This window comes from Aedes aegypti, chromosome 1 (genome assembly GCF_002204515.2).
Source record: "Aedes aegypti strain LVP_AGWG chromosome 1, AaegL5.0 Primary Assembly, whole genome shotgun sequence".
NCBI classification, from domain to species: Eukaryota; Metazoa; Arthropoda; class Insecta; order Diptera; family Culicidae; genus Aedes; species Aedes aegypti.
This window is the reverse complement of record NC_035107.1, coordinates 202,181,442-202,253,530: the sequence shown is the minus strand read 5'-3', so window position 1 is coordinate 202,253,530 and position 72,089 is coordinate 202,181,442. Positions and strand designations below refer to the sequence as shown.

General features: G+C 38.2%; 1 protein-coding gene across 1 annotated transcript; it reads left to right on the top strand.

Moving 5' to 3' along the window:
• The first annotated feature begins 56,197 nt into the window (after nucleotides 1–56,197).
• LOC110674310 lies at nucleotides 56,198–57,856 on the top strand. The gene is made up of 2 exons (XM_021838596.1): nucleotides 56,198–56,529; nucleotides 56,591–57,856. Exons 1-2 carry the CDS (start codon nucleotides 56,305–56,307, stop codon nucleotides 57,854–57,856), a joined length of 1,491 nt encoding a protein of 496 aa, XP_021694288.1. The 5' UTR covers nucleotides 56,198–56,304.
• Nucleotides 57,857–72,089: the final 14,233 nt, after the last annotated feature.

Genomic DNA, 72,089 nt, shown 5'->3' with positions numbered 1-72,089 from the left:
CACTGGACGACCCCAGCAGAAGTGGTTTGGGATTATTACGGGCCCTTAAGGATCATCAACTGGTTCACACGTTAGTGGGCGTGAGTTGATAATGTTTTCATTTTCGATTAATGTGTTGCGTAGATACTCGTCTGATCGATTGTACTGGGGTTTCATCTTCTGCAGATTTACTTGGGTGGTAAATGACTGGACAATGCGTACCATTGGTACTTCGCGTACCTGCAGGTATAAAATAGATCCCATTTGTGGGCCTAAGCCTCTTGTCCAGTAACTCCTATCCCTACCTCCCCGTGGTGCCGCCTGGGGTACGAGTAACCGTAGGGAAGATCGGGTAACCAACCCTGGTGGGACCTTGGTCGTATGCTGACAGGGAAGGGGGCTCCTCTCTTCTGAGGGTGTAGCTTACAGAGCGTCTGTTCTCCATGTTAGGGGCGGCTCAAAACAGTTTCTGTTCTCCATGTTAGGAGCGGCTGATCATCGTCCTAGTACCAGCGTGGGACTCTAAACAGTGCTGTGCACGATGATCCTCTGGCGAAACAGGGGGTTGGTGCAGGCCTTACAAGCCAGCCGTAGAAATCATCAGTACAGGAAGCATACAATGTAAATTCGGACCGGAACAATCGGCATAGACCCAGGCATCGAAAACGGACTAACGATTGGAAACTCGGATCATGGAACTGTAAGTCTCTCAATTTCTTGGGAAGTACCCGCATTCTTTAAAGGGAAGTTCAGCGCTCACCAGCTTACGAACGAAAACGGCCTTAGACTGATTAATTTCGCTGCCTCCAAAAACATGGCCATACGTAGTACCTACTTCCAGCACAGCCTCCCGTATCGGTACACCTGGAGATCACCCCAACAAACTGAATCGCAAATCGACCACGTTTTGATTGATGGAAGACACTTCGCGGACATTATCGACGTCAGAACTTATCGCGGCGCAAACATCGATTCGGACCACTACTTAGTGACAGTTAAAGTACACCAACGACTCTCCGTTGTGAACAACATTCGGTACCGGCGCCCGCCACGGTACAATCTGGAACGACTCAAGCTACCCGAAGTCGCAACTGATTACGCGCAAAGCCTTGAAGCAGCGTTGCCGGAAGAGGGAGAGCTCAGGGGAGGGCGAGGGCGGGCTTCAACATGCGGGGCACGATCTTCAATAAATCCAGCCAGCTCATTTGTTTCACTGACGACGTGGATATTGTCGGAAGCACGTTCCAGGTGGTTGCTGAACTGTATACCAAGCTGAAACGTGAAGCAGATTGGGTTGGATTGAAGGTAAATACGTCGAAGACGAAATATCTGCTGGCTGGAGGAACCGAGCGCAATAGAGCTCGCATTGGCAGACGCGTGATGATCGACGGGGATGAGTTCGAGGTGGTGGACGAATTTGTCTACCTCGGATCATTGATAACGTCGGATAACAACTGCAGCAGAGAAATTCGAAGACGTATCATTGCCTGAAGTCATGCTTACTACGGACTCCACAAGACCTTGCGGTCTGGTAAACTTCATTTCCGTACTAAGTGTACCATATACAAGACGCTAATAAGACCGGTAGTCCTCTACGGGCATGAGACGTGGACAATGCTCGAAGAGGACCTGCAAGCGCTAGGAGTTTTTGAACGACGTGTGCTTAGGACGATCTTCGGCGGAGTATGTGAGAACGGCGTATGGAGGAGAAGAATGAACCACAAGCTTGCGCAACTCTACGATGAACCCAGTATCCAGAAAGTCGCCAAAGCTGGAAGGGTACGATGGGCGGGACACGTTGTGAGAATGCCGGACAACAATCCCGCAAAAATGGTGTTCACCTCAAATCCGGTCGGTACAAGACGAAGGGGAGCGCAACGAGCTAGGTGGTTTGACCAAATGGAGCAGGATCTTGGAAGTGTGGGGCGATCGAGGAATTGGAGGATAGCAGCCATGGACCGAGTTAGTTGGCGTAACATTGTGGCGCAGGTCATGTCTTGAAGGACGTAGAGCCAGCAAAAGTAAGTAAGTAAGATTTACTTTTACTGAACGGACTAGTCTTTCTCAGCAACCACCCATGTGTGGAGATGCAGGTGCTAGGAGCTCCTACTCGGTTTGAGGGTTTACAATTTCTCGTATCATGTGATCCTGATCCATCTCTTTCAAAGCTAGGTGGAGTTCCTTATTAGTAGCCACGAAGTTGGTACCCCGTATAGGTACGCCCCGCCTGGCCATAAAGTTTCGCATGGCCATAATGCACGAATCAGCATTTAGCGAGTGAGCAATTTCAATGTGAATTGCTCTCACGGTTAGGCATGTTATTAGTACGCCCCACCTTTTCTCGAGCCTTCGCCCAACAGCTACATAGGGGCTGTCCATTAATTACGTAAGGGTTTACGGAAGGTGGGGGGTTCTGAGATTTCTTACGCGCCATACATTTCATTTTTAATTTTCATAAAAAAATCTTACCATGGAGGGAGGGGGGGTCGAAAAACTCCGAAAAATGTCTTACGTAATAAATGGACAGCCCCATACATGGGTCCAAAATAATCAATTCCAATGTACGAGAAGGCAGCTAACCTAGCGCTCGGTAAATCTTCCATCATTGGGGGGTTTAGCTTTTTGGTTTTTACATACCTGACAACAAGATCGAACAGTTTTGTACATCACTCTTAATTTTGGGATACGAAACATTTGTCGTACATCATTGATGCCGTTTCGTAATTTCCATGAAGATAACGCACGTAGTAATTCAGTACGATCAACCTGGTCACATAGTGATCATTTAAAAGAATTTTATGGGGTTTTTTGTCGATTCTTCCTCGCATTCGAATTGTTCCATGCTCGTCGAGAAATGGTGCAAAAGAGTAGATTGCACTGCATTTAGGTATTTGATGCTTTTCTGAGCTTGTAAGAATTTTCACTTCCTCGGGATACGCCTCCTGTTGAACTTGCTGGTAAATGTACAGTGTGGCACGCTGTTGTTCTGACTTTGATAACAGGCCGGATCCACGTTGTCCTTTTACCACGGTCTGACGAAGGTTCCATGTGTACCTGAACAGTCTTGCAGTTACGCGAAGTAGTCTTTCCCATGTATCGTAATACTTGAATTCGATGACGAATTCTTGTACGCTCCCGTGATGGAGAAGATGAGTGCGTAACTCCTCTTTTGTATCTTTGCCATGAACAGGTTCAGCTGGCCAGTGTTAGGTATCATTGTAAAGGAAATCTGGTGCGTTAAACCATCTACTTTCGCTTTGAAAATCAGGTTGACGCTGCCACTTTGTAGCTTCATCTGCCACATTGGTTTTTGAGTACACCCACCGCCAGTCGGAGACCGTGGTAGTTTCAAGGAGCTCACTTACACGGAACGCTACAAATTGTGAGTAGCGTCTATGATCTAATCGAATCCAACACAGGGTGTCACGTGAACCAGTCCTGTAAACACGCTTGTTAATCTTGAAAGATAGCGAGCTTGCAACAGTTTCTGCCAACCTTGAGCCAATTACTGCCCCTTGTAGTTCTAGTCGTGGAATGGAGATGAACCTACATAAATGAGGCCACTCTTGCTTTGGCTGCAACGATCGCACACTCTACTTTACTATGTTGCTCAAATCGTAGATAGACGACGGCTGCATATGCAAACTCACTAGCGTCCATGAAAATGTGAAGTTGTACGTTGGTATCTTCCTCAAAGCTAATCGCGTTCCGGTAACAACGTGGTATTCTCACCGACTCCATCGTCGGAAGGAATCGTAACCATAACTTCCATTTGTCATATGGCACTTCTGAGATCTCATCATCCCAGCCAATGGAACATGGCCAAACTTCTTGAAGAAATATTTTCACCAAGATCTACAGGTGGGAATTGAGTCCTAATCGATCAAATATGGCCATTTCTCGCTTGGTTGGCTTTCGTGAGCACGATGCTCCAAATGTCATGACCTGCCTTACGAAAATACTCGGTTCCTGATCAGCGGGGTGTTTCTTCCATAGAAACCGTTGGCAGTTTTGATCATCGTCATGATTAAGTGTTTGGTGGAACATCTCCTTGATGTCTCCACAGATGGCCACCTTGTGTTCCCTAAACTGGTAAAGAACGGAGTTCAAGGAGGTGAGTTGGTCTGGTCCATTCAAGAGCATTGTGTTGAGCGATATTCCTTGAGATTTGGCTGCTGCGTCCCAGACGATCCTTTGCTTTCCAGGTTTGTGTGGGTTAAACACCGGGAATATCGGAAAGTACCACACACGGGAAGTTGGTTGCATCAGTTCTGCCTGAGTTAGTTTCCGGATATATCCTTGTTTCAAATAATTGTCGATGTTATGCTGCACCGCTGCAGCCAACTTAGGTTCTCTCCGAATTCTGGAATCTAGGAATCGCATACGTTGGAGTGCTGTCAGGAAGACGAATGTTTTCGAACTTCCACTGTAATCGTGTTACAAATCGACCATTTTCTGTCCGGAACATCGTTTGCAAAATGTCCTGAGCACGCTGATTCTTTCGAAATTATGAGGCGAACTGGTTTTAAAATTTCCAAGCTATCGGGTGAAAAATACTCTTGCATCTCTCGGTGTAGCCTATTATTGTTGTGTTCAGTGCAGTCGCAAATATTGCAGTCCTGATATCCAATAAATTCTCCACTATCCGAGCCACCGCAAATAATCCGACCTAGGCGTGTCTTAGTAGCTAGTGGCTCATACATTCCTCCTTCTCTGCCCTTTTGTGTATGTTCTAGATTAGCATTGTTTACTCCGATGAGGAGGCGTGGCTGAACGTTTTCGTACGATATGCCTGGAACTCAAGGAGGTGGCACTGGCGAACTAGATCATCCATGCCAAGCGATTGATGAAAAAGTCCATGGTTTGAGACAGTATGCACTTCTCGCAAAGGGTACCTCTTGGAGTTATCTCCTGTTCCAGAAATGTCGACATGCACCACTTTCGATTTTTTTTCATACCTGTGTTTATCGCCAGTCCATCTTAAGCATATTGGTTCTGGTTCACCATCTAACCCTAATTCCGCTGCGAGCCCTGCATCCATTAGAGTCCATGAGGATCCGTCGTCCAAAAATCCGTAGGATTTAAGGGCTTTATTGCGACCGTACAAGATTACTGGTACGACACGAAACAGTGTCTTCATGGCCGTTCTGTGATGGGCGTTGCAGTCTCGCTCGTCTGGACGTTTTAAGTTTGATTCCTCGCAATTCGCTTTACTCGTTTGATTTTTAGACAGTACTGTATCATCGCGTTGAGTATTATGGAGCAGAGGGTGATGTTTATAGCTGCATCCATTTTCTCCACATGTTCCTTGTGATTTGCAAGGTCCCTTATGTTTCTTAACCTTCGGACTGTCGTGCTGTTGTACTTTGTACAACAGTAGTGATTTATATGCTATCAACAAAGATATCTATCGACACCAAACCAAAATGTATTCCTCAAGAATCTTATTAAGAACAGTACTCGACCGTTTTAATTTACAGTATGGCCCATTATAATGCGGTAAAATAAACAAATGTATATGAAAGTCACATAATAATGAACGCCCTATATACGGCTCGAGTAAATCACAGTTTGAAATCGGTATATCTCAAAATCCAGAGAATGCCGAAACTTGGGGTCTTTAGTAACGTTGTTCTGGAGGTGAAGCGCTATCTGATGGTACCTCATTTAATTCGGAATTTGCTAGGTGGCGCTAGTGAGCATGGAAGTTTTTCTCTTGTTTTGCAGATATTTCAGGATCCCGACCATTTAGAAGAATGGCGTCTTCGGTAAAGGACTATCATTGTTCGAGCTAGTTGATTCAAAATTTTGCCACTAGACGGCGCTAGTGCTAGTGAGCATGAAATTTTCGTAACTGCAGGATCTTGACTTGACAGGCACCTTCAGCAAAGTTGTTCAGAAGCTCAGGGACTTGCATCATTTTACAAAATCTCGAACTGCAAGGATTGAACAAAGAAAGAATTTGAGCTACTGAACAACTCTGCCGAAGACGCCATCTTTCTAAGTGGTCAGGATCCTAAGATCTGACACTCAGGCAAATGGACTATCCAGATACATGAATTATGAAAATTCGCTACAAGAAATTGGGTTGAAATTCATAAGTTTGCCTTATGAAACCAAAATTCGAAAACGAAAAACGTTTGCGCGACAACCTGGAATCGAACCAAGAACCTTGCGATCAATAGGCCCATGCGTACACCACGCGCCTATCGACGTCTCGATGTGATGTGATGCTAGAACGATAAATAAAGCGCTCGTATTGCAATAATTCGTCCATCGTTCATAAGGCAAAATGTATGAATTTCGATAGTCCAGTTCACTGCTTGGAGGAACAAAAGTTTCATGCTCACTAACGCCGCCTAGTGGCAAAATCCCGAATTTCTTGGCTAAAATAATGATAGCCCTTGAGCTACTGGCCGAAAGGTTAAGGAATTTTCTGCACATTCCGGCCTCTTTAATCACTGTCCATCTGGCGTTGTATCCTAGATCTAGAAACCGCTACTCTAGCCGCAACTAGTTTTTCATTTTTTTTTTCGTAATAGCCAGTTGTTTCTTATTTTTTTTTTGAGATACCGTCGGACGGGGCTACTTTTGATTCCAGGGGCTACTTTGGACACTTACCTTTTGTATTTATTAGCAGCGTAAATATTAATCTGAGCTATTTTGTGTCTTCAGCACTTTTATTAACCAATATATGCTCTACCACTAGGTATGATTTTTTCTTGGAACAACATCAACAATAACAGGATAAACAAGAAAACATTTCAAAAAAGCCCGAATAAATATTCACAAGGTATAAAACATTGGCTATACAAACATTGTTTGAATTTTACCCATGTCTTGGAAACTTATTGGGAGCATCACAAAACTATCGAATAATCATGTTTCATGAAAATCTTGTGATTTGTTTTGCTTAAAATTGTTGTTTTATTAAAATAATTGATCAAAGGTCTTATTTTTGCGACTTTAATTTTATTATAATGTTTTGGTTTGTGTATTTTACAATTTAAAAAAAAAAAATAAATGTTTGTAAAAGTGAACAGACATAAAACGCATATATTTCAATACGTACCAATGCCAAATTCACAACATAATCTCTAAAAAACAATTTTTCGTCATAATTTACATGAATTTGTAGTACAGAACAGTTGCATCCTTCAAATGCCTAAATTAAACTACTCTTAAGCCAGCTCTAAACTGCTTAGAAGCTAAAAGCATATTACAAAAGCAAACTTACTTCTTTACGATCATGCTAAAATTTACTTTATAGATTGCGTTTTTAATGAAAATTACTTACTGGTATTAAATTAGTTACCGGTATTAATGTGATCCTTCAACATATCGTTCATATAACAGTAAGAATAGAAAAAAAAGTTTTTGAACATAACTCATTTATCATCGCAGTACCTAGTAGTTACGTCGTTCGTTTATGTCAACTTGAAAATCGAGCATTCGTAACCGATAGTTCCATTTAAGAGGAAGTTGGAAATTTAAGTTTCATACTGCAAACTGAGAATAGTGAATGGCATGTTTCGTTGAAATTTGTTATATATGTGTAATTGATTCTAGCTTTGCAATTTTCTACATTAAGTTTATTAATGAAAAACGTTCCATAACATCACAGTGGACGACAATTTATTGAATCAGTTTGAAAGTTATAAAAAAAATCATTTCATTAGCAAATTTTGAAAATGTCCAAAGTAGCCCCTTTTTTGTCTTGAAGGACACGCTATTTTCGCTATTCAAGCATTTTTGTTATTTCTTGATGGATTTGCCTCATATTTTGCACATTTGTTACGTACATATACAACTTAAATATAGGCAAGAATTATCAACATCTATCCATAATTCTAAGAGTTACAAATCCTCAAAGTTAAAGAATGTGGAAATAATGTCAAAAGAAGCCCCGTTTGACGGTATCCAATTGTAGCACCCAAATATACATAATGGTATTAGAGAAAATTTCGGAGCTCGAGTTACCTAGTTTAAGCATAAAACACGTTTGTTCTACGTTGAGATATCTTGTTTTGAAAATATACTATAACTTTGTTGTTTAAATCACACGATTATGAGCTTTGGGTATGTTATAGAGCTAGTTAAGTCCAATTTTTTGGTATACTTAACTCTAAAACTCCAATTTTTGAGTTATCTAGTTGTAGCATTAAGAGGACGAATTGTCCCCTTGTGAAGAGCATGACCAACGTCGTATCAATGCGATGGGTTACTACAGCTGACCGCAACTCTCTGTTCTTGTGTGTGATGGAGGCGCGCCGACCGAGGGGTCGTAACAAGCGGATTTTAACATTTAAAGCAATTTTCAATCATTGGAAAATTATAAAACATGACATCCAATATCTGTTTTCGCTGTCAACAGACCCCGGCGAAGATAACTCAGGTGTATGGTATGACAAATCGATCCTTCAGATTTGTTGGAACGAATCACGTGAAATTTCGACAATGTCCATGGCGGAATCCGGACTGTTCATTGACAATAAATTAATTTTCGTTGATTTCGTTAATTGAATACTGCTCAAAATTATTTTTTTAAGTACGTCTTTCTTCACTATACAAGAGTGAATCCCACATACCTGTCCAAATAGTTTAATAACTGGTTTAAAAGAGAACGTTGATTTCAAGCAAATCTATAAATAGGGGTGCTAGAGAAAAGTTGACGTACGTCATTTGCTTTTCACTCTCCGCTTGGATCGCATCTTAGCGTGCAACAGATGGGCTTGCTCGGACCAGGCGGGCTTCTCAGGCACAGACATCGATAGCGAAGGACAATTCACCCTCCCCCCTCCCCTTGTCTTGCTTTGCTCAAATCAAACTGACCGTCGACCGACCGAGAGAAGATGCCGTTCGAAGCCAAAGCCACCATCACCGCTGCCATGAGATAGTTGTGGCCGCTATCGCAGCGTTAAACGCACGGAACGGGTTTTCCCTGCAGAAGATCGAGAAACTCATCGGCGGAAGCTACAGCTGCGATGTTAGCAAGATTGCAAGATTGGCAAGAGTGAAGTGAAATCCCAGGAAACTGTGGCTGTGGCTGGCATCCGAGAATGAGGAGGAGAAAAAGAAGACAGTTCCTAAGCAAAATCCCACCAAGTTTGAAGGACCGCCGCGATGAAAAATCCTCCGAAGTAGCCGCCATCGCAAACCTCATCGGACGAGGAGGATTTAAACCAGTGCACCGTCAAAATGTGTCCGTGTTACTTGAATTCAACAATTTAATCGGGCCTTTTCAGGGCCATCAAATATGTACTGAAGAGATATTTTTGAAATATTTCCTAATGTGTTTACCACATACTTGCTATAATGTCTATATTCTTCTCGTAACGTCATACAATATCTGATTTGTTATGAATAATTGACAATTGCCAATAGGGGCTTTCCTTAGCCGAGTGGTTAGAGTCCGCGACTACAAAGCAAAGCCATGCTAAAGGTGTCTAAGTTCGATTCCCGGTCGGTCGAGGACCTGCCACATGACGTACGAATGCGAAAATGGCAACTTTAGCAAAGAAAGCTCTCAATTAATAACTGTGGAAGTGCCCAATGAACACTAAGCAGAAAAGCAGGCTCTGTCCCCGTGAGGACGTTAATGCCAAGAAGAAGAATTGACAATACGGCAAATTGAAATTTACGGTGGTGATGACGATATCGATGACTGAGGCACATCTCCAAACGGAGAGCTACTCACTGTTCTTAAATTCACAGACCATTACATTCTTCATTATAACTAAAGGAAGGTTACAATTACGACAATTGACTTAAATTCAAATGCAGCAAATCACATGGCGTAGTTAACGCCATGCGGTCGTGTCTTATACACAAACCCCACTGTATTTTTAAAGTATTTAACTTTGAAATCCGAAACTCTGAAAACGCATTCAAACCAAATGACACAACTCCCATAAAACCATAACGGAATTGAATACTCACAATCACAGCACCTATCATCTATTATCAAACATCCTATCAATGGGGGCCTACTTTAGCCGAGTGGTTAGAGTCCGCGGCTACAAAGCAAAGCCATGCTGAAGGTGTCTGGGTTCGATTTCCGGACAGTCCAGGATCTTTTCGTTATGGAAAATTTCCTTGACTTCCCTGGGCATAGAGTATAATCGTACTTGCCACACGATATACGAATGCAAAAATGGCAATTTGGCAAAGAAAGCTCTCAGTTAATAACTGTGAAAATGCTCATAAGAACTCTAAGCTGAGAAGCAGGCTCTGTCCCAGTGAGGACGTTAATGCCAAGAAGAAGAAAAAGAGGATCATGTGCAAAAAGCTACCGCACTGTTGTTGAAGTCTGACCCGGAACTTTCCATAGTAGTCCTACGTCAACCCCGCGGTAATGTAACAGACATTAACCACCCCATTTTTTTTTCTGAATTATTCAACTTCCAGAGGATGTTTGAAAAATGTGGTTTTATTTTCATACACTTGATTTTGTTTGATTGATGAAGTTTTTTTTTTCGAATTGAAATCTCACCTTAATTGTAGAAATAATTGTGCTTGTAATCCGGTTGTGACGATAGAAATATATTTTATTTTATTTTAAGATCAAAAATAAACATAATTTAAACTTGATTTTCGGAAGAAAATTAAACCATGAGGCTGTTTTGTTGAAAATATTGACTTGAAAATATATGAAGTCTGATTCGACATTTTTTTTTCGAATATGATTAACATGCTTTGGCTGTAATTGATTCTAATTAAAATTCCCTGACCTAGTGAAACAAACTTGTTGTCATATGTATTCGGTTTTCTTAATTGTAAATTTAGTTATTGCTGTGTGCGTTTGAAATGCAAATATCAAATGCGGGAACACCAAACGCGGTAAGATTTTCCACAGGCAATCCGATGTCAAAGTAAGCTTTTCTATGCTAGGTTGGCGGTGATGTAAGCAATCGTTGCTAGGTGTCCTTTGATGGTTTTGTCTTACCGCACACGAAGGACATTTAGTAAAGATTTGCACCTCAAAAGCAAACAGCAATACAACATGGAGCCTAATTTGCGATTCACGCTTTCAATGTTACCCGCATTATGGAAGTTCCCTCGTTCTACGGTACTATAGATCATCTCTCCACCTCCCCTCCCCCCAAGCCATTTTCGATTCAATACTTACGAAACTGTCTGATTCGTCACAACTCTTATCCTATTACGAATGCTATTCGTCCGGAAGAGTAGAAGTAATCCATTATCACATTCTCATAGTCACCTCATTTGGGGCTCAAACATGTTTCAATAATTCTTAGACATTCAATTGGATGCAAAATTACTTATCACTAGCTTGAAACCCCCACTTCAACTCTAATCAGTTATCTTATCGAAAGGAAAAAATGTCTGCATCACCTCGCTAACAACATAGCCAATCAGTTTTCCACCGAAATGGTGATTGACAGGTAAATTAGTCCAGCATTCACTGCATCCCGACAGGTAAACGAATACCCACCCTCTGCACTCTATAAATACTCGATTTTGTTTACTTTGGATCCAACAGTCAGGTCATAATGTTTATCGGGTTGTTTGTCTTGGTGTTGGCAGTGACGTTTTCCGGGCAATGCCCTGTTAAAGCTCGGCTTTATCCAGTGAATGATACCTGTGAAGATTTCCCGGTGGAACAAGTGAACGGTGTGATAAAAGAGTTTTTCAAGGTAATTTTTCACTATAGAAGTACACATCTCTAGGGAAAAGGACTAAAAGTTGAGTATGGATTCTGGATTTGATCTTAAATTTTGATGAACATCAAATGCTTAATAGCATAAATACTCAAAATATTGTTATAATTTTTTTTTTCAATATCTATGTAAGTTAAACTTAAATTAAGAATAGTGTGGACGCTTGCCTACTCGTTTCAATGAACTTAACTGCTCATATATGGTCATCGGGAGAGGGAAGGAATGTGATGTCACATTGTTACTAGAGACCGAGATCACCTTTGCATTTCCATGGTTGTCACGGAAAGGAGTTTTGTAGTGGATAGGAATCATAGCTGCATGATCAGGATTCTCCTTGGTAAGTGATGCTATTCATGCAACTTCCATTACAAAAATCACCTATCAATACTCTAAAGACAACGTGTACATATGGTTAGTCGGCACTTTTAGCGTTGAGCCATTCAAAGGTTATTTTCATAATGATAAAACCAGAACCATGAAAGGTATGGGGTTTTTAACCCTCTAATACCCAACCCCGCCTTTAGACGGGGTACACTTTGGAATTTTGTGTATTTTTTCGTAGCTCGGAAATAAAAATTATTTTATTTTTGGCTTGAACCTTTGCTCATAACACGCATATAGGAAAAGTTTTTCATGACTTTCGAAACTTTTTTGTGTTTTTGAAAATTGTTTGAAAAGTTGTATTCTTATATAACCTACAAATAACAGATGTTCATTTTACATGTAATATAAACAATCATACCTTTTATATTTTACTAAGATCTACTTATCACAAAAGCAGAGCTTGGTGGTATTAAAATAATTTCACACCTGTTTTTCCGTTAACTACACGGAAAATAAAAATAAATCCAGAAAAAAAATTCAAAAATTAATGTTTTTAAAAGTATTGTAAAAATTTGAATTTTTATTACTGCTAAAAATCAGTAACTAGAAGAGGCTTCAAGAAAAAAGAAAAAGGATAGGGATGTTCAAAAATAAAAATTGTAAAAATCAAAGACCAAAATTAATAGATTTGCGAATAAAAATAAATCATTGCCCAAAACGTGTTAAGAATGATTTTAGATAACTGAAAATGATATTAAGATCAAAAATAAAAATTTGGGAATTAGAGGGTTAATGATAATGCACAAGAGTCTATGCCGACACTTACAAAAGAACCAAAACCGGCGATGCAACGAAAAAAAACTCATGCTTGCTCGGGCTCTTCAACTCAAGACTTCTTTGAGCATTCAATCGAAAATCGCTCCATAATTATTTTAGAAATTCAATCAGGTATTTTTTAAAGTTTATATTCTAAAATTGGTATTCATTTTTATAAAAAAAATGATTCTGAGATTCGTTCAATTATTTTTTTGCAACTTTATTTGAATGTTTATCAAGAGAATCTCTTAGCAGTGATTTCTCAATGAATGCTTAAAAAAATTGCTATCTATTTCTTCATGAATGTTTAAAACATAAATTCAAAACCAAATTCAAAATACAAATTCACAGATTGTGTTAGCAATACATACATGTATTTAATTCCTTCAAGGATGCTTTTAGAACTCAGAACAGTCATTCGAGTTCAATTACTAACTTGTATGAGGCATGAAAAAAATCAATAATAACTTGCCTAATAACTTTCCATTTTAATGAAAGTTGTATTGCATCAAAGTGAGTATTGAACTTAACAAGATGTTTACATTCTAATTTCTAACTGAAGCAGCATGCTGTTTGGTGGCGCTAGTGCAGCTGCTTGTTCTGAGTATATCTCCAAGAAAAGTGCAGGTGAATATTTTATTGATTCTTCATGGCGTTTGTCGAGGAACTTCTTTAGAGGTTCTCCCTCTTCTACAGATATCTACAAGAACTCCACCAGGTATTCCTAAAAAATGTGAAGGATCTATTCAGAAATCCCTTAAAAAATTCTAGAAAGAGTTGCTGCAAACATTTCACTAGCATTTTCTTCAAAATACCTGGTGTAAGTATTGAATGAATTCTGTCATGAATTCTTCCTGAAAAACTTCTATGATGATGGGCACGAACCCGAGATTGGACCATGTAAGGTTATTTTTTATCATTTTTGAAAATAGTAGTTATATAACATAATGATCATAAATCTTTGAGCTGTTTAGTGGAATACCTGTAGGAAAATGGAAACCAAATTTTGTACTACACCATTAAGTTCCACTAGAGTTTGTATCCTTTGAAAGATACGCGTATTTTGACCTACTGTAAGGACGTCTAGTCGTGGCTAGTACACGGCACTAAGGACGGCTTTACAGTGGAGGTCGAAAAACGCATATTTGTCACAGGATATAAACTCTTGTGGAATTAAATGGCATGGTACAAAATTCAGTTATCATTTAGGTACTTAATAACTATATTTGAGCCATAGCGGAACCGAATTTAGAATACTCGGTTGGGTCCAAGTCTGCCATTCGACTTATGCCATCATGTTTGTTCAATACAATATGAAAAACCATGAATTTCGAGCCGTCACAATCCAGATATGGGCATGCCATGTTTTGGTCTATGGCACCATGTCTATTTACTTATAGATAAAAATCATGAACTTTAAGCCTTTAAACGCGATCAATATATAAAATTCCCTAAGTGTCAAACTGGGTTCCCTATCGAAAACTATACCAGATGACCTTGTGTCCACAATGGTCCTATATGGTTTTAAAATGCTCATAATAGTATTGCTGTGTGCGTTTGAAACGCAATGTCAAATGTGGGTACGCCAAACGCGGTATGATTTATCACATGAAATGCGATGTCAAAGATAGATTTTTCTTGCTATTTTGATGGTGATGTAGATAATCGTTGCTAGGTGTCCTTTGATTGTTTTGTGTTACCGCATTCAGAGCATAGTTCATTGAGATTTGCAGCTCAGCCGCAAACAGCAATATCTTAAGTTCTAAGTGTCCATCATGTAATGATTTACTCGAAGTTTAGAGAGATTCAATGTGTTTACTGTTGAATATCCTGTTTTGGTTGGCTTCCACTTCTGGAAACCAGTTCTTTTTAAAAATGATACATAGCTTTCTGATAACCTTCTTAGATTCCAGATTTAACTGTGTTGGAATCATCAAAATTGGTTGAAAAATGCAAAGCTATTGCAAATTAAAGATTTGATATTCCGTAACTAGGCGACGCTAGTGTGCATGAAACTTTTATTTGGAAACACCTCAGAAGCCACTTGGAAAGATAGCGCCATCGACAGAGTTGTTCAGTAGCTCAAAGACTATTTTGATTTGAGCAATCTAATGCTAGTGAGTGTGAAACTTTTAGTTTTGTAGCTATCTCCGAACTCTGACCCCTTAGAAAGATGACACTAGTGAGTGTATTCATGCAAAGGTTCATGCTCACTAGCGCCACCTGGTGGCGAAATTTTGAAACAACTGGTTTGAACAATATTCTAAACAACTGCTCAAGTTTGCCTTACGTCGACATCGGAATCGTTTTTTATGAATTTTGAAGGTTTTTTCAATAATATATTATCTGAATAATGTGTTCCGAAGTTCTTCACAGACTACTATGTATTATCAGACGGTGGTAGGTAATTTGGCATAAAATCGTTTGGCATAAAGCCGTATAACATAAAGTCATTTGGCATAATCGTCGTTTGGGATAATAGTCGTTTAGCATAATGAGTCTGAAACCAAAGATTTCTTAAGACAACATTCGTTTTAACGTTTCTATTGACTCCCTCTGACGACATTAGGCTAATTTTGGAGTCAATTGATACAAAATGACACCCAGTTCAACAATCATATTATTTTGCAAAAACTAAAGAATATTAGGAATGTTATTGCCGATAGTATTTTATTATTTATCTAGAAATCACCTCTCTTTCACATATTAATTCTTCTTTTGCACAAATTTACTCAATGTTTTAAATTGCATGTTCTTTCAAAATATGGTGTTACCATAATAATAGGTATAACAACTGTTAATTAAATTTTTTAAATAAATTTCACTGTTGCGATTGCGGGAGGTGCTTCTGACATCGACTCTTTCAGCAGAAATTTGACCAGAATATTTGTCTTCAGTCAGCTACAAAGCTATAAATAACATTTATTATAAAATATATCTATTTACATTAGGTTTTACTCACAAATTCGGAGACAAACTGCAGGAAAGCAATTGATTCCTTTTAGCAACCACCTCCTTCTTCGCACAGCAATTCACTTCTAAATATTATATATGTTGTGTATTGTTCCTGATAAATGCCAACTGTCAATATGCGTATTGCGATAAATGCTATAATTTAAAATGCGCTATTGTGCGCAACAATTGCTTCTATTACACATAAGCTGTGCTTTGGAGCTATATTTTTTAGATATTTTTTGTTTCCAACTCATATGAGGGCGGCAATCGATAACATTGGTCTGCTTAAGTTATCAGCGAAAAGAGAAATCGATTACTGTAGATACTTCGATGATTCTGAATGCAATTTTGGATGTTGTAGCACACTAAATGCGGCTAGGTTCCGCTCGTTCTCTACACGTGGTCTAGCTCGAAAAACGGATAGCTTAAGCGCCACCTCAAAGAGGACTGTCCGTCAAGTTTAGTTTGTCCGGCAGAAACCCAACCTCAGGGCGGCTTTTATGTTGTTAGCTAATATCGGAACGGTTCTGACCATCTATCGAGTGCGGCTGAAAAAGATCATATTCCAAACGGTCCTGAAGGGAAAACTGGTGCTAACCGTCGTTCTACCGAAAACCACAAAAACACCACTCACGTATTTCTCATCACGGGAGGATCTCACTGTTCAAATCTTCTCGTCCGTTTCCGACACGTGAGAGCTGAGGCTGATTTCCCAGGCAGCCCAACCTGGAGTAAAACAATCAACAAAAAACTACAAGAACGACGCGAAAAACATGAGAAATTCTTCGGACCAAAATTATTGTTACATGAACTGAACTAACAGAAACACATTTATTCAGAATAAAACGACACCTTTAACATTTATTGCACGGATTTGTACCCTAGGGTTTATTCATGGTACACTCAGGCAAATGGACTATCGATAAACATAGGAACCCCTTATGAAAATTCGCCACAAGGAATCGGGTTGAAATTCATAAATTTGCCTTATGAAATCGAAATTTGAAAACAAAAATAGTTATCGCGGCAACCTGGAATCGAACCAAGGACCTTGCGATCGGTAGGCTCGTGCGTACACCCCGCGCCTATCGACGCCTTGGTGTGGAGTGATGCTAAAACGACACATAAAGCGTTCGTATTGCGATAATCGTTCCATCTTTCATAAGGCAAAATGTATGAATTTCGATAGTCCAGTTCGCTGCGTGTGGTTCCTTTCCTCTCCCCTCTCTCTCTCTCTCTCTCTCTCTTTCTGCTTCCTAGCCTAACTTATGTGTGTGGTCTGCCGTGAATCGCAAGTCAGTCCCATCTGTAAAAAGTAGGCATTGAGATAATGGACTGTGAAGTTTTCAAACTCGTTTTCCATACGAATATTCAAAAAATTCCAAAGGATTGAAAGATGTTCCAATATTAATGAAACTTTCACAACTTGCTTTTCATTACGATATCTTTCCGAGAAAAATGTAAAGATGATCAAAACAAGTTAAATTTTTGTGTTCCACGGTGCGGAAGTCTGTAGTGGGACTGATGTGCGGTTACTTTTCATTATGGGACAATTTGACTTGGTGTTTTTTACTATTTTTTCCGAACAAATTATATTATTTCATTAGTGTAGCTGAAAAACGCAGATGGGACTGACTTGCGATTCACGGCAGCGGTTTCCTAGCTAATAGTTCTAGCGATTGCTAAGGTTTATCGTCCGTCTTCGAGCTCAGTGTTGGTGTGTGGAAATAAGCATGCTTTGCTCTACGCACGGTACCGTGTTCTGCATTATCGTCGTCGGCCAAGCAGCATCTCGCCGAACGAAGTGTTGCGTGTTGCACTCCAAATTGGCTTCTCAACTTCTGCTTTGATTTGCACGCGGGTGACGGTTGGTGCAAATAATCGACGTGGGGACCGTCGATTCGTTCAATGGTCCACACGTGGCAGAAAATCGCGTGTTGGACCTTTCGCTCTGTCGGAGATAAACGTCTCCCTTGCGGAATCTTCCCCGATCCGCGACCTTCGACGTTGAAGCGTGGGGTCGAAAATGCGCTTGACGAAAACGGGCGGTGTGCCGAGCAGGTTTTCTATCGCTAGAAGAGCGGTTCCACGCCAAATCGGTAAACGATGAAACTCGACTACCTTGGATTCAAATGGAATTTTGCACATAGTTTCGATATAATAGAATAAGTTTTTTCCACTGGTGGAGAGACCATTTCAAATCAAGAGTAACTTCTGATAAGGGCGTAAGTATTTTTAGCATCACCATTTAAAAAAAATGTACCTCGGAAGCCGTTTGTTATAGAGAAAAAATGTCTAAGGAGGGATGGTAGACAATCAAATAGGCTTTGTTAAAAAATATACACTGAAAAAAAATATACTTTTATTTTCATGAAAAAATCGAAATTAAACCTTAAAACACAAATTGCAAAAAAAAAAGTATCTCCGATTTTTTTCAAATTTTTTCTGTAAAATTTCAATGTTAAACCAGATGTTTTAAGCACAGTTTCAACATGGTGCAATCTAAAATAAAAAAAGTTTTTCTAAGAGCAACTTTTGGTGCATTTCTGAAAATTCAATTTCTGGCCGTAGAAAAGACGTTTTGATTCTTCATCCAAAAACAATTCAAAATGCTAATAACAATGATCTTCCTAAAACTAGCCGTTTTCTAGATATTTTGGATTCAATTATATTAATATAATAAAACTTAAGAAAATACGCCCGTTTCATAAGTTACTCCAGATGCTCCACCAACAATGTTACGTTTATCTCTTTCCACATTAATATTCCATGTTTTAAGGGCAATTTCAACATGGTGCAATTTAAAATAAATTTTTTTTCTAAGGGCAACTTTTGGTGTATTTCTGAAAATTCAATTTCTGGTTTTAGAAAAGGCGTTTTGATGCTGCAATATGATTCTTTATCCAAAAACAATTCAAAATTCTAATATCAATGATCTTCCTATAAGTAACCGCTTCAAGATATTTGGGATTGAATTATATTAATATCATAAAACTTAAGAAAATATGCCCTTTTCTTGCATTATTCCAGATGCTCCATCAACAATGTTACGTTAATCTCTTCCCACATTATTGGGTATTTCGTTCACCACTGGACTGCGCAGTCAGTTTTCATAAGTGCGAGAATGTAAAATTGGCTGAACAAAAAGGAGTATTGTCTACACCAGATAGCAAATGTTTACAAAGTTTAAATAATGAAGTCAAACATAAAGTTCTTCAATACTTTAACGACGATGATGTCAGCCGATCATTACCCGGCGAAAGAGACTTTGTTTCCATGGTAAAGGATGGTAAGCGTCAGCGTATCCAAAAAAGATTATTAATGATTGTAGGAAGTCTCCATAATTCCACCGGAATTCGGATTCGCACTAAAAATCTATTCTTTTTTTTTTGGAACTACCGTTTTGATTCATATTACGGACATTTAAGCCCATTTCGAAGTGATGGCTCACACTAAAAGCATAAAAATCAAATCAATTTATAAGATATCTCCGCGTTATTATGCTATCAGGACACTTACCTCTCGAATGGTAGGAGAAGATTTGAATTCCACGAACCAATAAATTTAAATAAATAGAAATGTGTGACCTCTTCATGATTATAATTCCGGACACCACCTCACTTTTGCTTCTTATTCCGGACGATTTGATTCGAATTCCGGACAGCTCGTGAAAAGCAAAGTTGGAAATGTTAAACCGTTAAATAAACACTACCATCCGTTAGAAAAACGTCAAAACTAGTTGAGCATTGTAAATTGTCATGGTTTGCTATGTAAAAAGCTTGATAAAACGAGTCTCCAAATTGTGAGATTTTGAACGGCAAATTTTGAAACATTTCAATTGAAACCTTTCCCATACAAAGTAGAGTGTCCGGAATTTGAAGCTGTCCGGAATTTGAATCAGAACGGTACGAACTTCGCGAGCACTACTCAAAGCATTCCGTTCTTCTCAACATCAAACTCAAAACTAAAAAATTTCACGTTTAAAATGCAGTGCTGTACTTTACAGTTCAGAAGCTCACGTTAAGAACATCATCCAGAGCAGAAGCTTACAAGTTTAGACCATTCAATCGCTCACTGTTCTAAAGCACGCTTTATATCACAGTTCACCACACTGAAAATTTGATGTTCTCGTTATTCAAGTTCATCTATTATTTTAAACTGATTTCAACTGTTTCTAATTCTACAATGATGACACTGCGAGAAACTTACTTCAGATTTATTGAAATCAATCCTAATTCAAAATTTGGATTTAGTTCGTTTGCATCCCTCAGACCCAAAAATTGTAAATTATTGAGTACCTGTGGCTCACATAACGTGTGCGTTTGCACATTTCACGAAAATGTGAATTTAATGCTTCACAGCCTGAAGAAATATTCGTTGGACTTTGAATACGATAATTACAAAATATTGCTTTTTTCGTGAATGCAATAACTGTCCAAAATTAGATGATTTTGAAAAATGGTTTTTAGACGAACTAGAAAAACGCAATTTGATTGAAATTAGTTTTGAACAGTTGATTTCTACCTATAGATGCGATTTGGAAGCATTAGTAAAACCAGTGGATGAATTTGATGTCATCCATTTGTTGTTTATTTCAATGATGGAGGAATAGTAAAGAATTTGAGCTTTGTTGTCGTGTCTGAAGTCATGAGTCACGATACAGTCAGTAGCAGTGCATGTTTTTATATCTAAACTAATAACATTTTTGAAACAACGAATGCATATCAAACGAATGATATTTATGTCAGATGGGGCTGCATCCAAATATAAAAATAAAAAAAAATTTGCGGCCTTATGTCAATTTAAATCAAAGTACGATATTGACGTAGAATGGCATTTTTTTGCCACTGCACATGGTAAAGGGCCATGTGATGCCATTGGTGGCACATTGAAAAGGATGGCTACTAGAGCTAGTCTGGCAAGACAGCATGAGCATCCAATCACTAATGCAAAAGCTTTGTATGAGTGGGCTAGTAAGCGGAGAGAAGAATACCTGACAAAATTGTCATTTTGTTTTGTGTCACAGGAAGATTACGAAAAAGGATCAGAAGAACTAAGTAACATACATCAACAAGCAAAGCTAATTCCAGGAACACAGAAATTCCATTGCTTTGTACCCATTTCCGAAAACAAAATCGCAGCAAAACTGTATTCAAGTGAGGCAGTAAGCTATTATAATGTTTATAGAAAAGTAAAAACATAATCAAATAAGTTGACAATTAAAATCTGTTCTATACCAATATATATTAAAACAAATAAAAATATTAAAATTATGTACAATAATCGTGAGAATAAATAAATAAGGTTAAGAAGTTTAAAGGCGTTTTTCCTTCTTCCCCTCCTTAACATCATTCCATCGTAATACCACAGACAAACAGAAGTAACACCTAGAACATTTATCACAAAATTCTCTCGACCACAAATACTACCACCATCTAGTGAGCTAATTGAACGAAATAACTTTTTGTGCCACGTGTCCAACAGGTGGAGGTAGTGTGAAATGTCAAACACGAAGGAAAGCGACGCGCGCGCCTCTGGTTGTGAACTTGACAACTATTGTATTTTAAACTGATCGTTAAATCCGTGGGCGATGGAAATTTATCCAGTGTTACGTCTGTTTGTCTGTGGTAATACTTATATTAATTCTCAACAATATTCCAACAATCATCCTGTATCTTTCGAACAGTTCATCCAACCGTGTAAATGTCAAAGAAAAAGTAGATGGGATATTAATGTGGGAAGAGATTTTTTTTTTTTTTTTAAACGCCTTTTCTATAACTAGAAATTGAATTTTCAGAAATACACCAAAAGTTGCCCTTAGAAAAAAAAAATTATTTTAAATTGCACCATGTTGAAATTGCCCTTAAAACATGGAATATTAATGTGGAAAGAGATAAACGTAACATTGTTGGTGGAGCATCTGGAGTAACTTATGAAACGGGCGTATTTTCTTAAGTTTTATGATATTAATATAATTGAATCCAAAATATCTAGAAAACGGCTAGTTTTAGGAAGATCATTGTTATTAGCATTTTGAATTGTTTTTGGATGAAGAATCATATTACAGCATCAAAACGTCTTTTCTACGGCCAGAAATTGAATTTTCAGAAATGCACCAAAAGTTGCTTTCAGAAAAACTTTTTTATTTTAGACTAGTGGTCCCGGCAAACTTCGTCTTGCCTTCAAGTAGGCTTTTGAAAAACGCTATGGATCGTCCCATACAAAATGACAGTTTCGTTCACGCTCATTTCTTCGACTCTCCCGGTGAATATCCTGGGATTTTTATACACACAAACACGTCGGAACACTTAACGAACAAAACGGAAAAATAATCATTCAAATCGGTTGACCCGTTCGGAAGCCATTTCGTGGCATACAAACACCACTCCATTTTTATTTATATAGATTGCACCATGTTGAAACTGTGCTTAAAACATCTGGTTTAACATTGAAATTTAACAGAAAAAATTTGAAAAAAATCGAAGATACATTTTTTTTTGCAAATTGTGTTTTAAGGTTTAATTTCGATTTTTTCATGAAAATAACAGTATTTTTTTTTCAGTGTATATTTTTTTTACAAAGCCTATTTGATTGTCTACCATCCCTCCTTAGACACTATTTCTCTATAACAAACGGTTTCGGAGGTACAATTTTTTTTAAATGGTGGTGCCAAAAATACATACATCCTTATCAGAAGTTACTCTGGATTCTAAACGATCCCCAATTATATGAGATAATTTTCGTCTCATATACTTAATACATCTGCGCAGTTTCATCCAAATCATGTCAGATTTTAGCATTTTATGGACGATTTCGCGTGGAACCGCTCAGAAGCGATTTCACACAAGAAGCCGTCGATCGGCTTTTTCGACGCAATTAATTAATTAATTAATGGTTTCCACACAAAAGAGACGATTTAATTCACCTTATTTTTTGAATTTGTTTATCGGCATATCGGTCTATTTTGCATGAAGTAAGAGGGAGCATGGAGAAGAAAGCAATGAATACTAGATGGATAGGTACCGTAAGGGAACGGGAGAGAAATTGGATTAGATGTTGAAGAGGGCATAGGGTAAGTGTTCCCTTAGTTGTGGGTGTTCCTATAGTTGCGGTAGTGCCGTTTTCACTGATTTTATTACATTACCCACAGAACTGACACTGCCAATCGACGTATTGGCTTGTAGATACACGGAATAGTTGAAAAGAGCGTTCAAATTGCTTTAAAACTGATGAAATATCACTAAAATTGCTAAAACTGTTTTTGCTTGTACCAATAGTTGCGGTAAAGTGTTCCTATTGTGGAGAAGAAAACCACGGATACCGAAACTATAGGAACACAAATTAAAAATATACCGCAACTAAAGGAACAGTGTACCAATAGTGTAGGTATTATTTTTCACTGACATGCCGTGGATTACTGCGATGAAACATTTTTTCTCATTAAGTCAATGGTCGTTACTTCCCGTTACAACATTAACATATACATAAATTGCGCTTCATGAATTTAGGCGATTAAATGAAGTTCAAGAGTGCTTAGTACCTCCACTATTGGTACATCTACCCTACCATATGAAACAGTATTACTTGAAACGTCCTTCTTTGTGGCTAACGTCCCCTATGGGAACGGCTTGGTGTGTTTTGAGAATGACACTACCAAGACAGGGGCCCAGATAGCCGTAGCCAGGGCAGGCAATCGTCAGATTCGTCACAGTGCGATGACGAAATAAAAAAAGACATCGTCATCCAGTATAATAACTCTGGCAGGTCGTCGTCTCGTCATCGACGAAAGAATGCACGACGAACGGCAACCCAAAATCGTCTACGAACCACTTTGTCTTCATTCCGTTCGCTCCCCTTTCTCAAACGAAGGAGGCGTTTATTGTATATTCGCTTGCTATGCACAAAACGGCGAATGCCATCCCAGAATTGCTTGTATTGGCAATTTAACCCTTACTCCTCAAGCTTCTACAATAGCTCTGTTGGTAAGCGCGTGATGTTGATAAATCAGAGATCGTTTGTTCAATTCCGGACACGTTTTGTTGTTTTGTTTTTGTTTTATTTTTTTCAAAAAAGGCTCATAATCTATCGACGCCACGGTTCATAGTTTTAGTCGGCTCAGAGCTCCCGAACGAAGATTCGACCATAACGAAGGAGGTTTATTTGTTCGTCATGACGCCGAGCCTTTGTGGCGGACAACTGCAGCAAATCGTCATCCAACGCTGGTTGAGTGACGATGACGATTCTTTTTTTAGTTTCGTCGACGACTTTTTCCATTTGACGATGACGATTACCTGCCCTGGCCTTAGCGGTAAACGCGCAGCTGTTCAGCATGACCAAGCTGAGGGTCGTGGGTTCGAATCCCACCGGTCGAGGATCTTTTCGGGTTGGAAATTTTCTCGACTTCCCAGGGCATAGAGTATTTTCGTACCTGCCACACGATATACACATGCAAAAATGGTCATTGGCATAGTAAGCTCTCAGTTAAAAACTGTGGAAGTGCTCATAAGAACACTAAGCTGAGAAGCAGGCTCTGTCCCAGTGGGGACGTAACGCCAGAAAGAAGAAGAAGACTACCAAGACAGCCCTTACTGTCCAAGACAGGGCTGTCTTGGTAGTGTCATTCTCAAAACACACCAAGCCGTTCCCATAGGGGACGTAATCTCTGAACGAACACTACGCTTGTTGAAAACAATTGATGCTATGGGCAGGCATTGAATTTTATCTCATCTTTCGATCTTCTGAGCAAGATACGGATCAAATATTAGGATATTATCTTGGAGCTCTTTGATCGATTTTTGAACTTCATCTTTGACTCTCTTGTTTTAAGATGAAATCTTATCATCTGGGCAATCCGTGCATCAGAAAGCCATAACAGAAAGATTCGAAACAGCCCGGCTGTTACGTTCGGGTGGCGGGTATTCTCTGCAGTTGAAAATTATCTGCTAGATATCAATGAACTAAAGTAAGAAGATGAGTCATTGCTTGAAGGAATCAAATTTCATTTTTTATATTTTTATAGGTTTGGATGCATTCTATTGCGTCCACGCACATAATGAGTTTGTGTTTTCTTTTGCAAAACTCGAAGATCACAAACGCAGAAATCCTTCTTAAATAATGAAGAAAATAAAATAGGATGAGTTTGAATCGTTAAAAATAAAATCCTTCATATAAAATGAAATAAAAGTTTCCTTCGTGATATATTCATAATTAAATGATTCTTTCATAACTTTGCCCCTCTTACTAGCACCTTAGGAGATATTTTTTTAAAATCACGTCACAATTTATGAAAGCTTAAACAAAATTCAAGAAAAAACTGATATTTTCCCAAGAAACTGCACGCATTTCTTGTTGCAGAGGAATTTAGGAATTCCTCATGAATCTTCTGGCCCAGGCAATTTGGATTTTTTTTCAATAATACTATTTTGTTCCAACCACACCTTGTTTTTAGAAAAACTTCGACTTTGTAAAATGCAAGGGCTCACCGGAACTATTTGAAATCAGAATTTAATCAAAGTTCAATCAGTTCCGGCACCATTTTTCATATTTTTTCATTTCCAAACTCAACGGTTTATCTACGGATCTAACCAATTCAGCATGTAGCATTGAAAGCGAAAGGAAATGTTCAGCATATAGGATTTAGTAATATCAGGCTGAGTAAAATATCCGTACCGTATATATGTCACAGAGCAAGCTTCAAGATCATCATCTGATAGAAAGATGGAATCATATCGAAGCGCTCTTGGATTGCTGATAATATCTTTCGCCAACCGAAGATGATCAAAGTGATCAGATGAGATTGTAATGCCTGGCTATGTTGTTGCTCAGTCAAAGCTTCATATAATGCCGATATTCGTTCTAAGTCACTCATTATTTTTTTTTTTATCTAGTTCGTTTATTTGAGGCTCAAATGCGTTCAACGCTTTACGGAGCCGAAATTCATTTTTTGTATTTTTTTTTACATACAATCAATTGACTTTTTCAACATCAATGTGGGATGGAGCCAGGGTACTCGTGGCAGCTCGAGGTTAGTGGTCACAATTTTTGAAGGAAGGACATGGTAGGGATTGGGATCAGGATTCTCAGCAGCTCATCCGGGAGGTATAACGTGGCATCTTGATTTTTGTTTCATGGCGTTGGTAGCGATTTCTTGCCGGTATTCGACTGCCGGATGGCCAGGATCCTCAATCCAACACAAAGGGGACAAAACACAAAAAAAAAACCTGGTGAAGAGAACACAAGAGAATTAAACTTTTATACAAGACGAGCAAAGAAAATCGTAAATTGCGACCATATAAATAAGATCGCGGGTGCCCAACACATCTCTAACTGGAACATAGGGTTGTCTACCTCGGCCGCAAGGGTATCCAAAAGTTGCACTCTGGAGGCGTCCATATCCGGGCACTGCCAAACTACGTGATCGATGTCATCATAACCGGAACCACACCTATTACAAAAATTGCTCAGCGTGAGGTTAATCCTGTGTAGATGTGCATCTAGCGAGTAATGGTTGGACATAAGTCTTGACATTACGCGAATGAAATCTCGACTTACGTCCAAACCTTTCCACCAGGCTCGCAAGGAAACTCTAGGAATTATGGAATGTAACCACCGTCCCAGTTGGCCATTTAGCCAATCGCTTTGCCAACCGTGAAGAGAACTTTGACGTACTAAATGAAAAAATTCATCGTGTGAAATTCGTCTATCATAAATCTCACCTTCCTCAGCGCCCACCTTTGCGAGAGAGTCCGCCTTCTCATTGCCATAAATTAGGCAATGTGAGGGGACCCATACAAATGTAATCTTATATGATCTTTCAACCAGTGCACACATCTGCTCTCTTATTTTTGTAAGAAAGTAAGATGCATGCTTTACAGGTTTCATCGATCGGAGTGCCTCGATTGAACTGAGACTATCCGAGAAGATGAAAAAGTGGTCTGCGGGCATGTTTCAGATCATCCCCAATGCGAAGTTGATTGCTGCCAGCTCAGCAACATAAACCGTGCAAGGTTCCTGAAGTTTTCGGAAGGCGGAAGAATTTTCATTGAAGACACCGAAGCCAGTGGATCCATTTATACGTGACCCGTCAGTAAAATATCTCCTGTAGGAATCAACATTCTGGAACTTTGCGTTGAAAATACGTGGAATAGTTATACATCGAAGTTGATCTGGAATTCCATGAATAGCTTGTTTCATGGACAGATCATATTCAACAGAGGAACTGTCATTGGAGAAGCGTACACGTGAAGGGTTATAACATGGAAGGCTAATGTCAGATGACATGTAGTAGAGATAAACTCTCATGAATTTTGACTGAGTGTTCAGTTTGAGCAATTCTTCGAAGTTTTCGATGACGAGTGTGTTGCTCACTCCACACTTAATAAGTATTCTTAGCGAGAGCTCCCAGAATCGGTTCTGTAGCGGTAAAACCCCTGCCAGAACCTCTAGGCTCGTATTATGTGTCGAGTGCATACACCCTAAGGCGATACGCAAACAACGATATTGAATTCGTTCCAATTTAATCAAGTGGCAGTTTGCTGCTGAGAGAAAACAGAAAGAGCCATACTCTAGAACAGAGAGAATGGTTGTTTTATAGAGTTTTATGAGGTCTTCCGGGTGAGCACCCCACCATGTTCCGGTAATTGTTCGTAGAAAATTGATCCTTTGTTGGCATTTCTCCGTTAAATACCTAATATGAGTTCGCCAAGTGCCTTTTGAATCAAACCAGACCCCAAGGTATTTTGAAGTCAAAGACTGGTCGATGTCTGTTCCCAAAAGCTTAAGCTTTAGTTGGGCAGGATTCCGCTTCCTTGAAAATACGACCAGTTGAGTTTTTTGCGGAGCAAACTCGATCCCTAAATTTCTAGCCCAAGTGGATAGATTATCAAGGGAATTTTGCAATGGTCTTTGCAAGATTTCCGCTCGTGGGCCCTTCATAGAAACCACAGCATCATCTGCAAGTTGTCTAAGCGTGCATGGTTCTTCCAAACAGTTGTCAATATCTTTAACATAAAAATTATAAAGCAAGGGACTCAGACATGAGCCTTGGGGAAGGCCCATGTAGCTAATTCTGGAAGTTGTCAGTTGACCGAGAGTGAAGCTCATGTGTTTTTCTGACAACAGATTGTACAAGAAATTATTCAATATTCCAGGTAGTCCACTATTGTGCAAATTTTCTGACAATATTTCTATGGAAACTGAATCAAAAGCGCCCTTAATATCCAAGAAAACCGAAGCCAATTGCTCCTTGTCCGCAAAGGCTAGTTGAATATCTGATGAAAGCAACGCTAGACAATCGTTTGTTCCTTTGCCCTTGCGAAAGCCAAATTGAGTACTGGAGAGCATATTGTTTGATTCGACCCAGTGATCGAGTCGCGATAGGATCATTTTTTCTAACAATTTCCTTAAACATGATAACATAGCGATCGGGCGGTACGAATTATGATCAGACGCTGGTTTCCCAGGCTTTTGAATAGCTATTACTTTGACCTGTCTCCATTCAGGTGGAACAATGTTGTGCTCCATGAATGAGTTGAACAGGTCAAGCAACCGTCTTTTAGCGATATCAGGGAGATTTTTAAGAAGATTGAACTTAATCATATCGCGTCCCGGAGAGGAGTTGTTTGATGAAAGAAGAGCCATAGAAAATTCCAGCATAGTGAATGGTCTGTCCAAAGAATCGTCTCTTGGAGTTTCCCAAAAAGGCGGATGAGCTGGAACTGAGTCTGGACAGACCTTTTTTGCGAAGTTGAATATCCAACGATTGGAGTATTCGTCACTCTCATTTGAGGATGAGCGGTTTCGCATGTTGCGAGCCACTCTCCAAAGCGTCGTCATTGAAGTTTCTCGCGAGAGGCCATCGATGAAACGTCGCCAATAGCTACGCTTCTTCGCTTTAATAAGATTCTTCAGTCTTTTTTCGAGCTTCGAGTACTCTAAATAAAGTTCTGAGGTACCATATCTACGAAAAGCTTTAAAGGCATTAGATTTTTCACGATACAACTGAGTGCATTCATCATCCCAACCAGGTGTGGCTGGTCGTCTTTTGAAGGATGCACTTGGAACTCGTTGCTTTTGGGATTCTAATGCACTTTTATAAATCAATTCTGTTAGGAATCGATACTCATCCAACGGTGGGAGAGTGTTGAATGATTCGATACCGAAAGTTACCGCTGATGCAAATTTTTGCCAATCGATATTCCTAGTGAGGTCAAAAGGAACCTGAGTTGACTGTTCTGACCTTTCAAGATTATTTCTGATAGAGGTTATTATGGGCAAGTGATCACTACCATGGGGATCATCGATAAACTTCCACATGCAATCGAATGATAGTGAACTTGAACCCAAAGATAGGTCAATGCGGCTTTCTTTGCCTTCGGATGAAATACGTGTCGCTTCACCTGTGTTCAAAATGTTCAAGTTGAAATCGTCGCATAAGTCATAGAAAATAGCCGCTCTATAATCGTCATAAGATTCGCCCTATCCAGTACCATGTGAGTTCATGTCACCCAGTATTAGAACTGGGGATGAGAGCAAGTACACTGCATTCCAAAGATGACGGCGGTTTATTGAAACTCTTGGAGGAATATAAACAGAAGCTACGCAAAGATCTTTACCCTTTACGTTTATTTGGCAAGCAACGATTTCTATGCCTGGATGAGTCGGGATGGGGATTCTGTAGAATGAGTGGAACTTTTTGATCCCTAAAAGCACACCCCCGTAATTATCATCTCGATCCTGGCGTATAATGTTAAAATCGTAGAAGTTAAGATCATCTTCAGAAGAAAGCCATGTTTCACAGAGTGCAAATATATCACAATCGGAATTGTGAAGCAAAAATTTAAATGTGTCTAATTTAGGTTTTAGACTATGACAGTTCCACTGTAGCACAGTGATCATATCTTGTACCTCACTTGATGAATTAGCCATCGAAAGATATGATCGAAGCAAGGAGGGGCCACGAGATAGTCAATTCCCTGAGATATTCTTCTATTGCGGGGAGAAAAAGGTCGAGTATGCCTCTGAATGAGTCTGAAACTCCGAGAGCATTACATATGCGATCCACAAGGGCCGTAAAAGTTATCAGTCCTCGCTTAGCCCGGGGGGTTTTCGAGGAAGAGCGAGGGACTTCAGTAGCTTTTTTCTTGCTATCTTGTCTAGAGCTTCTTTTCGAAGTGTATTTAGTCGGTGGAGGCGGGGGCGGCAGATCTTTGCTGCAACACGGAACGGAAGCATCAAAGACCTGTTTCTTCGGGATTTTCAAATTTGCCCCACCTCCTTTGGAATTAGGCAAACTTCTGAGGGAAGATTTCAATACCTTACGGCGCAGTCCCGGAGAAGATGGAGACTTTCTTTTACCGGGTGCGTGTACCTCCGAAGAATCTCCCCCATCGGTTTCGTCGTCGTTTGCTTCATCGGAAGACAACTCTTGAAAAGAGTTACCAACTAAAAAAATACCTTCGGCACGTATAGGCGCACTGGGTAAAAAACACTATCGATGCAAACAAATTTCGGGAGAACGGAACCAGGAAAAGTTACACGAAACGAGGCTGACGGCGAAAACACTTTCTTATTTCCTTCCATGGAAACTGATTGCAATTGTTTACAATCCAGTATAGCCACATCAGGAATGGACCGGTTCTCAAAAATGCCTTTGCCAGTCTTAATGTCTTCATATGTCAGACTTGCGTCGCTAATTTTCCCTTCCACCTCGACCTCTCTGGCAGGTATGTAGATAAAATACTCCACAGTAAAAGCCTCATGCTGAGCAATCTCATTCGCTGCTTTGTAACTAGGTGCAGTCACACGCAGCTTGGATTGCTTCACTTGGTGAATAACGGTCCCAGGATATTTACGCGTCAGCTCTCTAGAGATCGAGAGCACATTCAAAATCTTATTTTTGCGCCGGAAATAGACAACCCAAGGCCCAGCCGAAGACGGTTGATAAAACCGCGTTCGAGCAACGAGATCTTTAGGAGGCGTATCGCCTCCATCCGATTCGTCCATGCGGAAAAGAATTCAACCGCAACCGAATCAACAAAAATTAAAAAAAAAAAATGTGGAGGAAAAAATAAGAAAAAAAATGAGTAGAAAAACTTATCAATTAGTGAGCTATTTTGTACACACCTCCCCTATAAAAGCAAAAAAAATAAAACTAAAAATAGAAAAAAAAACAGTCAGTGGACTATTTTGTACACTCTTCCCCTAACAGAGCCAGCAAAATAGCTCCGTGAGAGAGACAGAGGCGAAGCGAAAAACAACTTTGAACTCAACACTGTTTGTTCTGGGAGATGCGAAAGCAGTATGGATAGGTATAGAAATTTGCTACTTATCCGTTCCCGTTCGATGACCGCAAAGCAGCTAGCCTTCCACGTCGTAGGTAGGCAAAAAATCGTATCGCCGTCTTCGCTGTTGATTTGCACGGGGGGAACCAATCACCGGGGGATGAAGGTGACAATTTATTGTGGCACGATACCAGTTGACCCTTGTCAATCTGGTTCGCTTCCTTCGCGGTGCGCGGTTTTAAGCACTACACTCAAGAGGCACAAAAACTGGTAAAAACCACACGGACGGTGGAGCAAAAAACCAATGAATATGCCGACTGCGAAAAACTGAACTGACTTGTTCGAGCGCACAACAAGGAATGAAGTCACTCATTATGCCAAATGGTTATTATTCCAAACGACTGTATGCCAAATGGGGTACAATCTTATTACAGTCATCTCTCCCTTACTCGATATTGAAGGGACCATCGAGTTAGGGAGGTATCGAGTTACAGAACACAAAAGCAGTGCAACTGCGTTCCAAGGGACCATCGAGTTAGCCATGAAAACCAACTTTTACTATGGTTCTCTAACTCGATATCGAGATACGGAATATCGAGTAAGGGAGAGTGAACTGTATTGTCCTATCATTATCATAATTGATTGTAAGCATGCGACGTCATTGCTGTCGTCGCAAATACCTTCCGAACTACTAGATCATTTTTTCAACAAATCTGTTCGAGGTGGGCAGGAATGACGTCGTCAAACTGCTGTCAGTTTTCGGAATGTATCTCTTTCTTAATATTGTACACCGTGTAGCAACTATTGTACAAAGTACAACAGTGCGACAGTCCCAAGGTTAATGTTGTTATTTACCCAATTTTCTTAAAGAATGTTTCAGCTGTTAGTATCATAGCCTTGGTTACTGAGTGGTCATCATGTATCGCACGAGCAAGCGTCTTTGAGGAATCGTTGAGCTTCACTTTCTTCGATTCATTAGAAAGCTGTACGACATTCGTCTCGTAATTTATATTTCATTACTCACTCAAATTATATATTATTTACTTCAGATAACAACCATCTGCATTTGAACATCGATGGGATCCTGTTGACAGCTATCCAAAACACTAAATTTTCCGTCACAGATCACATTGTTGATAGGCGCGACTTTGAAACGTTGGCTGTTATCATCATGAAGGGAAACGTTGATAACAATTTGAGCACGCTTAGAAGATGCTCGAAATTGTTTCATCGATCGATCGTCTTAAACATTGATAACCGGAACGAGCTGGCAGGGTGTGTATTAGACGGTAGAGCGAATACCAAATGTTTCAGGGATGAGAAACTTTTCAATATTGATCAGCATGTACGCATTCCAAGACATTTTCTGAAGCGTGAGAAAGGAATATTAAAGGTTATTTTAGTAGTTTATCTGTTCAATAACTCTACTCATCGTGCATTGAATTTTAGGTAACACTATTTTTACTAGAGAACGAAGAGCCAACCAACAAGAACTTATTTCACCGGAATCCATTGGTTCGGCTGATAGATCGACCAGTCCTGTACGCTTTGACCAGTATGCTGAACTTGACTCCGGTTAGCGTTGGTGACAACACAAATTTTGGCTATCGGCTGCCGAACGGAACTTTTGTTGGTGACTATGGAGATATTGAATACGGAAGGGCCGATCTCGCCAATACTCGAATGGTGACACTTGTGCAAGGGGCTACGAATATCCGTTTCCTGTATCCAATAATGGTGACCCCATTTAAATTCATAGTGCCAAAGAACTTCTATCAGCATCCAAGGAGAGAAGTTCAAGTTATTGGGCTTTCACCACAGTTCGTTATTGCCTACTACAGCATTCTGTTATGGTTTCCATTAGGATTGCAGCTGTTTGAATACTACGATAGTAAGATCAGTCCATCAAGGTATACTTCGAAGAATAGAAACGGGTCATCAATTTTTACCACATTCGCAGTCATGATCAACATATCTATAGCGATCAGAGACGTGTCATCGCAACGAATCTACTGGATGAGTTTGATTTGGTTTCAGCTGATCGCCTATAGCGTATTTCAGGGTAATATGATCAAAGAGGTGAATCGAGCGGATGGTAGCCGAGATATACAAACCGTCCAGGAACTCATGGAATCAAATCTCGACATTAAGATGCACTTCGCAATGGAAGACTTTATTCATTTCGATGAGAAAACAAGGGCCACATACAACATTACCGACCGCATTGTACTGAACAATGAAGAGCCTGTTGTACTAATATCGGAACTCGTTTCAAAAAGATCATATGCCATTCTGCTTCCAACACACATAGTTGACGATCTTGTTCCACGCTTCTACGACGAAAGAACTGGTGAAGATTTAGTGCACGTAATTCCCGAAGTAGCTTACGAGTTTTATTGTGCCATGTATGTTCCAATTACTTCCCCCTATACAGAGCCCTTTGATCGTATTTCAATGCTATTTGTCGAGAGTGGTTTGATTGATTACGGACTACAGCATAGAATGTTCGAGGCAGGTCTAGAGTACATTAGTCGATACAAGAGCAAGAATTTTGTTCAGCCCGAAAAATACGTGGCAACCGTTGATTTGGTTGCTCTGAGGAGGAATATATTGGTGTTTATTGGAATGCTTATGGTGTCGATCGTGGTGTTTTGTGTGGAAACATTTGCAAACCGAGTGAGCGTAAATGTTGAGCAGTTGAAATGGACGAACGTCATCAATGTTGTCAAACTGAAGTTGATTAAATCAAAAACAAAACAAGTTAAGTTTTTTCAAAATAAACTTCGCTGAATGGAAAGAGCCTCACGTTAATGGAATACTCACTTTTGAAGTTCAGTGTTATAAATTTCAGAGAATGTCATATTTTGAACTTAGAATTAGAGCTGTTTGACATTATTTGTATATGCAAAATTGTCTAGATATTCTTCAACTATCACTGAATAGATAACTGTTCGAATCAAAATGCATTAGGATTAGGAATAACATTCGTTACCTCAAAGCACGCACTAAACTTCTAGGGTTGGTGATCTATAAGCACCTGAACTTCAACGGCTACATTGATATTGCTTGTCACTGCAAAGGCGATCAATGCAATAGCGAGGATCACACGCGACTGAGCGATTTGACAATGGAAGGTTACGATGGTGTTACATGGGGTTTTAAGGTGAAGATGAATCGAAGCCAAAGTTCAAATTTTCAAGAGCACGGATCTGGAGAACCAAACATCCGTTTGAGCTGAAAACCTAACCGATTGGTCACCACCAGCTAGTGAACAATCGATTAAGTTTTCAGCTCAATCGGATGTTTGGTTCTCCAGATCAGTGCTCTTGGAAATTTCAACTTTGGCTTCGATTCATCTTCGCCTTAAACCGGACTATTTTTGTTAGATTTTACATGTTGAAATATGAAAAACTCCAAAGCCTTTCGGGTGATGGACCAGTGGTGTATCCAGGAGGGGCTCTAACAGAGGCAATTTTGTACGTATATTATATTATTAAGCTAATTGGAGATTTGACAAAAACATTTTTTTTAGTAATTATTGTAATGGTAGAGAAAAGAATTTACATTGATGTATGTTTAAAATGTATTTTTTCCATGCCGTAGGCGCAATCGGGATGGGTTTCTTGTTGGTATTCCATGTTAGTTACGCCAATGGCATAAAAATACATTCAAACATACATTAATGTCAATTCTGTTCATTACTATCGTAATAAATACTAAGAAAAATCTTGTTGACAAATATTCAACTGACTCAATAATATTTTATTCGTACAAAATCGACCCTTTCTGAGCCCCTCCTGGCTACACCACTGGTCCATCACCCGAAAGGCTTTGGAGTTTTTCATATTTCGACATGTAGAATCTAACAAAAAAAGTCCGATTGAAAACCCCGTGTAACACCATCGTGACCTTCCCTAGTGAGAATCAGCGGACTGGGCAACAGTAAGGTAGCCAATATAGTTTGGACCCCCAGGGGCAATTTCCTGCAAATTTCCCAGTTTTAATCGAAAGATCAACTCAATTTGCATGCCATTTTGAAAGATAGGACTATTCCGCACTTGCATGAACCGTTTGTACATAGAAAATGTGTTTATTTTACCTGAAATTAATTTAATTTAATCGGTTCATCCATGCAACCGTTACAAAACGTAACACACAGAAATTGAAGCCGTCAGAAATTGTTCAAATGTAAACAAAAACTTTTTTTGATTGGCTGATTGGGCACGTCAGGAGTTAATCATCAACGTAACTTCCTTTTCCCGATCAGCCTAGATAGCCGCGTAGTGTCGGTAGCGGTTGTTTCAATTGGCTAAGAATTAACACTACGGACTGCCTGTTCCGGTGGTAAAAGTTCACCAAACAGGTGACCCCTAATTCATACGGCTTTAAGCTTACCGTGCCTAAGAATGAATGGTTAGGGGGTCTAAATAAAACCTAACCGCAAACGGAGCTTGTGGAGTACTAGGACGCCCTCTACAGTATTATACCCTTCCTGTGCTACCCGGAGCAATGGTGCAGGTGACCTTGTGTTTCTCCGAGATAATCGGCTGCCCTCCTTAAGTCTCAAGCCTGAGGCTAAATAAGGGTGGGATTATTAATACGTTGTAACTTAGTTAAAATTTTCACCTCTACGGTTTCGCATTATGCGTATTACACAGTGTGTTCTGTGCTTTTCGCCTTTGTCGACTTTTAAGAGATACCGATATGTTTTGTTTAGCTGCTGGTCTTTTTCGTTCTGAGATTGCGAAAAGGTTAATCCTGCCTAGTTTGGGTAGTGGCTACGGTTAGGATAGCTTTGTTAGACCAATCTTCAGCATAAAATATCAGCAATGATCAATCTTTGTAGACTCATGCAAATGCTACAGCTCAAATGGCGTTAGTTCAAAAACCTTACTTTTGTGAACTTTTATCTAGGTAACCTTGTGGACCCAGTTTTTGCTACTTTCGGAAACATGAAATGGCAAACTCGCGTGCCATGCCTCGTGCATGCGTGCTCGTAAATAGCGCTATCGTTGCTACACTCATTTCTGAGTTAACAACCAGAGATGTATGTGCTGTCACAATTGATATTTCTGTTGATGACCTCAATAGGATATACGTCTTTCGTTGTGTGGTGTATTTACCACATGATGAACCATCCCCAATGGATGATTTCAAACAAGTTGTCGTTCACTGCCTATGAAGAGGCCTTTTGCTGATTGTGGGCAGTGATGCTGATACTCATCACATCATCTGGAGCAGTTCAGCTATCAATTTGAGAAGCTCCAGTCTGATAAAGTGCTTAACTGCCGTTATACGCATAATTGTCCCATGTTACTTTTTGTGCATTTTGACTTTTTGTCATCAAACAGTTTATTTTTACGCATAGTTTTAGAAAACACTTACCAAAAATTAACTTTGTTCGGAAACTCAATGAAAAGCAAGCCAAGTCAATTTGTCCCATTGTTGAATTTCCACGCATAACTGTCCCACTACTGTATTTCTACGCATAACTGTCACACTATACAATTCGCTGCGCTGATCTCGAACAAAATATTCAGTAGGCAGTTTTCAATTATTTGGTGTTTTGAAAAATCGTTTTGAATATCTTCTTAAATTGGCTTTACATCCCATGTGGAACACAACCTGTTTTATGTATTCTCGGGATGCATTCATCATTCATGCGAGCCTAACGTCAAATTTGATTGAAATTTTCAATATCAAAATACCATTTCCCCTCCGTTTTACAATGAATTTCAGTTGAATTTTCAGGGTCGAGCACAAAATTCATCTAGTTTCTGGAACCGCGGTCATCGATCAGAAATTTACCGTAATTTTGGATTCATTACGGGGAGTACTGAGGTAATCCCACTTGAACAATCTGTAATCAGTTTAATTTAGAGTCCATGGCTTGCGACAAATCAACTTCATGATTTAGCAAACCAAGTCTAAATAAAAATGGTTCGACGGTTTTCGGATGACTTGGCCACATGCTGGGTTGTTGAGGCCATTATATTGGCTGGAAGAGGTGGAAGAGGCCATTATATTGGCTAAACCGAAACCTGGCTTGCGACATCATTTCATGTCAACATATCAATTTTCATGAATTTGAAAATTAAATCTAAAGGTGGTTCAGATGTATTTGAATGATTTGACCACATGTCAGATTGTTCCGAATTCCCGGTTCCCTGGGGGAAATGGCGACTACATTGTCGGTTCTGAAACCTTGCTGGCAACATCAAACTTCATAAGTTCTCAAATCAAGGCTAAGGAAGGGTAATTAAAACGTTCTTGGATGACTTGATAACACGCCAGGTTGTTTTAAATACCCTGTTCCCCAGAGGAAGTGGCTATTATGTTGGCGATTCTGAGACCTATCTTGCGACATATCATACTTCATGAATTTACAAATTAAGTCAAAAGAAGAATAGTTCAAGAGGTTTTGGATGACCTGACCACATATTGGGTTATTCTGAACAACTGGTTCTTCGGTGAAAGTGGCAAATATGTTGGCGATTCCAAAACATAATTTGCGATGCATCAAATATTATGATTTTGCAAACCAAGTCCATAGAAATGTCAAATCATGTGAAGATTTGTGTCGTTAATTTTGAGTTAAATATTCACTCCGCAGAATAACCTTGAATTCGCAGATGGATTTCTGTCAAACCTGCAGCTGGAAGAGTCGATATAGGATTTTTTTTGCATTTTAGAAACTCTCTAACCTACTTATCTACTCTTTTTTTTACACTAACTCATACATTTTCTTTTTATCACACATACTGAAAATTTTGCTTTCCATCCCGAACTATAAAATCGTATTTCTTCACTGCCCCATACGTGACTCCGTTTGGCACATGTCACTTGAGCCTTCATTAGGTGCCTTATCATAGTCTTGAGGATATACGTCCTCTACATTCGGTACAATCTAACGTAAGAACGGTCATCCACAGCAGTATGCTTAGTACATAATTGGTCACTACTATCAGTGGGACTGTTATGCGTAGAAATTCACCAAAAACCCCTTATTACCAGGCATAACAGTCCCACTTAGAATTTCGTAGCTAAATTTACTTTTTTCTTATAACACAAACTCTTGACTCTAATGAACACGCTTTTCTTTATTCTACTGTAAAGGTTTTAATTTAATTTACCACACACATGGTCAATACGAGGCCTAAATGTGTTAAAATCTTTAAACGCGTTTTTCTCGATTGCATATTTTAGAACATGGGACAATTATGCGTATAACGGCAGTTAAATAGTTCAAATCTTGGATTACTTATTTTAGCTAATCTCTCAACCTTCATGGTATCTGCTAGAGAAGAAGTGTTAGACATAATGCTCTGCTCGAACAGAATCAGTCACAAGTTGACGAATTGGTATGTATCAGATGATGAATCATTATCTGATCATCGCTACACACACTGGGAATTGGTTGTGACCAAATTCCATGGATTCTCTCCGTCCATTGGAAATCCTAGTTATTCGGATGTTTCCACTTCCGGTGAGTTGGGACACAATTGTCCTTGCTTCGAGTGATCTCACCATTGCTTGTCACTTTGCATATAGGAAATTTTCTACACAACTCCCTTTACAGGAGAAGTGGACGTCTGGCTGTTTGTAAAGTATGTCAGATAGTCAGGCTGCTATAAAAGCTCTTGCTTCGGCCAACTCAAGGTCGAAACTTGTTATCGCATGTCGAACTCAAATTGAGGAACTGAATTCAATCAACTCGGTAAACCTTGTATGGGTACCTGGCCATTCTTCCATCGCTGGAAATAAATTGACTGAGGAGCTAGCTCGCGATGGAGCATCGCATGACTCCATTGGCCTTGAGCCGCCTATTTCAATTTCGAAGTGGTGGGTGAAGCTTCAGATTAATTCTTGGGCGGCAACTCAGCACAAGCAATATTGGAATAGTTTGGAGTCGTGTCGTCAAACAAAATTGTACATTACTGAGCCATCTCCAAGGGTGGCGAAGTATTTAACAAATCTGTCAAAGCAGAATTGCAGTCTCTTGGTCAGAGCGTTGACAGGCCACTGCCGACTCAACTACACAGCTAAAAACATGTTGTAAATTTCAGTTTATTTTCATGCACATATTTGGCGCATCAAAATAAACTGAAATGTCAACGCCAAATCACTTATTTTTCAATCGAATACACTTTAAATTTACACGATCATGTAACATTCAAGCATCTTTAGTTGAAAATTAAACGTGATGTTGTAATATTGTATAAATTTGATTTACCGTAAAACGGGGTAACTTTGATAGTTTTTTTCGAAGAAAACTTGAATATTTATGCATGCTGTTTCAAATATTTACAATTTATATTTTTTAAACAAGTACTGGCATCCTGGCTATCGATTACAGTCGATAAATTGGCAAAAGATTTATTTTGAATGGATGTATAATTTTTCATATAATCGAAAGTTGGTTTTCTGTTTTGGGGTAACTTTGATAATGGAGTATGATTCGAACAAAATTGAATGAATTACGAACATTTGTAGGGCATTGCATACCTCTAGGCGTTTAACGTTATATGGAAATTTCTGACTTGGATTACAAAAATGGTCCCAGTTTGTGAAAATGCTTTTCGCTAAGAGATTTGAGACCGTATTCAAGTTCTATGATAACTAGGCTGTCAAAGATAAGTGGCCAACTATTCAAAACTACATCAAATAGTGATCGTAGAACAGATTGTTTGTAAGCGTTTCAAAAATGCTAAAATTGTGTAAATTTTTTAAATTCGTATAAAAAGCCTAAAATGTTCTTGATTCAAATGGAAACCGCTCTTACATGAAGTGTCATACTAATATTCTTTAGTGTTGCATTCGTTTTACTCAACTGATTAACAGAAATTATGATATTTCGATTAGTATGTGGTGGGTTACGCACTATCAAAGTTACCCGCATTATCAAAGTTACCCCGTTTTACGGTACTTTTACTATAGTTTTCTGTTTACGCTACATTGAAATTTAAATATTTTTTATCTGTGTATCACATAACAAATATTCAGCGTGTTGACTCATTTGTGTGTGATAGTTGTGACTCCGATTATGGAACTTCGTATCACCTGATATGCAACTGTCCAGTTTTTGCGCAAATGCGATTCCAATTACTTGGTAAACACTTATTAAGTGAAACTGTATTCAGAAGCCTGAATCTTCAGGACATTCTGTTATTCTTAACCCGCTGTGGTAATGAGCTATACTGCCCATAAATGCATATTTGTAACAATCGACAAAAGTAGGCATTGAGTAAATGGAATACCAAGTGTGCATTTTATGGCAGTATGGGAGGAAACTAAAATTTCTAAAAAATACCAGGAACTCAAAAGTGCTTATTTGAGCAGAGTTGCCTAATATCAATCATATCAGCTGATGGCTGATGGTCTAAAACTATCGCTATCACTTGCGAGCTATCAATATCACTTTGATTTGACAACCAACAGCAGTGATGCGACATCGCACTCTAGATCATAATCACTGCGGAATGAGTGACCACGTGGTAATTATCCATGCTATTACAGGTCGGACTCGATTATCCGGAGCATCGATTTTTTTTTCACTCCGGATAATCAAATCCTCCGGTTAATCGAATCATTAAGAAAAAATTGAAATCTTTGATAAAAGAACTTAAATATTATCTCTTTTTGTTGTTTTATTTATATGATGCGGTGGCGTAGCCAGAAAATATTTCTAGGAACAGAAGGGGTCTTTACGAAAATAATATTTTTTTGACCAGCATACACAAAAAACCACTTTTTCAAACCCCCCCTCTTCTTAAATACGTTCAAAACTGCAAAACCATTCATATTGTATATTGCAATACCAAATTATCTCAGATTTTTGCATAAAAATTGAAAACAAGAACATCAAAAAACAAATTCCGGATAATCGAGTCTAAAATTCCGGATAATCGAATCCCGGATAATCGAGTCCCCGGATAATCGAGTCTCCGGATAATCGAGTCCGACCTGTACTGTTTTTCAGTGACCAACAAATAGTTTCATTCTATCTGCAACACTGTCAAAAATATCGTACTGATAACTTGCCATTTAAACTGCTTAATTTAAGGCTGAACTTAACCCATCAGTGATATCCATAGTCTATCGCCATCAATGCACTTGTGATGGAGTAGGCAGCATCAGTGTTGATAGACTCACACTCAAATCTCAACCAATACGCTCTCCCGTGAGAGCAAACTCATTAGAGATCTGCTGCGCAAATCTCACGCTTGAGATTTGGATGCAAAATCACTCAATCAACTCAAACCATAAAAAATGATTCAGTCGTAAAACCCGTCAAAAACTCGTGAAACCCGAATGTTGTTGTTTACGTTAGAAAGGATTACTATAATTTTACCAGACTAACAAGAAATTATTGCCGTGTGTTAGTAAACTGTGGAAATACGAGACAATGAGTCAAAAAGGTGAGCCAACTCATCCATGATTTTTTGACTGCTGAGTTGCGTGATTGACAACTCACGCATGAAAAATCTCAAGCGTGAGTTATGAGAAATTGAGTTTTTCACAACACTGGGCAGCATGATGTTGATGTGATATAGATTGATCCGAATTGTATCGCAGTCGGCCTGTACAAATCAGCAAATTTGAAGTGTTGATAGTGACAGCCTAGGACAGGACGTGACAGCTCAACTAAGACTGCCCCGTTGTGTTTCAGTCGATAACCTTGACGATACAAAGGCCAGTGTTATCAGTATCATTTTTAAGCAAATCTTGTGAACAAATTCAAATATAAAGGCTCATAATTTGGTCGTTTCTTGTACCATTCATTCATTTAGTGTAATAGAGGATGCTCTATTTAAAAAACAAATCAGGTTTTAATTCAAGACCGACGATATTTTAGAGAGAATTGACACAATTTCCATTATATTGGTCTTAATTAGGCATTTTTTATGTATTTTGACATTGTAGGAGTACATGCTTTGAACTTTACATCGAATATAAATAGATATGAAATAAAAAGATTTAATTGAAAATTTCCAAATTTTAGATGAAAACTCTAACCGATGAACTAGCAACACGGCCGGGCTAGCAACAAAGTGCCCTGTTGCAATCAAACTCAACGATGTGAAAGTAGGCCTTTGCCAAAACGACCAATGAGAAGTGGTCTTTTTTGACAGGCAATTGGTTTCATTTTTGTACTTCGACCTGTCCGGTCTTGTCTTAGGTGACAGCGAGCAACTCTGTATTTGAGGCTGAAATTTTGTACAACTCATATCGCATACTAGGTGAATAGTCAGAAAATAATTCTGATAGAAATTTTATTGCTATTATTCTACGAGACTTATTTATAATCTCAATGTGACTGTTTTGCGGTTACAATTGCCAATGTGACAAAACAACTTGGTATTTTTTTCGAATTTTCTAGAACAAACTCACAGATTTCAGTAAGTTGATCGAAAGTATTTATCATTTCATGACTTTTCATGGTATTAGCTCCAATTTATCAAAAATGTCGAATGTGACTGTTATGCAGTTATGGGCAGTATAAGGCCCAAACGCAATGACAGCGGAACGGCAACGGAAAGCGGAACCGGTTCGCCAGTATGAACTATAGTATGCTAGTCGACTCAGTGTTGGTTCACTTTCATTCATTGACAGCTCAGTCGAGATGGTGTGATTCATGCTGGCGAACCGGTTCCGCATTCCGTTGCCGTTCCGCTATCATTGCGTTTGGGCCTATAGGCTCTCTTTACGCTCTTGCGTTTTGCAGTGCCTTTTTAGGGCGTTGTTCGAACCCGTTGTGGAATGGAGCTACATGCTCTCAATTCGCTTATGCGATCTTCCCTCTTCAAGAGACCCCACTCCTATTTCCTCCCATCTTTCCCTTCCCTTTCCTCTCCCATCGGGTAGATGATGAAATAGGCTCAAATATGGCGATGGCACAAATCTTCCAAATGACGGGGAACGTGCCTCTGGAGCCGGCCTTCTGATACCTGATACACATAGAAATTGAAGCCGTCAGAAGTTTTTCAAATGTAAACAAAAACTTTTTTTAAATTTCTGAACTAAAAGCGTAGAATTTCCTTTATTTTCCATTGTCAATCGATTGATTAGACTATGTGCAAGCATATTATACAACCAGTGTCGTGGACAATGTCGCCGAACGATAAAAAAATGCCGGGGGTCCAAAATATATACTTTGAGGGTCCAAAATGTATTGGTGTGTCCAAAATAATGAAAAACAGTGCTTCACAATTAAATTATTTTCGACGTTTTTTGGATCCTACATGATTGAATGGGCATTTTTATCTCGTGGAGGAAGTTTTTCTCTACATTTTGGAATGTTCTTTGACTTGGTTACGCTGTGAAATTAATTAATTGGGACAAAAAACTAAAATTACTTCCCTAGGGGGTCCAAAAAACGACCGTTACCCTATATCTTCCAGCTCGCGTATGGTCATATTGAGGTACGGTAAGTGATCCATTAGTTGTGGGTGTTCCTATAGTTGCGGTAGAGCCATTTTCACTAATTTTATTGCATTTGCCACAGAACCGACACTGCCAATCGACGTATTGGCTTGTTGATACACGAAACACGAATTGCTGTAAAACTGATAAAATATCAATAAAATTGCTAAAACTTCTCTTACTTGTAACAATAATTGCGGTTAAGTGTTCCTATAGTGGAGGATCCCATAAGAAAACGGATACATTAACTATAGAAACACAAATTAAAAATATACCGCAACTAAAGGAACAGTGTACCTATAGTGGAGGTATTATTTTTCACTGACATGTCGTTATTTACTGCGATGAAATTATTTTTCGTATCAAAGCAATGTTCGTTACTTCCCGTTACAACATTGATATATGCATTAATGACACTTCTTGAATTTAAGCGGTTAAATGAAATTGAATCGTGCGTAGTACCTCCACTATTGGAACATATACCCTATGGCGTATCAACCTGGGCCCCAGCATCAACATTTTGTTCAGATTGTGAAAACGGTAGGAGACGCCAGAACACGTGGTGTTCATTTGTCCTAGAACCGAAGAAGTGCACAGCGAATTGTCCGATATGAGTGTAATTGAAGATATGTGTCGTAAGGAAGACGGCGGAGAAGGCTAGATCCATGGAACTGATAAGTAAAATTTCGTAGGAATTCTTCGATTTCAAACGGAATTTTCGTGACAAAAACATTTTCAAAATCCCCATAAGGAAAAAAAATCATGAAGTTAAAGCGTAGTATGAGCCTGAAAATTAAAGCGTACAAGAAAAAATCAGCTTATTACCATAAATATTTTGATAGCTGATCTCCTATGATTTTTTATTTCCGAACGGAAGTGACAGACCCATTTGATTTGCACGGCAGGCGTCACCGACGTTACGAAATCGGTGCTACTTCAGCTGCGGACAGGTCAAGCAATTTCGGTATCGTTCCTTGTCCTACACGGTTCAAACGAAACATGTAAAGTTCTGTGACATATAATGCACATAGTACAGCGTAGGCCGTTCTCAGAAATGTTCCAGCACGTCTCAGTTTTGAGCACAGGTCGCTAAAATAGTATAAAATACTGGTTGCATTGGTGTTCACATGGATTTAAAAATATGATGTAACTTTTAGTGATCTAATTCTCCAAACATTCAGAACAGAACTTAAACTTCCATTTTAGATACAATTTGATTTAAATGGCACGAGTAAATTTAGAATAAATCGACTTTGCAGTCATGCTTGTAGTCTCCATACAAAATTGTTCGCGAGTCTTATATGGCAAAATGCAATACTTTTCTAAACCTCCAAAAATAACTTTTGAGCATAGAAGGTACTGTGAACTTTATTGATAAGTATTGTGTAGATCACGAAGCTTAAATTATGGGGCAAGTTAAGCAAATAGATTGTCATACAAGCTGTCAAACTTGCATGCAAGTTTGCTGAGATCATCAAATTTTACATTTTCAACAGCCAATATCTCAAAATCTGGACGTCCTGCTATGATATTTTTGACAACGATAATGGATTCAACAACCCCAAATTCAGTGAATAACGGTGTTTTGGCTCATTAAACGTGATCAGCAGTATAATTGGAGGGTGGCATATCATAGATATTTACATTATATGACATTGACGACGGGCGATAGACGAATCGTTGATTTTGGTAATTTATTCCGGTGAATTGGGTTGAATTACAAAGCTCCTGAATAGATTTTAAGTATTATTTACGTAAATAATGTATATGAAAACCTAAATCTTACGTTTTGTTATTCAATTCTGGACGATGTGTCATAGCAGCGCAAAGATCACCTTGATTGTACTGTTCAAATATAAGTTTCAGGTTTAGATTTTTGTGGATATCAATTGTGATAGGAAATTCAATGTCACACCTTAAGTAAGTTAAACTAATTGTAGGCTGAAAGCGAGTGATTGTATGATTAAGTTAGATTCAATAGTTGTAGCTGTAAGAATAACCTTAGTTCAAGTTTTTTTTAGGGTTGACCAGGCCCTACGTTGTATTTTACTTGTGGTCCTGGAGGAGCAGACGAATAACGAACGAACTTCTCTAAAACTTATGTAAATCAGAGTTGCTCGATGTCACTATCAATGCCTAATATTTGCTGATTTGTACAGGCCGACTGCGATACAAATCGGATCATTCCTTATCACATCAGCATCATGCTGTCTACTCCATCAGCAGCGCAGTGATGGCGATAGACTATGGATATCACTGATGTGTTAAGTTTAGCTTTAAATTAAGCAGATAAAATGGCAATTTATCAGTACGATATTTTCGACAGTGTTGCAGATAGATTGAAACTATGTGTTGGTCACTGAAAAACATTAATAGCATGGATAATGACCACGTGATCACTCATTCTGCAGTGATTTTGATCTAGAGTGCGATGTCGCATCACTGCTGTTGGTTGTCAAATCGAAGTGATATTGATAGCTCGCAAGTGATATTGATAGTTTTAGACCATCAGCTATCAGCTGATATGATTGATATTAGGCAACTCTGATGTAAATATGAAGTGGTAAATAAAATTAAATGGATAAATACACAATTTCATAGTAAAATACATGCTCTTAATGTGTGCATTGATTATAATCTAAATTTTAACGAAACTGTTGATTCAATTCATGAATTTTTACAGCTTTTCGTAATAACATCTCATTGAAATTTAAAAACTTTTTGGTGTGTAGGCATTGAGGAAATACCAAGTTTGGCTTTATGGAAGCATAGAAAAAAAACTGAAATTTCTAAAAATTACCAAGTACTCATAAGTACTTATTTGTGGCAGAAATTTTTTATAGCTTATAAAGCATATTGGGTGAATAGTCAAAAAATAAATCTGTTATAAATTTTATTCCCACTACATTATGAGGGTCATATAAAATCTCAATGTGGCTTTTATCAAAAAGAACGTTTGGCACTTTTCAAGCTTTATTAAATCGATTAGGAATGAATGCATATCTAATAAAACCTCCATAAATAACATCTAAGATCAAAACGCACTGAAATTTTAACTTGAGCTTCATAACGTATACGTCCGGCAAGCCTTCACTAGCATTCTGTTTCTAATGAAATCGCTGACAGTGCTGACATTTCTTTTATGTCTCCACAGACCACTATTCGGAACTCTCGGAACTGGATTAAAACTGACAGTAATGAGGTTAGTTGATCAGGTCCTTTCAATAGCATCGAATTTAAGGAGATTCCTTGAGCGGTTGCTGCAGCATCCCAAACAAATCTCAGTTTTCCGGGTTTGTTGCGATTGTGTACTGGAAATACTGGCAGATACCACTCACGTGATTGACGAATTGTTAGCTCATTTGCGGTGATCCAATGACTTTATAAGCAGAAAATCATGGGTTCAATCCCAGGCCCGTCCCTTTCTTCGTACTTTGTAGTTGTTTCTTTCATTTGCTTATTAAAATAACAGTTGATCTATCACAGTTCATTTTGCTAGAACCCGATATGCTATTCATCCATCATTTTCCTTACGCTTGATACGTAGGCAGTCTGCTAACCAAACAGCAAGCCTTTCTGCCATAAATTTACCACCCGTTACTATACGTTCCCGCATAAATTGGCGTAGATGCAGAGGTATATCCGGTCTGCTGTAGGAGACAATTTAATACATCATCAATTCTTCCCCCATTCTCCTCATTGGTCTGCATTCTGACGTGACAAGCGTCATTGTTGCCTAAAAATACACTGAGGGTGTCTGTTAGTCCCAAGCAGTTATCTGGTTTGTTTCTAGTGTAAGTGCAGCTGATACTGGAGTAGCAATCACGGGCGGCCAATTAAGCTCATGCTCAAGCTATATAAAAAAACGATCTAAATAATATTCATGCTTTAGAAAAAGCAAAACTTATTTTCGAAGTCCGTGTAACATGGCAACATTTCCAAAAACCTGCAGGAAATTAATGAAACCCAACTAAGTGCCGTCGGTGTCGAAAATGGGGTCATGGCACAAAATATTTCCATATGCATGATTTGCGGAGATTCTTATCACGCTAAGGACGTCTGTCCCGTGAATATATGCGTAAATTGCAAGTGCAACCATAAGTCTAACTTTTGGGATTGCCCTTCGGGTAAGCGAATTGTCGAGGCTCGTACCGAGCAGATGAACGGTAACGTTTTTCGTTCCTGGAATTCCCCTGACAGAATCTCCAATAATGCTCATTTTTCAGTAAACGATTGCTTGCTCAATAATCATACCCATCAGGTAAATTATAATCATGCTCAATTACAAACTAATTTTGTTCCGTCGGGTAGCCGTTCGAATCTTTTGATTTCGAATGGATCTACCCAAGGAAAATCGTAGCAGGTAATTTAAAATTCTACCCTTTGCATACCACGAGTAACCGTTCGAATTGTTTAAAATCAAATGGAAAAACCCCTGCCGCCACAGGAAACTTTTATTCCGTCTCTACGTCTACCGAAAATCCTAGGGGAAAATCATCACATAATGTACCTACTTCAAGTAATATGTCTCCCTTTAATTTACATTTTCTAACTGAAAAATTGAATCAAATGATTGATGCAATGTTCAAAACCACCTCTATTCAGACATAGTTGGTGTAAAATTTACAAATAAAATTGTTATTGAATTACGTTTCTCCTATTTTTTCAATATTTTAAATTCGTTGTTTGAATGTTAAAGAGGCTGTTTAATTTTCTAACAGCTAAAAACATACATATAGCAGTTATTACTAAAACTTATTTGAAACCTGGATACAAAATCAAAGGAGATCCAAACTTTGTTGCTTATCGCAATGATCGACTTGATCATTTGTAGGCGTATAAAACATCAGTTTTTGTCGTCATTTGAAACCAAAGTTTTTGAAACTTTGGATGTTTTTTTTGGTGAAAGACAGTTTGGTAAATATACTTTCATTCGCATTTCCAATGCTCTTGGGAGCAAGTTAATTGCTTCTAAATGACATGCAAAAATTAAGTTGAAATAAGTCCTTACATTTTTTTCATTGGTGGCCTTAATACAAAACATTGGTCATGGAATGATTCGCAAAGTAATTCCAACGGCAGAATTTTATTCGATGAGTGCTTTTCAGGATATTTCTCGAATCGATACCATGCTAGCCCTACATCTTTTTCCTCTTCTAGAAACCCATCTACGATTGATTTGGTCTTAACCGTCTCTAGTCACCTTTGTTGCCAACTGGTTACTTATGCTGATTTTGATCCTGATCATGTCCCTGTTACATTTCAAATATCCCATGAAGCGATTCTCAATCTTATCAGCTCCCCTTCAATTATTTTCGAGCCGACTGGAATACATATGTAACATATATCCATAGTAATCTTGATGTTACCATTTCTTTACAAACAAAACATGGTATTGACAATGCTCTTGAAACTTTAACAAATTCCATTGTTGAAGCCAGGGGCATTGCAATACCAAAATATGAACTGAATTTTGAATCCGTGATTATGGATGATGATCTCAAACTCTTGATCCGTCTCAAAAATGTGAGGAGAAGGCAAATTCAAACGCACTCACGATCTTGCTATGAAAACTATATGGCAGTATCTACAGAAAGAAATAAAACAAAAAAACATTTTCTCAATTGAGAAACAAAAATTTTGAAAATAAAATTTCTCAATGGGACCCTGGCTTTAAGCCCTTTTGAAAATTATCTAAAATTTTGAAAAAATCTCAGAAATCAATACCGGCATTGAAAGAGGAAAACAAATTATTACTTACTAATGGCGATAAAGCTCAGAAACGTGCTTTGCTGATTTAGGATTTACTAGTCCAATAGAAAATCAAGTTACTCAGGATTTTGAAAACATTCTCAATCAAGAGAACGTTATGGAAAATTCCAGAGAGACTGATTTGGAAGAAGTGAGAACTATCATTATCAAGTCTTTTTTTTTATTTAATATCTTTATTAGTATCATTCCAAACATTACATTCATTTCTTATATCTAGGTGTTCTGTGTTATTAGACAACACTATCATCCTAATTTGGTAAAACAAATTTAAGATTTAATTAACATTTTGTTAACAACATATTACATTTCATTTGCCGTAGCAGTTCAGTTTTTTTACAGGTGAGTTGATTTCACCTGCTTATAAGAGAAAAAAAAAACGTTTTTAATATACTTAACCTAACTTAACCTAAACATATAACGCATTAATCGTGGCAATAGAAGATTGTAACGATTTTTGCCTGAAATTATTAATGATTGTATTTGACATTTGTTCCAATGTTTCAACATTGGATATTCTATGTAACTCATTGGTACTATACCAGGGAGGAAGCCTCAGAATCATTTTCAAAATTTTATTTTGAATTCTCTGCAGAGCTTTCTTCCTGGTATTACAACAGCTAGTCCATATTGGTACAGTAGACTGGCCCAGCTTAGTATGGGAGAAAAATAAAGTTGTATAATTCCACGGGGCACCCACCAGGATTATTCTTTAGGGTTAGAGGAAGACTTCCTGAAAGTTTCAGCGCATTTGGTCGTTCCATGAGCTGGCGCAATTGAAATTAAGTTAATATGGGATTTTCAGCTCAATCATATAGGAAACAGCACATCATCTCTTGTTTGAGTCAGGAAAATTGTTGATCGCGTTCAATTGAACCCAGAATGTCAAAAACACTACTTGATACTATAGCAAACAATATTGTAGAATGTTGTATGATGATTAAAATTGATAAAGTTGGTGTTTTAACTATCTGATGTGGATTTGCAATATTGCTTAGTATTCCTTCAACTTAGCTGGGTGGTAGCCACTAAGCGCATCATAGCCACCTATGACGCTGGGCGAGCTGCGGCACAAGGTGCATGCACATGTGTGATTGTACGGGAGTGCTGATCTAAGCCTAACTTTCAACAACTGAAAGCTTAATGAAAATGAGCTTAAATCCAGAAACAACCTTCTTCAACTATGTTCATTAGCATATCAACTAGTGAATTTGCCATTCTGGGCTTAATAGAACGCGATTAACTAGTGTACGAGACGAAACAGTGACATAGGGTCAATTTTCAATATATTTGAGACGAATTTTCCATACAAACTTTGAATTGAATGCGCCAGCTGGGAGAGCAACCAAATGAGTTGAAATTTTGAGAGAGCTTTTTTCTTACCCTAAGACACATATCTAGGGGATGCCCCGTTGAATTTTACAACTTTTTTGTTTAAGGGCCAGTCTATTGGTACAGCATACAACATGGCTGGCCTGAAAATTTGTTTGAATATCAAAAGCTTGTTCTTAAGACAAAGTTTTGATTTTCTATTAATAAGGGGATAGAGACATTTTACATATTTATTACATTTGGCTTGAATGCCCTCAATGTGATTTTTGAAAGTTAAATTCTTATCTAGCATGAGCCCTAGATACTTAACTTCGTCTGACCAATTTATTGGAACCCCTCTCATCGTGACAACATGTCTACTTGAAGGTTTCAAATAAAGAGCTTTTGGTTTATGTGGGAATATTATTAGTTGAGTTTTGGAAGCATTAGGAGAAATCTTCCATTTTTGCAAGTATGAAGAAAAAATATCCAAACTTGTTTGCAATCGACTACAGATGACACGCAGGCTTCGACCTTTGGCGGAGAGGCCTGTGTCATCCGCAAACAAAGATTTTTGACATCCCTGAGGTAACTCAGGTAAGTCAGATGTGAAAATATTGTATAATATTGGTCCCAAAATGCTGCCTTGAGGAACACCAGCTCTTACAGGAAGTCTTCCAGATCTGGAGTTCTGATAATTAACCTGAAGTGTACGATTTGACAGATAACTTTGAATTATTCTAACAATGTATGTTGGAAAATTAAAGTTTTTTAATTTTACAATCAAACCTTCATGCCAAACACTGTCGAATGCTTTTTCTATGTCTAGAAGAGCAAGACCAGTAGAATAGCCTTCAGATTTGTTGGAACGGATCAAATTTGTTACACGTAAAAGTTGATGAGTGGTCGAATGTCCATGGCGGAATCCGAACTGTTCATTGGCAAAAATTGAATTTTCGTTGATGTGGGCCATCATTCTGTTCAAAATAACCTTTTCAAAAAGTTTACTGATGGAGGAAAGCAAACTGATTGGACGATAGCTAGAAGCTTCTGCAGAATTTTTGTCTGGTTTCAAAATTGGAACAACCTTAGCATGTTTCCATTTGTCAGGAAAATATGCTAATTGAAAACATTTGTTAAATATATCAACTAAAAATGATAAGCTACTTTCTGGAAGTTTCTTGATGAGGATGTAGAAAATTCCATCATCGCCAGGAGCTTTCATGTTTTTGAATTTTTTAATAATAGTTCTCACTTCTTCCAAATCAGTCTCCCAGGCATTTTCGAAAATGTTCTCTTGATTGAGAATATTTTCGAACTCTCAAGTAACTTCATTTTCAATTGGACTGGTAAGTCCTAAATTAAAATTGTGCGCACTTTCAAACTGCATAGCAAGTTTTTGAGCTTTTTCGCAATTAGTTAGTAATAATTTGTTTTCCTCTTTCAATGCCGGTATTGGCTTCTGAGGTTTTTTCAATATTTTAGATAATTTCCAAAAGGGCTTAGAGCCAGGGTCCAATTGATAAATTTAATTTTCAAAATTTTTGTTTCTTAATTGAGCAAAACGTTTCTTGGTTTCTTTCTGCAAATCCTGCCATATAATTTTCATAGCAGGATCGCGAGTGCGTTGAAATTGCCTTCTCCTCACGTTTTTAAGACGGATCAAAAGTTTAAGATCATCGTCTATAATCACGGATTCAAATTTTACTTCACATTTTGGAATTGCAATGCTCCTGGCTTCAACAATGGAATTTGTTAAAGTTTCAAGAGCATTGTCAATATCAAGTTTAGTTTCTAAAGAAATGTTAACATCAAGATTAGAGTCAACATACGTTTTATATATATTCCAGTCGGCTCGTAAATAATTGAAAGTGGAGCTGATAGGATTGAGAATCGCTTCTTGGGATATTTGAAATGTAACAGGGACATGATCAGAATCAAAATCAGCATGAGTAATCAGTTGGCTACAAAGATGACTAGAGTCGGTTAAGACCAAATCAATCGTAGATGGATTTCTAGAAGAGGAAAAACATGTGGGGCTATCAGGGTATTGAATTGAGAAATATCCTGAAGAGCACTCATCAAATAAAATTCTGCCGTTGGAATTACTTTGAGAATTATTCCATGACCGATGTTTGGCATTAAAGTCACCAATGACAAAAAATTTTGACTTATTGCGAGTCAATTTACGCAAGTCAGTTTGGAGCAAATTAACTTGTTGCCCAGAGCATTGAAAAGGCAAATAGGCAGCTATGAAAGTATATTTACCAAACTGTGTTTCAACAGAAACACCTAAAGTTTCAAAAACTTTAGTTTCAAATGATGAAAACAGTTGATGTTTTATACGCCTATGAATGATGATTGCAACTCCCCCACATGCCCCATCAAGTCGATCATTACGATAAACAAAAATTTAGGATCTCTTTTGAGTTTAGATCCAGGTTTTAAATACGTTTCAGTAATAACTGCTATATGCACGTTATTAACCGTAAGAAAATTAAACAGCTCGTCCTCTTTACCATTCAGAGAACGAGCATTCCAATTTAAAATATTTAAATTATTATTTGGATCCATTAGAAAAACGTAATCCAATAACAATTTGATTTGTAAATTTTACACCTACTTGGACTGCTTCAGTCATAGTGGTGGCTTTGAACATTGCATCAATCATTAGATTCAATTGTTCAGTTAGAAAATTAAAATCAGAGGCAGACATGTCATGTGATTTCCCATTGGAATTTCCGGTAGACGAAGAAGCGGAGTTACCTGTGGCGATAGGGTTTTTTCCATTTGATTTGAAACAAGTAGAATGGGTACCCATGGATCGAACAGGGGAGGAGTTCGAATTTCCTGCTACGATATCGGCAAAGGATTTACCGTGGGTAGATACATTCGAAATTGATAGATTCGAACGGCTACCCGACGGATTAAAATTAGTTTTTGAATGAGCATGATTATGATCTTCCTGATGGGTATGATTCATGATCAAGCGATCGTTAACTGAAAAATGAGTATTGTTCGATACTCTACCAGGCAAATTCCGGAAACGACCGTTATCGTAACGGATATTATCTTTCATCTGCCTGGCACGAGCCTCAATGACCCTTTTGCGTGAAGGACAATTCCAAAAATTGGACTTATGGTTAGCCCCGCAATTACAGCATATGAATTTGGTGGTATCCTCCTTCACTGGACAGACGTCTTTGGCGCGAGAAGAACCTCCGCAAATCATGCATTTAGCATCCATGCGTCAATTTTTTGTACCATGACCCCACTTTTGTTACCGAAAGCACTGAGTGGGGTTCTGGTAATTTCCTCCAGGTTTCTGGAAATGTTCCCATGTCACACGGACATCAAACAAAAGTTTTGCTTTTTCTAAAGCTTTAATATTATTTAGTTCTTTTTTGTTAAAGTGAACTAAATAAAATTCTTGAGAAAGCCCTTTTCGAACAATGCCAGATTGGGTTCTCTTTTTCATAATGATTACTTGGACTGGGGAAAATCCAAGTATATCATTTATTCCATTTTTGATCTCTTCAGGTGATTTATAGTCACTTGAGAGACCTTTCAAGACAACTTTGAACAAACGTTCAGTTTTGTCGTCATAAGTAAAAAATTTGTGCTTCTTCTCTTCAAGATGTTTGAGAAGAAGTTCACGATCTTTAAGAGTTTCCGGCAAAACTCGACAGTCTCCTTTCTTTGCGATTTGGAAGGAAACCTTGATTCCCCTAATGGAGTTCAAGATCTCCTGCCTAAATCCCGCAAATTCGGAACAACTGACCACGATAGGCGGCACTCTTTGCTTCCTCACTTGAATCAAAGAGCCTGGGCTAGAGGCTGCTTCGATTTGGTGTTCGGAAAATTTGTCTAGAGCATCGAACTGATTGCTCATTTCGATACAATTATTCATTTCACCATTGGAAGAAAGTTCGCATTCCGGAGAAACGTCCTTTCTTCCATTTTTGCCACATTTAGTGACAGTTTGAAATCCCACTTTTTTGGAAGGAAGTAGTGAATTCAGAGATTTACCCTTCCTTTTGTTTGTTGTTGATACCATGTTTAGTTAATAAACGAAAAAAGACGTGACCTTCGAGAGGTTTTTTCCCTAGACGGTGTCCAAGAAGGATTACCACCGCTAGCTTTCGCCAACGGGTCCAACGAAAAATCGAAGGCACGGGTCCAAACAAGGATCGTAAAGGGATCAATAGTAGAAAAAATAGTACTGAAAAGTACTGTTTAAGTAGCACTGAAAAGTACCGTTTTTAATTTTAGCACTGAAAAGTACTGTTTTAGTAGCACTGAAAAGTACTGTTTTATTGCTTTAGGTAGTTTTTAAGAAAACTTCCAAGAGCAGAGAGAATTCGTGTACGCACAGCACGAAGGTACGATGCGCACTGTTCATTATCAACTCTAGAACATAAAAGCCCTTGGCGATGATGGAATTTTCTACATCCTCATCAAGAAACTTCCAGAAAGTAGCTTATCATTCTTAGTTGATATATTTGACAAATGTTTTCAGTTGGCATATTTTCCTGTTAAATGGAAAAATGCTAAGATTGTACCAATTTCAAAACCAGACAAAAGCTTCTTGCAATTGTCCAATCAGTTTGCTTTCCTCCATCAGTAAACTTTTTGAAAAGGTCATTTTGAACAGAATGATGGTCCACATCAACGAAAATTCAATTTTTGCCAATGAACAGTTCGGATTCCGCTATGGCATGAAGGTTTGATTGTAAAATTATAAACTTTATGTTTTCAACATACATTGTTAGAATAATCCAAAGTTATCTGTCAAATCGTACACTTCTGGTTAATTATCAAAACTCCAAGTCTGAAAGACTTCCTGTAAGAGCTGGTGTTCCTCAAGGCAGCATTTTAAGGCCAATATCATACAATATTTTTCCTTCTTACTTTATGAAAAACAATTTTTTTAGGAGTACTTGGGAAAGTTAAGCGGAAAATCTGAAAACTATTTATTATTAATAAAATATTCAATCAAGTCATCATGCAAAAGTTTTGGTTCACTAGAACTTACTCAAAATACGTACATTCTTTTAAATCTCTTACCTATGATGAACGCATCATTATTTAAGTCAAAACAAGTTACAAACTATTAAAATCGGTGGAAAAATGGCAGAATTAATGACGAACATTCGCGTGCCGTTCAAGTGAACCCAAACTTTTTCACGATGACTTAAACGACTGTTTTATTGATTTTGAATAGTTTTCACATTTCTCCGTCAAAATTTTGCGAGTGCTTTTCAAAGAATATAAGATTTAAGTTTACCTCATAGCCTCTCGAATGCGTTATATTAGAGGTTCAATTAGACATGTAAGAGCGTTATGGACAAAAAACTTTCGTATGTTTTTGAAGGGGTGAACCCAAACTTTTGCACGATAGTGTACATCAAAAAATTTTGTTTGCATCACTATAAACAGTTCATCATCATTCGTTTTTCTTTCTTTGTTTCAAGAATGTTTCATCAATCTGCATCATCCATATGTTCACCGACTGGTCACAGTGCACTGCACGAGCAGCCATATTTGCTGAATCACTGAGTTACACCACGTACGAGACACTGGAAAACTGTAAGACATTGTCACTGTTATTTGATTTCTATCATTAAATGTGCTCATACTCACTCACGGCAGACACTAAAACTCAGCATCTCACCATCGACGGCGTGCTGTTGGTAGGCAGCCAGGAAACAAAGTTTTCACTTACTGATCACTTCGTCGATAAGTATAGCTTTGAAAAACTGGCAATGCTTATTGTGAAAGGGGATATCAATCGCAATTCAGGAGCACTTCGGCAGGCTTCCCGATTATTTCATCGATCGATTGTGTTAAACGTGGGTCACGAGCTGACAAGTTGTCAGTTGAATATGGATTTGAGAGTCGAATGCAAAAGTGGAAGTGACCTTCCTACCATTGGTCGGAATGTGGAGATATCACCATACTTCGTGAAAAGAGAAAACAAACTGTTCAGGGTTTGATCGATCTACAAACTAAATGCAAACCATAGTTTATTCAAAATACCTTGAATTGTAGGTGACACAGTTTTACCTGGAAACCGATGATCGACCAAACACTAGTTATGTGTATGATAATGCATTGGCACGCTTGGTTGATCGGCCGATTCTCAAGTCTATGGCTAGTATGCTTAATCTGACGCCGATCAGCGTTGGTGATCGCTCAAATTTTGGATACAGGCTGCCAAACGGAACATTCTCAGGTGCCCTCGGTGATGTAGAGTACGGTAGAACTGACTTGGCAAACGCAAGAATCATTTTACCGCTAGAAGGTGCATCCAACGTGCAGTTTCTGCATCCAAATTTGGTTACCCCTTTCAGATATGTAGTACCCAAAAACTACTACCTTCATCCACAAAGGGAAGTTCGCTTAGTGGCACTTGCACCAGAGTTTCTAGTTGTATATTTCTCCATTCTGCTTTGGTTTCCGGTGGGATTTCAGATTTTTGAACATTGCAGTTTAAAGATACATCCAAAGGAAAGCAAATCAGAAACTACGTGGATATCATCCGTCTTCATGACTTACGCAGTTATGACCAACATAACCATCGCGATACGTGAAATCTCATCTCAACGAATCTATTGGATGACTTTGATTTGGTTTCAGCTGATCACGTATAGTGTGTTTCAGGGAAACATGATTAAAGAGGTCAACATGGCTGACAGCAGCCGAGATATTCAAACGATACAGGAACTTATGGATTCATCGCTCAACATATCGCTGCAACCATCTGTAACGGCATTTTTCAAGTACGACGAACAGACAGTCACCAAATATAACCTGAAGAATCGGATAATGCTGGAAGAAGAGGAACCAGATCAACTCATGTTCAAACTTGCTTCGACCAGGTCATTTGCAATTTTTCTTCCGCAGGATTTGATCGAAGACCTCGTTCCTCGCTTCTACGACAAGCAAACGGGCGAGGATCTGCTTCACGTCATTCCTGAAGCAGCGTACGAGTTCTATTCGGCAATGTATGTTCCGGTTACTTCAGTGTTTATAGAACCATTCAACCGTATTCTGGAGCAGTTTGTCGAAAATGGGCTTGTGGTGTACGGAACGGACCACATGAGATTCGAAGCACGACTGTCGTATATTAGTCGTCGTAAGGGAGGAGGTTTCGTTGCAAGTGACAATCAAACTACTACAGTCGACATGAGGGCATTGAAAGAGGTTATGTTTTTGGTGGTTGGAGTGTTGGCACTTGCAGTTATTGTGTTCTGCGTTGAGTTATCGCTCAAAATAATTTTGTCGAAAAAAATGCAGTGGATGTTTTGGAAATAATAACATTTACAAATAGATGTCTTTTCATAATTAAACATACTAACAATCTTTACAATACATCGAGGCAAATAATGTAGTATGTAAGTTATTGTACCTTAATATATTTACAGTAATTCACATGGAAGCAATGAGGTTTAAGTGACAAAAACTTTGTTTTGAGAAAATCGATTTAGAAGATTTTTCAGCAATTTTTAATTATATTCAAACTGAAAGGGAACCGAAAAACAAGCCAATCTCTTACGAATCATTCTGTTCTTTTCTGTTGATTGAAAAAAACTTCAAAATACCATTGTAAACAGTAGAATCTTTCAGTATACTTAACTCAAAACCGGCCCAAATGTCGCTTACACCTCCTTGCGTTTGAGCCCCTCATATAAACTAAGAGGACTTGAGCAGCCTCATTTTTAATCAAAATAAGTTCACATTTTGGTAGGATACTCAGAAACTCAACGTAAATCCAACGGGAGATATGGAGCAAAAAAAAGCATTTTCAATAAAAGTGCACAACATAAACCCAAATAAATCAAATAATGTAATCACAAAAGCATAGAAGCAACATTAAATTTAAGTTATTTTCAATGATACGTATTATTTATGAAAACAAAGGAAATATGTAATTGTTGCCTACAATAAACAAAGATTCTCAATAAACACAGCTGAAATCCCAAATAGAGGCATATAACAAAAATATAATTAACATTATATATATTATATTTTATATTCATATCTTAGTATGATATAATTTCGTTGGGGCTTATTCAAAAAAATATTTAACATAATATTTTATATTTATTGAATATATTTCTAATTGTTTATTTTAACATTGTTATAATAAAATTCTTTATACGCCGATCTTTATACGCTGATATAATTTTGTTATGTACCCATAGTAGGGATAAAATAAAAACTTATTTGTTTATACTCTTTGTCGTACCCTGAATTAAGTTTAAAATAATTGCGCACTACATTAGGAATTTTCAAAACCTGATGGAACGAACTCGTGATACTTTATAATTGAAATAACTGAAGCCCCTCTAGTCTTAGCATTTAGGTGCACATGGTTCCTTAGCAGGAACAATACTGTTCCTACGATTAAAGTCGGCTGACGTATACACTTTGCAAATGGCTTCATTCTTAGCCGAAACAGACACAAACATCTGGCACCACCGATGTGGTGGCTAGACTAATTACGTTGAGGACAAATTAATTTCTGTTTCTTTTACCCTAATAAATTTTTACCCTAGAAATCTATGAAAGACAAGAAAATGCACGGCCCATCTCAATTCAAGAGAACAGCATACGTCGTTGATTTCAAAATTTTCAGAAGCAGTTTCTTCGTTCAAATTCAAATAAACTTACATGAAAATATGTTCATATTTTTCTATTCCTCAACCACAGTGAGTGAACATGTTCATCGAAAAATTTACATTTTTGAACAGAAAACGAATTTTTGATGCTCATACTGGTTGCAATGGTCGATTGTCGAACGTTAAGGATATGCCATGTTCTTTTAGTAACTTAACCCCAAATTGCATCAAACTTTGCTCAAAAGATCTATATTATCCTAGTAATCGTGATATGCACTCTCGTGTTGCATGCATATAATAACACATTTTATTAACAAACCGTATGGCTCATTTGAAACGCAATAAATCAATCTTATTTTGTAGGTATTTCGACCAAAAATGTTTTTAAATATTGTTCATTTAATTTTTACATGAATTTATGATATTTTTTTCAAAAATTTCATTGTTAAAAAACAGTTTTTTTTGCCTTTGGATCGACTGAAATTTCAAATGACTTCGACATTAGAAAATTTTGGCGAAACAATTTGAAAAGTATTCAAAATAAATAAATCAGTTAACGTTGTGTTTAGTCAGTATCAGTAATCAGTGTTGTATCATACGGTAGAATGAAGTGCACATAAAAGTAGTTGGTGCTCACAATTTGCGAATATCCATGGTAAAACACCAGCTAAAACCAACAAACTACTGCTGCTAAACAAATGATCACCTATCAAACGATTTCTATCCGTCAATTGAGTTATAAGCTTCAGATTAGAGTTGTTTTTTGATACTCTTTTCTAAAACAAGTTCTATAATACATCTGCAGTTGCCAAAGCTATAATTTTCGAGCAGTTATTGTTCTATTCCATCCCGTTTTATCCATTCGGATTGTACTCGTCATTATGTGTGATAGCGAGAGAACGCTGCGTAGTAACAATACCACCAAAGGATCCAGTCTCAGTAACGATATGAGCGTCGGCGATCTGGCTAATCTGATGAAATCGCAGTTCATCTCGTATCAACGTTCTACGAAAGAGGAAATCTAGATGATGGGAGAGAAATTGTCCTCGGAAATTGAAGGTCTCAAACGAGAAATCACTACGGACATGGACAAATTGCGAGAGGAGAACAATAAGATCTACGCTGAGTTGACTTCGACCATCGCTAGAAATAGACACCACACATGCCATGGAAACATCGATGAGAGCAAACGATTTGATTGCTAGTGGAGTACGGTTTGTAAAGGAGAGGATCTGATGTCTTTTTTCAAGGTTTGGTGTTGCTCTCTTGGATACAGCAAAGATCACATACCAATGGTTGACGTTCGTTGTTTAATTGGAAGATCTGGTAGTAGTGGTAACGCATCAAATATTCTGATCCAATTCGCTATTACGGTTCAGAGAAACGCACGTAATTTACGTTCCCGACGTCTAGTTGTCTCTGATATCGGGTTCTCCGTAAACAAATGAGTTTATGTGAATGAAATTCTCGGACCTGCTGCTAGAAACTTACGATCAAAAGCTATACAACTAAAAAAGGAAAGCCGACTACATGCTGTATTCACAAGAAATGCAGTTGTGTACATCAAACGGAATGAGGAGGATCTTGGAGTTGCTGTTAAGTCCTCTGATGAATTGGACCATCTCTTACAATCTTCGTAACCCTATTCCTCTGACAATCTCATGAATACTTCCCATGTTTCCTATCCAAAAGGTTTTCCTTTGTATCCTATCTGAAAGTCTCTTATATAAGTGTTTCGGAGAGCCCAAGCAGGACGCTTTGTTTTCTGGATGCCGGGAGTCGTTTTTCGTTTCGCGATTTTTGCTGGGCAGTGTTTCGGAGGGCCCAAGCAGGACGCTTTGTTTTCGGGACGCCGGGAGTTGTTTTTCGTTCCGCGAGTTTTGCTGGGCAGTGTTTCGGAGGGCCCAAGCAGGACGCTTTGTTTTCGGGACGCTGGGAGATTGTTTTTCGTTTCGCGAGTTTTAATGGGCAGTATTTCGTAGGGCCCAAGCAAGACGCTTTGTTTTCGGGACGCCGGGAGTCGTTTTTCGTTTCGCGATTTTTGCTGGGCAGTGTTTCGGAGAGCCCAAGCAAGACGGTTTGTTTTTGGGACGCTGGGAGATTGTTTTTCGTTTCGCGAGTTTTGCTGGGCAGTGTTTCGGAGAGCCCAAACAAGACGGTTCGTTTTCGGGACGCCGAGAAGTTTTACGGTTCGCGTTGTGTGAGTACGAAAAGATATCCGTGTTAAGTCGAGGATGGATTACCAACTGGTGAGCTCGTTTCATGCTTATAATGACACATATTTTCATGAAAACGTTATTTAATTTAATGTTCAAATAAACTTTGAATGGTTCTTCACTACAAGTGTCGGCATTTTGCCTGTTTTATATAATTTCAATATACATATATTTTCTCTCTATAACATTACTAAAAACATCTTTTGAATGGTTCGACATTATGGATGTTGACGTATATTTTAAAACTCCTATCTCAAGACAATAATGTACAGCGTTACTCTTCTGTAATTTTCAAACAAACTATGTTTGGTTCGTCACTAAAAGTGTCGGCATCGTTCCTTTTTTATATTATTTAAAATATATACATATATATTTTTATATTATTTAAAATATATATATATATTTTCTTTTTGCCATTACTAAAAACATCTTTCGAATGGTTCAACATAATGGATGTTGACGTATATTTTATATCTCCTACCGAAAACTTCTCGAGACAAAATGCAAAACTAGCTTTAAGTTTAAGTTGTATTTTCCCTCCTTATCCATGGATCGCATCACTGACCAATGGTGACTCCCAGATCTTTTCATCCCTCACTAATAAACACCCTCCCCGTGGTGATTGTGGAGATGCAGAGGTATTCTCGGTCTCTAGAAGCAACAATCATTACACCCTAACATTCCTTCCCCATCCCAACTGACTGTAAGGACTTGGCCGGCGCCGTTATTGATCAATAATATTAGATCTGCTAAAATTGTACTTCGAAAATAAGCGGAAACTCCCATCCCTTATTCATTTGGATCATAGTGCAATTCTTACCAGTTCCGATCAATCACGGAGTAGCAACCATTGACATGTACAGTCAGTCTATGCTATGCTATGCTATGCTATCTGAAAGTCTCTTATATATTACCTTCTCCTTTGAAGTTTTTGTTTACTTCCTTCTGATCTGTTCCCTAAAAATTATCCTTTGGCTCCCCTCCTAAAAGCTAAAATCTTCTGTTGCTGTATATTCATCACTTTGCTGCTGCTGTTGTTGCTGGGATGTCGCCTATCGGATGCTGTTGATGCTGCTGTTGCTGGGATGTGGAATGCTGTTGTTTTAACGTTCAACGCTCCGTCATTGTAATCATCGTCATCATCGAAACTTCCAAAGCAGTTTTTCTGTTCAAAACTGAAAATAATTCGATGAAAATGTGTTCACTGTGTATCAGTTGGAGAATAGAATACAGTGAACACATTTTCCTGTAAATTTTCTTGATTTTGAACAAAAAAACTGCTTTTGAAAATTCCGAAATCAATGACGGATCCTGCCCCCTTAATGTCTGCGCTGTTTTATCATTCAAATAAACTCTAATAAGATTTTTCGCATCTTATGACACTTTTGATAATAATGAATTGCGGTAAATGATTTGTATTAATGACTTGAACATTTTTTGTATTGTAGATGTAGTATGGGTGCCCAAATTAATTACCGTTTCAATCTCGTCTGCCTCTTCGAATTGGAGTATTCCGGGTGTGGTTATGAAATCTGCGTTGTTACCGGAAAAATTATCAATATGTTGTTTAAACAGCCAAAGTATATGTGCTCGTCGTATGACTTAATTTATTGAGCTGAAACAAATGATCATTATGACTGCTGTAGTTTGTTTGCGTGTGTGAAACATGGTTGAATAGCCGGACTGATAATAACGTTCTTACGATTGATGGCTATGATTTGATAAGAAACGACAGATTAGGTAGACTTGGCGGAGGTGTTCTAATGTACGTTAAGCATGGTCTTCACAAAACTCTTGATTTGTCAGAAAATATTTCTTCCACAGAATACATTCTTTGTGATTGAACGATTTGCTTTGCCAGTACGGAACTGAGTACAGTGGAGTGTATTTTCTAAGAGATTTCAATACTAATCTCTTTGATGTACACTCTAGTAGGACTGCTAGATTACAAGAAGTGTTGATCGGCCATGGTACTGAATGTTTGGGAGTTGAACCGACTTTTTTCCATATCAACGGCTGTTCGCAGCTAGATTTATTCCTAACAAATGTTCCTGACAATATTTTACGATGCAACCAAATAGACTTTCCTGTGCGCAAATATCATGGCATGATATTTGCTTCTTTAGACACAGAGGTGTATACCGGGGTTCTGAGTTCTTTCCAGTATCGTGACAATAACCGTGTCGATATAGGTGCTTTGCGAGAGTCACTGCAGTTGGTTGATTGGGATATGTTTTACAGTACCCAAGTAATCACGAAGCTATATATGAATACTTTATGTTTGCTCTATACTGCCCATAACTACATAACAGTCACATTCGACATTTTTGACAAATAGGAGTTAATACCATGGAGAGTCATTAAATGATAAATACTTTCGATCAACTTACTGAAATCTGTGAGATTGTTCTAGAAAATTCGAAAAAAATATCAAGTTGTTTTGTCACATTGACAATTATAACCGCATAACAGTCACATTGAGATTATAAATGAGCCTCGTAATGTAAAAGCAATAAAATTTCTATCAGAACTATTTTCTGAATATTCATCTAGTATGCGATATGAGTTGTACAAAATATCAGCCTCAAATAAGCACTTTTGATTTCCTGGTATTTTTTTAAAATTTTAGTTTTCTCCCATACTGCCATAAAATGCACACTTGGTATTCCATTTACTCAATGCCTACTTTTGTCGAATGTTACAAATATATATATTTTTTTAGAGACACTTTACACTTTGTAGTGCATTCGTGTCTATAGGTAAAAAATATAACATTCAAATTAACATCGTATTCATTTTTTCCTCGAACGAGTTTGATATACTTTCCACTCAGGATCATTTCTAGTATCGGCATTCTGGCTACCTTGGCTGCACGATCGTTTCGGTTCGTTGTCTGCTGTTGTTCCACTGCTGATGTTGGTCTCAGTTGACAACCGTCTCTTCCCGGTACGTACAATTGTTTCATTCGTTCGTACGTTGCTACTGCTGTTGTTTCGGTCGTCGTCATTGTCGTTTTCGTCCCCATTGTCGTCGTCATCGTCACTTGAACCGTCAACGGAATTAGCTGATTGTGCGTCACAGAGGTTGTTTTTTATCTCCTTGGCAGTGGATGTTTTGGTTGTGTTTGATGATGTGCGTCGTTGTTGTTTTACATCGTCTTTCGGGTAGCTAATTTAGCTGCGTTTACCGTCCACAACAACGATTGACGGCAATGGTTTTTCAATCCTTATCCGAAGAACTCTAACTCCGTTCGGCACCCCAGGGAAATAGTTTTTCCACACATCATTATGGATTGAAATTACCTTGCCGTATTGTTGCATGTGGTTGGTGATCACCGTGTTTGGCATCTGTGGCGGCAGATCATGAATTTTAACGATGGTGTGCGGGCCATCCACATACACCGGGACGAAAAAATCGACTCCTTCGTAGATAAAGGAGTGACGTAGATGATGTAGTTTCTGCAGCCGTGGTGCTACGCTTGCGTTATTCCTTTCAATGAAAACGCAGTTATCGAGGTGGTGGAGCTGAATGCTCCTTACGTTGGCCATGTCGAGGTTGATTCTGTTTTTCAAGAACTCCTCCACCTGGTCTAGGGTCGGACGTTTTGGTAGGGTGCTGAAGTCCACTACCAAAGTGTTTTTCCTGTGCGAAGACATTTTGCTTCGAACGCAAAATTCTAATGCACAAGGAAACGCGAAAACTTGATAAACGGGAGCTTTAGAAAAATACGTATATCACGCACGAAGAGCGGTTGCCAACTGATGATGTTACAAATATGCAGTTATGGGCAGTATAGTGTGCTATCAGATTTTGTTTTAAAGTGACCTAATCTTCAAGAGCTTTATAAAGCATAATTAAAGTGGGAAAGGGACCCACAATAACCAAATTAATGCAATACTTGGTAAAGCAGTTTTAATGCACAAGCCATACTAAAGCATTTATGTTTGTATTTTTAGGGTTCATGATGTACATTTGCTTAAAATAATGTATATTTAGGGTTTGGGTTAAAAGTAAAGTAAACAAAACAATGAATCCATTGGTTACCTTTCAATGGTTTTCTTTACCATCTCAATGTTTTATTTTGTTGGAATTAGGATTCGAACCCACAACTAGGATGATGGTGTGCTAGATGCCTGGCGCATTGGTGTCCTGTGCTAAAGCTGCTGCTGTAATAAGGTAGGATAAAAGTTCTTTATAAACAAAGCTACTGTGTGTGTTAACCATTACTATTCGCCCAGTCATTACGAATAGAAAGAATTATCGAATTATCTTCGGTGATTGAACAACAGTGATTTCTTTCCTCACCAAATGAAACATCAATAGAAATTAGTTAATCACCATTCTTTCTCGTACAGGAAATAACAGAACTTAACTCACAAAACAAAGCCCTAGTGCATTGAAAAGATTTCAGGGGAGAGAAATCGATCGGCATTTCTTCTCGCTCCTTATGAATAAAAGAGTCTTATAGTTAAGGGGACACGGGAGACCGTGTTATTTTCCCTATCTTTCGTCTCACTCTAACAATAATTATCAAAACTTTGTGGAAGCAAATCTCAAGTTTTAGTGAACCGATGAAGCTGAAAATTTATCGGGTTGTGCACTACATATATAGAATCATAGTGATACATTTTCGCATCGATATATGGAGTGGTTCTTGAGATTTGCTTCCTGAAATGGATAGGGTGATTATGATGACGTCCCGTGCGGCCTTAAATGAATGAATACATATATTCTTAAATCATCAAATGGTGGTTCGAGATGAAAGAAAGTCATCATGTTCATCTTCCATATCCCACAAAACGTAATGAGCGAGTGCGAACGTGATCGATCGTCTTGCTTATTTATTGCAGATTCGAGTGCGTTTAATGAGGTTACGTAATCTTGTACGGCAGCATACCTGTATATTCACTCTAAATGCTTAGCATAATGCTGAATTAAATTAATGCTACAGAGCATGACAGTTTTTGAATAACCCATGCAATGCATGGTAACGTTATTAATGCAAAAAATGTTGACTTTCTATCAAATTAATGCAATGATGCAATGCTTGCGGTTACTTGGGTATATAATTATAATCATCTCCTAAAACTCGATTAGATCAACATTGTTGTAATATTTTGCCGTTCAAGACGGTCAAAGAATCCAGCCCCGAATTCCGTCGGAAATTGTTTTCTTGAAATTATATCTTGGTTTATGTAAGAGCCCTACCTATAATTCTATGAAGTCATGCTAGGAATTTGGATAATATCCTGCTAGCATCCTACCCAATTTTTCTTTCTAAATAATATCTTGGATCATACCTTAGTGTATGCTTAATGTTCAAATAAACGTCGATGAGAAAGCGTTGCTATTAAGTTGAATCACTAGACCCCACATTGGATTCACCTCCCAGTTTAAATGCTGAATTAAATGCAAAAAAAAGAAGACAAATCTGGATGGCGAATTTTAGGTACGAGCTGAGAGAGACTTGCGAAGAGGAAAAATATCAACGTCATATGCAGCCCAAATTCCCCTCTCACGAAACGTCAAATGCAGCCCACCGTTTTTATGGCTGAAAAAATGAAAAGTATTGTGTTCAAAGTAAACTGTTATTAAGAACCTCAGTCGGCGGAGCAGTTTTTTCCAAAGTTGCTAATAAATCTAACCAGAAGATTAATTATTTCTAATGTCTGCTACGTTTGCTGGCATGCAATTTCACTCAAACGGCTATTTATGATTCGATGTGATGCAAACTCAATCATTTTTTGCTGAGAGGTTCATGTGAGGATTTGAACAGCATGCGCATAATTGGTATAAACACAAAGTGGAATAGCATAGCATAGCATAGCATAGCATAAACTGACTGTACATGTCAATGGTTGCTACTCCGTGATTGATCGGAACTGGTAAGAATTGCACTACGATCCAAATTAATAAGGGATGGGAGTTTCCACTTACTCTCGAAGTGCAATTTTAGCAGATCTAATATTATTGATCAATAACGGCGCCGGCCAAGTCCTTACAGTCAGTTGGGATGGGGAAGGAATGTTAGGGTGTAATGATTGTTGCTTCTAGAGATCGAGAATACCTCTGCATCTCCACAATCACCACGGGAAGGGTGTTTATTAGTGAGGGAGGAAAAGATCTGGGAGTCACCTCTGGTCGGTGATGCGATCCATGGACAAGGGGGAAATATACGACTTATATTTAAAGTTAGTTTTGTATTTTTGTCTCGAGAAGTTTTTGGTAGAAGCTTTAAAAAATAGGTCAACATCTATAATGTCGAACAATTCAAAAGACGTTTTTATTAATGTCGAAAACTGAAAATTACATGTATATACAGTGCCTTCCCGATTTTGGCAACAACGGGCGAATTTTAAGTTGCCAAATTGGGGATGTTGCCAAATTCGGGAATTTTTGTTTACTTGTATTTTTTTACCCTTATGAGTTCTGTAAGCCTTAAATAGGGCATGGGAATCTCTTGTCAATTATAAAACTAGCTTATTCAAGTTATAAGTTATAAAAAATAATGACCATGCAAAGCATTATTAATGTGCATAATTCCAGAGCTAAAAGTCAATAAATCAATACAGCGCCAGCCATATCCTCGGGGTCATTAAGGAAGGGAAAACATATTTATTAGATAATCATCGTTACCAAAGAATCTTCTGCATCTACACAGTTGTTATGGAACGGATATTGAGTTGGTAAAATAAAATACAGTGGGAGTCCGTTTTTGGCAACAAAGTCGAAATTTTCAGTTGCCAAAAACGAAACCGTGCCAAAATCGGAACCTATATTTTAAATTTTATTTTTCAACTTTTGTTTTTGAAAACATCATTAGAATATTATTACATCATCCTTATGGCCCATATTGCATCAAGACTTCGGAACGGTTCACTTCGAAGCAGTTTTCCGTAGGGTTGTACTACGAATCCATAGCCGGTCTTTGTGGCAAACGTTCTACATACTTTTTACCCCACAACGTCTTCAATGATTTTTTAGAAGCTATTTGTATGAGTGGGCCATTTAAATCAATAATCGCAAAAGTGACCTTTATTCAAGAAATGGGCATTTTCTTAAAACTGTGAGAAAAGAAGAAAGAAATAAAATATGTTACTGTATTCTTACATAGACGTAATTACAAAACGGCATGAATTTTTTTTGTAATTTATTTAACATCAAATATAAGTTCAATTTCTAGGCTTCAGTATAAAATTTGACCATAACTCAGTAGGTTAAAATTTGCTCCTTTAATTTATGTTTCTGATAAAGTAAAGCATTTCATAATGAATGATTGATTGCAGTCAAAAAAGCAAACATAAAAAAATACATCTCATGATCTGCGACTCGTAAGTTAGTAGAAAACACAAACAAACTTCTTATAATTTTTAGTTGAAATGAGTTTCAATTGAGCTTGATATGTGTTTTACGTTGTGCTACTTTTCCCCGAATGTCGGTTCCCCAAATAGCCTGTTTCCCCGAAAAGTTTTTAGTATTCATAATTGTCATTAATTGTTGCATTTTGATTGGCGATTCTTCCTAGTTTGGCTGTCCTCAGCATTTTTGGCAATATGTGTTTAGACTAGAACGATCAAATATCTCCTTCTTTTGATTGGTTATCGGTATGTCTAGTTCAGCACCCTGTCACTAAAAAACTATTCTTGTACCTCTGTGAACTGCATCACTTTAAGGGGAAACGGATCTTTCGGGGAAAGGACATTCGAGGAAAGGTCATTCGGAGAAAAGTAGCACAATCATGTTGTACACCTACTTTATTAAATCAACGGAAATTTACAGGATCAAAACACTACTAGCAATTTAAATTACCTCGCTAGGAATTTACAGGACACTCTAGAAATCTTAAGAGTTTTTTTTTTTGTTTTCGTTTAGTATGATGTGGACATAATCTCCAATAACCAAATAAACATTCTCAGGATCCAAAAAAAAAATCCACACGTTCGATCCATATTCTTTTCAACGTGCATCTGTCGTGTCGATTGGCAAAGTAAAATAACGTGTAAAATTTATGATTATGTTAAAGATTGACTTTGGTTCGACAGCAACAATTTTTCACAAGACTTGAACGTGTTTTACAATGGCAATATCTATCACTAGTATAACTAGTTTGCCTATCATGACAAGGACTCACACTTGCCATTCACGCCTGACATGTTAAATAACATGTTATTTTTGGAAAAACCGGGCGCTCGTAATGGGTGCCTGGAATCGGAAAATACGCAATCGCTAATAAATCCTACAGCAACGTTTTCGATAATTTGTAAATTAACGTGTTTTACATTTGATTTTGGATTGCCGATAGCGACTGGTTTTACACCATCGTTAGAAGTGTTTTGCAATTAGTGAAAATTCACGTGTGAAACACGTTAATCGAGCTTGCAGGATCATGACTTATGAACCAGCCAAATTAGGGTTTCATTTAACGCTTAACCATTTCAACAATGGGGTCTAAAGTTACATAAGTAGGAGCTTTGAATTATTTAAAAACCATTACTTAAAATCATTTTCATAGCAATCACTAGAAGGAATGATCCGCTTTCTATGTTGAGTACAAGATCACATGTTATCAAATGTCCATGTTTGAGCACGCCTGAAATAAAAGGCAGTAGTAATGAAATACTTCACCAAAATCAAAAGAAAAAGTTAAAAATTTCAACAATAAATGTTGTGACACTAAATCATAATTATTCCTAAAGAATTTTGCTTTAGTGTAGCTTCAGAAGTGCTTGCCAGCAACAAATATGTTTGGAATATCTATTTTACTGATTCGTTGCTGCTTTCTGGAGCTGCTAAAATGTGGGATCAAATTTCATGATTTGATTGAAATATTTTTGATTGTCTAAATAATTTTGGCTTCACTTTTGCAAGGTGCAAGCAAAACCTTAGAATGTGAGGCACAATCTTCTTCTTCTTATTCTTCTGGGCATTACGTCTTCACTGGGACAAAGTTTTTTTTAAAGACAACGACACGTTAATCTTCCAGTGGACGATTTGCTCTTTGAAGAAAGCACCACACTAGACAACGGACTAGTATGCAACTCCCAGTGGCACAATCGAAATACATTTCTGACGAAAAGTTTTCCGAACTGAAACGGAAATCGAACCCACACCCCTTGACTCGATGCGGATAAAAGCTTGGTAACACTAACCGCACGGCCACGAAGCTCACCTTAGCTTAGTGTTCTTATGAGCACTTCTACAAATATTAACTGAGACACAATATGAATTTAATTTATCACGATTGAAAGCATAATTCAAAATGCAAATTCAATTACAAAGGTTGCAATTTTTATTACCTTATGTAATAGAAATACACGATTTAATTTTGATTTTTATGGACCTTGTGTTATTTATGAGCATCCATTAGGTTGAGAACTCTTAAAATTGATTTTTGGACTTGTTGCCAAAATCGGGAAGAAATTGTTGCCAAAATCGGGGGTAGACAAAATCGGGTGTTGCCAAAATCGGGAAGGCACTGTATTTCAAATTATATGAAACAGGAATAATGCCGACACTTGTAGTGACGAACCATGCATAGTTTGTTTGAAAATGACAAATGAGTATTACTGTGCATTTTGTCTCGATATGGTAGAAGTTTTAAAAAATACGTCAACATTCACAATGTCGAACAATTCAAAAGATAATTTTTAATAATGTCAAAAAGAGAAAAATATATGTATATTGAAATTGTATAAGAAAATAGCATAATGCCGACACTTATAGTGACGAACCATACAAAGTTTGTTTTATATTACATAAAAGTTACGCTTTCAAGAAAAAATGTGTTATCATAAGCATGAAACGAACTCACCAGTTGGTAATCCATTCTCGACTGAACACAAAACTGACACTGACAGCAAAACTTCTTGGCGTTCCGAAAACAAACCGTTTTGCTCGGGCCTTCCCAAAAACCTACCCAGCAAGACGCTCCAGAACAGGGAAAAAAAAATTCTCCGGCGACGAAAACACGCGCGAAACCGTGAGCAAAATCTATCGGACGACGCAAAACCGAACTGTCCTACTTGGGCTTCACGAAGCACTACCCAGCAAGACGCTCCAAACAGGAAAAAAAAATTCTCCCGCGACGAAAACACGCGCGAAATTGTGAGCAAAATCTAACGGACGACGCAAAACCGAACTGTCCTGCTTGGGCCTCACGAAGCACTACCCAGCAAGACGCTCCAAAACAGGAAAAAAAATTCTCCGGCGACGAAAACGCGCGAAATCGTGAGCAAAATCGATCGGGCGACGTAAAACCGAACCGTGCTGCTTGGGCCTCACGAAGCACTACCCAGCAAGACGCTCCAAAACAGGGAAAAAAAATTCTCCGGCGACGAAAACGCGCGAAATCGTGAGCAAAATATATCGGACGACACAAAACCGAACCGTCCTGCTTGGGCCTCACGAAGCACTACCCAGCAAGACGCTCCAAACAGGAAAAAAAATTCTCCGGCGACGAAAACGCATGAAATTGTGAGCAAAACCTAACGGACGACGCAAAACCGAACTGTCCTGCTTGGGCCTCACGAAGCACTACCCAGCAAGACGCTCCAAAACAGGAAAAAAAAAATTCTCCGGCGATGAAAACGCGCGAAATCGTGAGCAAAATCGATCGGGCGACGTAAAACCGAACTGTCCTGCTTGGGCCTCACGAAGCACCACCTTGGTATAAACACAAAGTGGAATAAGAAAAAAAACTCAGCAATCACA

Excerpts from the sequence above, each read along its gene's own strand:
- LOC110674310 (XM_021838596.1), top strand. The coding sequence starts at position 56,305 with ATGCTTATTGTGAAAGGGGATATCAATCGCAATTCAGGAGCACTTCGG. Across the intron at positions 56,530-56,590 it reads GAGAAAACAAACTGTTCAGG|GTGACACAGTTTTACCTGGA; the intron begins GTTTGATCGATC and ends CTTGAATTGTAG.